The sequence below is a fragment of the Marmota flaviventris genome, chromosome 1 (genome assembly GCF_047511675.1).
Source record: "Marmota flaviventris isolate mMarFla1 chromosome 1, mMarFla1.hap1, whole genome shotgun sequence".
NCBI lineage: Eukaryota > Metazoa > Chordata > Mammalia > Rodentia > Sciuridae > Marmota > Marmota flaviventris.
The window spans coordinates 51,918,459-51,990,547 of record NC_092498.1 but is presented as its reverse complement, the minus strand read 5'-3'; positions in this window follow the sequence as shown (position 1 = coordinate 51,990,547).

Below are 72,089 nucleotides of genomic sequence, written 5' to 3'. Positions count from 1 at the left end.
TCTTAGTTTTCATTTATTTCTTTTTTAAAAAATTTTTTAGTTGTAGATGGATGCAATACCTTTGTTTTATGTATTGATTTTTATGTGGTGCTGAGGGTTGAACACAATACCTCACACATGCCAGGCAAGTGCTCTACCACTGAGCAACAATTCCAGCCCAGTTTTCATTTATTTCTGTGTATGGAAAATCAAGGGAAGGCAATTACTTAATCAGGAGTCTCATGTGCAAACCATTAACATCAATAATTTTCTGAATTTTTCTCTGGTAGAAATGAAAGGGCAGACTTTTTGATGTAGATAGATAAATATATGATAGATATTTCACAAAATACATGAAGAAGTCAGGAATTATTTGTGTTATCTGTTGTCACAATTCTAAGTTTATTGACTTACTATCTCTAAATAAGCCTCTTTATACCATAAATCAAGTCAATGAGTATTTAACAAGCTGTCATGGTTTGGTGTGGTGGAGATCTGGAGAATACCACACAGAACAGTACATGGAAAAAGAAAAGCTCAAGAAGTTTAAAGACCTCTTCTTGTCTCAGGAGTCACAAAGCTGACACAGTTTGGCTGTCTGGTTTCAGCAACTGATTATTCATTGCTTATGACATTTCTTTTTCCCCCATGAGTATTTTTATTGGTATTTAAAAATCAATTCTAGTATTTATTGAGTGCTCACAATAAGCAAAATACTCTGCAAAAGACAACAGCAATGTTTAAATCTATCAGACAGAGATTGATCTTGCTCTAAATGCATTAAGAAAAAACACAAAGCAGATTGTGAATTTCAGCCAAGGATACGTTACATTTGGATAATAGAATTAACAATAGCTACATGCCATACAGGTTGGAGCTTGAACAATAGAAAGGATATTAAGATACTTCATTGCCAATGAATGTTATACTAAGTGGTAGAAATGATAAGACTAAGGAAATGATATTGGAAACAAATGGTCAGCTATAATGAAGGAAAAGATAATATTTCAGCTGGTTGGTGGTCCATGAGAGACCAGCAGAGCAAAACACAGAAAGTTATATTCTGAACATGTTTTATGAGATGATCAATTAGGGAAATTGGATCTACTATAAAGACTTTTAGAAGCTATCATTGTGACACAATTTGTGTCCTATTTTGGAAGGATCCATTCATGTGTTAAGACAGGTTTTTATTGCTCTACCCAAAATAGCTGACAAACAACTGAGGAGAAGAATTTTATATGGGCTCATGATCTCAGAAGTTTCAGACCAAGACTGGCTGGCTCCTTTGCTTTGGTTCTAAGGGGAGGGATAACATTATGGCAGAGAGACATGATGGAGGAAAGCGGCTCAGCTTATGGAAGCCATGAAACAGAAGGACAGAGGAAGGGAGCAGGAACAAGACATGGTCCCCAAGTTCCGACCTCCTGTCATTTCCACCTCCACCCAAGAATACATTCAGATTTCTAATTCATTTAGTGTGAATTCCTCAATGTCTTAGCCCACTGATGAGTTCAAAATCCTTAGGAACTAATCATTTCCCACAATCCCTACTTCCAAAGACTAACACATGAGACTTTGGGGGACATTCCAGATACAAACTATAAAAATTTGGCAGGTTTTATAAATATTTAGGATAGATAATACACAGTAAGGAAAAACTGAATGCTACTGCAGTAGTCTCAGTGTAATATACTGTGGCTGAATAAAGTTGTCAACATAGATAATTAGAGTAAGGTAGTTTAAGGATAACACAAAGAGAGAATAGGCAAGAATTGGCAACTCTTTTGAGGTGGAAACAAATGTGAGATAGATGCAATAACATACAAAACTTTCGTACCTGAGTAAATAGAATGGTAATACTATGAAGGATATTTGATTTTGAGAGAGAACTTATTGAATTCAGTTTAAATATTACTATTACTATTTACTAGTCCCTAGCATATGGTGTTCGGATAGCCATCCTTTTATAACAATCATCTTGTACAATTTCCATCCTTGTTTAACCCAAATCTGAAAAGATATGGATTCCAAACTGATTTCCCAGATGATGGATTACCCTAATACAAAACTTCTCATTCATAAATCTTGTAGAAGTTGATGAGTTAGGTAGGTGCAATTCATATATTTCCATTTAGTGACTGAGGAAAATCCCTTAAAATAGATGTTGCTCTGTAGTTTTTATTATAAGTTATTACAATATATAATAGGATTGCTTTTTTATATTATGTAAAATGTTGTTATATTAAAAATAGCCCATCTACATTTTTAAAAAAATATTTAAAAATAGTAAAATTTCCTTTGAGATTAAAGTTTAAAATTTTCCTATTAGCAATGTTAGTTTTTTCACTAGATTTTCATAATCAAGTGGTAAAGAAAAAAATCTTTATATTACATATTACTTTTAATAATATAAAGGTCAGAGTGGGTTTGCATTAGGATTATAGTTACATGTACATCTTTATTAAAAAATATGGAAATACATGTTTGTAGTTTTAACATATGGCTAAAGATTTTTCTATCAGCTCTCCCAATAAAAAATAAAATCAGTTTCATTTCAAAGGTATGTTTTCTCAAACGTTATTATTCAGTCTTATTCTGAACTGCTGATTTTTTGTTTTAAAAATAAATTTTCTTATCTGGACTCTTTTTATGGAGGATAGAACACATACTATCAAGAAATAAAAAACAGGAAATTATTTAAAATTTTATCAAAAGTCCAAATGTTTTTCTTAAAAATTATTTTAGAAAATGTGAATATATAAGAACATAATTGAATAAGAAAATATGCATATTCTACTGTCCACCAATGTTATTTCTGGCTTTGTCTAAAAGGCTAAAATCCCCTACAAGAAAGTATAATAATAGCATTGTAATTCTAACTTTCATTTATCCAATCCTGACATATCAGTATCGTTTCCCTAGTAGAATTTTGGACCCCACACTTCAACTCTTATAGTGTGACTTTATATTGATTCTGCACATTTCAGAGAAGTAAATATAAAAAGAGAAAAGATTGGTATAATTTAACTGTCTTGTACAGAAAATTGCATTTTTTTTTCTAAAAGAAACTTCAGATATTTTTCTTAAAATAAAATATATCATTTTGAAATTTTTATATTAAGGTGTTTGTTCAAAATATAATTACAAAAATTTTGGAATAAGACTCTCCACTGTATCAAATGGCAATATCAAACTGGCCTAAGTAAATCACCATATTCTTATTTTTATTTAATGCTCTCAATATCCTTGTCTTCTGGGAAACTTCTTTTTATTTATCAAGATTCAACTTTAATATCAATTATATTGTAGGTATTTTCTAACTAACTAGTATTTGATTATGCCCACATTTTTGCCCCTCTCTCAAATTTCAAATTATCATTAATGCATTAAATGCTATATTACATTTATAATTAAATTTCACCTGTTTGAAGGAAGGATCATAATTTAAAGCTTGAGTTCTTGCATTATGCATAGTACTTGGCATTGTGTATATATTTGACAAAATACTGTTTGTAAAATACCTTTCTACACAATGGATGGGCCAGAGAAAGTAGATAAACCCTGATAAATAATTTATAATTATTATTAAACTTTATAAGAACTTTAAATCACTAACACAGAAATTAGAGAAAAGTATCTATGTGTTCCCCCTATGTTTTCATGAGAGTTAATCAATCCTTGTTATTCTTAGATTCTGTTAGTGAATTCACTTACTCCCTGCACTCCACTGCTCATTCATGAACGTGGATGTCTCACTCACTCACATGAGGAAAGTGGTCAAGGTTTGAGTCACCCTGTGTACATGTTTTCAGCAGAGGTTGAACAAAATAATGTCCCAGGCTCTTGTTTCAGCTCTCATGCCACAAACAAGTCTCCTTTTTGTGATCTAATTAGTGTCACATTTATCACATTTTTGTGCATGGGTTTTTGTTTGTTTTATCATTTTCCTGTTCAAAATGGCCCCTGAACATCGTACAAAAGTGTTGTCTTGAATTCACAGGTTCAAAGCATTTGTGCCTTATAGAGAAAAAAATGTGTGTTAGGTAGTAAGATTTAATCGCACATGAATTTTAGTTTTGTTAACTGAGTTCAGTGTCAATTACTCAACAAAATATAAAATAAAGTGTCCTTCACCAGATTCACACATTAAGCAAGGTTATATGTTGATATTTGATGATAATGTTGTGAGAAACTGAACCCTATCTTTCACCCAAGAGCAACATCTCAGTATTTGCTAATTCAGTATTCACAGTGCTGACTTATCAAAGGAAACAACTGTAAACAATGAGGATTGTCTGTAAGATGGCTTTAAAGAAAAGGAAAGGAATCAAAGGACTAAATAGCATCTACAGTTTGGTGCTTTTGGTTTTGGAAGATGAAGAATAATGAGCTTCCTCTGGTTCAAACAGATATAGCTGTATCTCAGGAGGAAGCAAAAGAATAAAAGCTTCTGAGTGGAAATTCAGAGCTAATGTTTACATTTTGCAGTCGCACACTGATGGAGCAGGTGATATTTGACTTCTTCTACTGAAACAAAGATAGTCATTGTATAAAAGAGAAGAATGCATGGTTCTGACCCGCATCCCTCTGGGGCAATGGAAGCTGGATTCTCCTTCGAGGATCTGGCTGGCTGGGAAATATGGGGAAAAATCACATGACACAGAAAGTAGTATTCATAAAAGTAGGGAAAGGAGGGCTCTTCTTTGACATTATGGGTTGAGCTTCCACATTGGAACAGAGCACCAGAACCTGTGCTTCCTTTATTTATACCAAAGGGGGCTTCAAAAGAATTTCGATGAATGTTCTTTTGCCAAATAAGGTAGGGGGTAGACTGTCCAAGTCCAGTGGGTGATACTCAGGTCCAGAGCTATGGGAAAGCAGACTTCTTTGTCCAGCCAAGGTAGAGGCCAGGTACATGGTGCAATCCATAAAGTGGGAGGGGCCACAAAACAGTGTGCAATGCCAGACCCAAACCTCCGTGCTCAAGGCTGAGAGTACTCAGGGGTGCCCCCCCCACACACTTGGTGATGTCTGGGAGGGCTCAAGTGAAACTCTGATAATTTCAACATCTGGGAGATCTCTGAATTTGTTTCTCCTGGCCGTTTCCTCTTTTGACAACAGATCACATTTTCTTGCTCTTTACTTCATAAGTCTTGGTTTATATGCCTGAATTTTTAAACAAAAACAGTAGATACTGAAGTTAATAACATTTGTCTCTGGAAAGTGTCCCTCATCCCAGAAATGCATCTAATATGTTTTCCTAATCTATTCTACCCTCTAATCTGCAGGGAGTGGGGACAATTTTTGCCTGAATTAGACCACACATGTGTCTCAGCTCTCCTTTTTGTTCTCTTTTGATATAAGACTATCCAAATATGTAAACATCCATGAGAAAGACAATGTTGAATGACCTAAGACTAGTTCTATTGTAGGAGCACCTCTGGTACCTCATATGTTGCATAAACACATTGGAAATTTGTAAAAGTGCATAATGTGTATGCTAGTTTTTCCCTCCTCTTCACCTCTCCCTCCTCTGACCCAATGGGAAAACTTCATTTTGAGTTCTGTCCAGACCAGAAGACCCATCTTTTGACAGTTTTGTCCTATTTGGGAATTAGTAAATTTAAGAATATTTGTGACCTCACCTATCTAATAAGTCAGGTTTTTTTATTCAACTTATATTATAGCATATAATGATTTTGTGAATTATGAATATGGGGAAGATAATCTTTATAAGTTTTTACTTTCAAACAGAATTACATTTCTCTTTTCAAAAATTTTAAGCATCAAAATATTTTTTTGAGGGGGGCATTCCTTATGAAACATCCATCCAACTCTTTGAAGGGAGGTTTTGTGGAAACTGTCCCTTCCTCATATCCTTTCTTCAGGATCTACTCTGCCATTTTTCTTGTATTTACTTTCCCATTACTACAGATTCGGTTTCTAGCCCCAACCTGCACACTTGGGTGGGATTGTTAACTTGAACATGGAGCCATGACATGTAACTTTCATGGTTTATCTCAGATAATTAATGAGTAGTGTATCACACTCAAGACCAATGCCTGGCACTTGAACGTGAGCTCAAGTTCAGGACTCTGTTATAAAATCTTATAGTTTATACTGCTTCTTGTATCAGGCAATATTATTGCCCATGAGGAACTACAGGTACAAGACTGGAGATCACACTGACAGTATCTTTCTCCTATATTCTAACATTGACCTCCAGCTGTAAGCCATGAAGCATAGGGAATAGAAAAATAATTGAACCTCATAACTCACCATTCTCATTTATCAACAGCCAACAATACAGATATGCTGTCATTTGTGAGCATCCATAGAGACTGATGCCACCAACATTCTTTCTACTTCATGGATGTTTGTGCCAGAAAATTCCAATTTCCAGGTCTCCACTGGAATGAGGGGAAAGATTGAAAACCTCTCCTATTCCCATATATTCTCTTTCTAGGTGATAACTTGGATTTTTCAACAGCACTAAGCCATGTAATAGAATATCTATTCATGATATTCAGAGGATCTGATAGAAGACAGAATCAATGACCTATTGAGACACAGATTGGTTCATTTCTATTCTGGAATTAGGACACTGTGTAGACACCATTATGTAAAGAGCTCTGAGGAAATTACATAATATCCTAGTCAAGTCTTTTGAATAGTCCAACATTGGAATGTACTTCACATTTATGATAAAATAATGTTAGAATTTCATCCTCAATTTCTTGAGACTACTGCTGTTTGGCTTCCTAACATTTCCAGAAATATGCATATCTGGGAGCAGGTGATTGTACACATTGCCCAATGAGATCTACAAAAGACACTTTTATTTCAACTTAAGAACACTTTTCACAAAACTCTGCAAAGTTCTACCATAGGTTCTCACTCTATAATGCCCTGTGGTAAGTCCTTCACTGCAGACCTTAACAGTACCAACTTTACACTCTTCATATTCACAGTCACAGAATTATGTACTGTATACAAGTTAAACCTCAGTTTCCTAAAAAATCGACTCAGTGATCAACTTAGAGAATATATTTTGGCAGTTGATCTCACTGTACAGTACTTTGATTTTAAAAGCCCTTACAGATTGAGGTACTCTATTAATGAGGGTCAGTGATCAATGAGACCAATTCATTTCAATTTTATAGGAAGAAAAAATTCTAACTCAATGATGCCTCATATCATATGCATGCACGTTTTGCTTGATACTGGGATTTGTCCAGTTATTTACTCAGAATAATCTTCTCCTTGAGACCTCTAAAGACCACTTTACTTCAAATTTTTATTATCATAATTTTTAAGGTTTCTTCTGGTGCCCATCTTATTGGCTGTACAAGTGAGATCACAGTTTGAGAAACAGAGCAGAAGAACTGCACAGAATTTCACATTGTGTATTTGACACTATTAGACTATCCAATGTATCCTTCCCTCCTTAACACAGGGATGAAGAACTCTACACATAATCAACTGATTACCTCTCTTCTTCTTCACAATTTTATCCACTTGGTCTCCTAATGTCCTAAATAAGCTTTGTGAGGCATATGTCTTCATAAAGGTAGATCTCAAATATAACCTGGAACTTCATTATTATGTAGGCATATATTGGCAAATACTCACTAGTATTTAACATCACTAAGCTTTTCCAAACTGAGGTTTATGTGCCAGGTCAACATCATCAAGACTGCTCCCACTGCACTGGAAGGAATTATTTTTCAGAAAGCTTCTTTATCCCTTAAGCAAATATTTATTTAATGAACAGGGCCATATACCATTCACAGCTTAGGCTTAAATTAGGTCTCCTACTACACATTTATTATACGGTGTTTCATTTAATAATTACCTATACAATTATTTTAGCTTTCTCAAGAATAAGAATTTAGGGTTGGTGTTGTAGCTCAGTGGTAAGGTGCTTGCCTCGCATGTGTGGGGCACTGGGTTCTATCTTCATCAGCACATTAAAAAATAAATAAAGTTATTGTGTCTATCTACAACTAAAAAAATTTTAAAAAGAATAAGAACTTTAAAGTACATCTTTTATATCAAATTTAATGTCAATGTTTGTTGCATATGATAGACATAAAGGGGGAAAGTAGAGGAAATAAACGGGAGATAGAGAAGGGAGGTAACAGAAAAAGAAAGGAAAAAATGAGCAAATAAAGTTTAAAATTATGTGGTTAAACTGTTGGGATAAGAGGCACAGAAAAAAATTTCAATACTTTCAAAAACTTTCATCGTGAGTGTTAAAATTTAAGAAAACAGCATAACTATTAATGATTACAACAGAACCCAGAAAATACTGGAACATTTATTATCAAAGTAAAAACTTTCCACTTGTAAAACTAAATGTCATTTCAGAAATAAACCAATAGAGCTTAGGAATTAGGGCAACATCAAAATCTTTAAAGAGAGAATCAATGAGACCAAGAAATGCCATGGTCTGTCAGATTCATATCATCCATTAAGAGATAAGTGAACAAAATCCAGACTCCCAATTGCTTTATATCATCAGTCTATTAACATTTAATAATTTAAGCCAGAACACAAAGAAAGAGTGTTTTATCTAACAGTTTTGAAAGCTAACAGTAAAACAGATGGGAAAATTTGTATGAATCTCACACACAATTTTATCATTTCTTAACTTTCTATATTATTTATGAAACTGGTTTCTTGATCAAATAGCTATAGAGCAAAATAAACTCTTAAAACACCATGTACTTTACCCATAAACATGCCCAAAACTGAGTTTTTCTTGAACACAGAGATAGTTTATCCTTTGAGCAATATATATGGCTAAAGGTTATCCCTGTCAATCAAACTCTTGTTCTTTTTTATGTGGATTATATACTTAGCAAATATGTCTCTCAGCTCTCTAGAGCAGTTATTACAAATCCTTATTAAAATAAACAGTCTATCTTCCTATTCCATTCATAAAGACTAAAAGTCTCTTGGACTGATGACAGGGAATCTTTATCTGGCTGTTATCCTTGTTTCTTGTCCTAGATTAACATTTAGGATTACTCTTTAGAACTTTATATTGCCCAGCTTAAATATTCTTCAAAACTCAGATTTCTTGTTTCCTACTTTTGGTATGTGTAGGGATCCCTACTACCTATGTTACTTCTAGTTCCCAAGAGTTTACATCTTGGCTAAGCCCACCTGTGCCCACGTTCAGCCACTCAAGGAGCTCTATTTTCAGTCTGGTAGTCTAAGAGTGCTTATGAACCATACCTGCAATAAGTAAAGGGTTAGTTCTTCACCCCAGTTCAGTAACACGAATAAACTGAAACCCATTTCATAATATCTTTGGTAGCGAGCTGATTAATGCTCAGGAAAATGCTTGTTCTCCTGTAACTAAACCTCAGTAGATGGAATTTAAGTCCTACATACTGAAGATTCAAAAGCTGTTGCTTGAGACTGTACTGCTTCGCAACATAATGGAGTCAGCATGGTCAGGGAAGGGAACCCAAACATGTCATGATGCATGTTGAGGAGATTCCCCTTTCTCACCTACTTGAGGCATAATGTGGGATGTGTTTACTCTGTATTAAGTTTTTCCTAAAGTATGTACATCTAATATCGCACATATGATAACATGATTAGAAAAAGAAGATACTTCCATATCATTTCATAATTATTATTTGTCCGGACAGTGAAAATTATTCACAAGGAATCATTGTCATGTTTGGCCTTCACACATAATATTTTTAAAAACTCAGAGAGCTTTTTGAAGATGTCTGAAATACTTAGGCTACTTTCAATAAACACATCATTCAGAGATTCATGTCAGCTGTTTTGAAGAGGGAAGATCATTCTAACACATAACAACATTTTAGTTGAAATCAGAACGCTTATTGCATTAAAGGAAAATATAATTAATTCATTAAAAGAGTCCAGATGTAAGACATCAAAACGTATGTGATCAATATAGCAAATGAGTATATTTTTGACACAAAATTTTAGGAACTTGAAGAACTAGCACAATATCCTTTGGAAGTAGGAGCCATAGGCAAACAATTTGAAGAGTATATCAAGAATGGGATTTGGGAAGATTAGAAATTGCAGGGTGCTATACAACAAGAGGTTGAACAGAGATACATGCTGCTTCCTCTTTGTTTTTTGTTTTGTTTTTCTTTTTCTCATAAAATCTCCTCGGTGATTTAGAAACACAATTTCTTGCCCTTGAAACCATTTTGAAGAAATTGTACTTTATTTTGTAAGAACTCGAAGTTAGCATCCTATCACTTGAATAAATAACATGAAAATGTAAGAATTTTATAGACTATACTTAATGACGTTAAACTGCTTTCTTTAATACTATCAAGTGCTAAGTAAGATGCTATCCCATAATCACATGGAAGGAACTGTTCAAAAGGCTGAATTGGGGCTTTTAAATTAGAAATGTTCATTTTATAAAGCACGAGTATACAGGGTGAAAGTGTATAAATAGGTTTTATGTAGCTAATTGAAACTTTGGAGAAATATTCGGTAGAATAATTGAACTTCAGTCACAAGCACTCCGAAATCTAGTTGCTAGATGCCTTTCATATTCACCAACAGTTCAGTTTCTGCTATTGGAAGATGCCCTCACTTACATCAATTCAGAGACTCAAGCTCCTCCACCACATAATATCCTCCTCCTCTAAGTCCTTGAAGTTCATTTTGCTCAGCCAACAAATAGATAAAGATCATTTTAAAGGTAAAATCAATGGAATAGTCCTATAAGATGAGTATATAATGTCTGCCCAAATTACATGGAAACATATAACTTATGGTGGCAGGGGAAAGTGTGCTATCTCTGTGATCAGGAGAAAGAGAAAAACAATTCAGTACAAATATGTACAATTAGCCATAGAAAGAGAGTTAAATTAAAATTTTTCTTAGGCATAAGTAATGAATTTTATGAGTTAATTCAAAAATGATACATTAGAAATCACATGTACCAAAAATGAATTATTTCATATGCACATGTAATTTAGTTCCAATACGTCATTTCCATACCTTCTTTTAATGTCTAGAATGATGGTTTGCAAAGAACATTATTATCTTCCTTGAACATTTCATGGCTAATAATTCTTAGTCTTCATATGTATGGAAGGTTAACAAGTAGAATTCAACTATGTCACTTGAGTATAGTACTTCTGCGACTTGCCAGAGTGCTGTGATGAATGTTAGGATTAAGGAAAAGGATTTAATTTTTTAATAGTTATTATAATCACTTTTAAGTATAGAAATATGTTTACAGAATATGATGTGACTGAGGACCATGCTATTATGAGAATATATAATATTTAGAATTCATAAGCAGGTCATCTTAACATTTAATTCTCTTCTACTGGTTAGAGAACACTTGGCTTATTAAAATAGTAGACAATGGGTTGTTGTGGCACAAATCAGAGGGAATCATTTAGTACAACATTTTTAAAACCCTAGTCCTTAAATTCTTCTTTTGGCAATCCAAACACATAAAAGTGTAAAGTACAGCATTATATCTTACTTCATTTAATTTGAGGATGGATAGTTAGGTTATTCTTTCCTGAAAGATTTAGTATTTGAAAGGTTCCCAAAAGAACATGAAAGAAAAAGTCATAAAATACCAGAAATGGGAGCAAGATAAAAATAATTATTTAATAGATAATATAATTTTGCTCTTAATAGCATGCTTTGTTGCTTTTTTCTGGTTGTCAGTAAACATGTTTTAACAAAACTATCAATAAGCTATCAATAGTAGCTTATGTGACATTGAAGAATAATAAAAATGTGTGCAGGCTCTGAGAGTTACAGACTCAAGTATGAATACTTGCTCAGGGTTAGTGATTTGGAAAATAATCTTCTTTCTCCAAGCCTCATTTTCTTCATTTACAACACATTACATGTAGCATTAAGTTCACAGGGATGCTGAGAGGGTTAATTTGAAAACACATAAATGGATGAACAAGTATTTGGAATCAAGTAAATGAAAATCACAGGGGTGAAACAAGTTAGTACTATTTCATGAGATGAGTCTGTCTCACTTTCAGGGTTTTACAAATGTATGAAATAATCTTTTCTCTATCTTACAAGTGCAAAATAAAATAATAATAAAAGGATTTTATGGAGGTAAAAGTGCTAACAACTGTAGCATGTTATCAATTGAAAAATCTCTTGTTTTTTTCCCCCATTGAAACCTAAGATGACTCATGTCAATGCCTCACATGAGGACTTGGTGATCTTCATGATATCTGTGTACCTTAGCAGAAGTCCTGTGCCACACTGAATCTTACTTGAAATGCTTTCTAATCATCTGGCTCAGCAGAGGGTTAACCAAATTTCAATCCCTGCTTATTTCACAGTATAAAGTAAGGGTTTTTTTAAATTTATTTTTTTTATAGAGATCAGATGAGTTTAGCTAGAGTAAGTACAGCAACAAAGCAATGAATGTTGTTGCTTGGGAAACAAAGAAAAGCGAGAGGTAATCAATTTCTTCCAATCTTTATTTTGCTCACCCACTTGATTTGAAACCACATATTGCTTCTCCCAAAATTAACAGTTAGGGCATCTCATTGCAACTCAACAAGCATTACAATGTATGCTCAATTTTGAGTATATTGAAAACCCTATCATAAAAGATCTTCTGAGACATCTATATTTAAAATAACAGCTTTTTCTAGTTAAGCTAGCAAATTTAAACACATAGAGATAAAGAAGTTTCTTGTGAATTAGCTGTATGGTATAAGCTATAGTTAACTATGTGCATATTTATTCATTTATTTTACACAGTGTGCTCATTTGTTTCAATAGAAGACAGTCCAGTTTTGGTGTTCATTGTAAGCTCAATTTGATTTTACTTCCTTACTATGTTTTCTTGGCATCTGTTTTTATGGAAATATAGCTGGTCATTAACACAGCTTTGCATCCCTTATAACTGTGTTGTTTTTCATGCAAAATAGACATTTGTTAAATAATTACAGATGGGAAATGACGCCCTATGGAATTTTTTCTTCATTACAGAATTATCCTTTCCTGATCATTTTACATCCACTTCATTATAAAGGGAGAACACAGGGAAAATAAAAAAATTTATTATGATAGCAATTTTCGGAGCTTTTGTTCTTACAATGTGAGGAGTGATGGGTTATATATGAAATGAATCATTACAGAAAATTTTTACTTAAGTAAATTATTTCCAATTCCCCTCCTTCACACCACCTTCTCTGTAAAAAATAGCCACTCTCAGTCACAGATGAGGCTTCTGTTAAAGTTTCCAGATGTTATAGTCACGGTGGACTAGGCAGCAAATATTAAAAAGAAGAGGACTTGTCAGAAAATATTGTTTATCCATCACTGTAGCCAGCTTTCCCTTCCATCAGTCAGTAGGAGAGTCCTGGGCTGGATGTTCTATCTATGTTACTTCTGAGCCATTCTTCACCCTTCTCCACTCTGCTCCGTCCACCAGAAAACTGCATAAACTTGATTCCCTTGCCTTCTAATTCCCTCTGATGTTTAGCCAGTAGGAAGCACTAGCACATGATTTCAGAGCAGGAAAGAAGAGAGGTCAGTTAGGAATCCCCACAAACTCCACTACTGCTCATCTTCAGCTGGCCATGTCTGAAGCCACCAGCTCCTGCTGGGCAACCTCTCCTGCAGCTGTGCAGTCATTGCAGGTGCTGGCAACAGCTCCTTCTCTTTACCTTAGTCTCTACCTTTACTCAAGCCCACAGGTGGTAATGGCTTCAAATTGGAGCCATCTCCAGCGTACATCCTCTTCCTTTCTTGGTTTGCTTTGTTCATGTATTTGAAAGTAATCCCTGCAGGTGGTTTCATCATGTCTTTTCAGTGCGCCATTTACTTCATGATCAATAAAAGCTTCTACCCATGACTGGAATCTGTAGAAGGGCATATACAGAGGAATGCCATGTCCTGAGTTACAGAATGATTTACTAGTAGTACTGGAAATAAGATTCAGATACAAAATCAAGAAGAAAATGATATCATAAGTATGAAGTATTCTGTCCAGATCATACAGCGAATTAGTCAAAGCAATGATATCATTATCAAAGAAAGTCTTTCAACTCCCTGTCAAAGGCCTTTTTGTTTTAACCTTCAAAATGTCTGCATTTGATCATCCAGATCTAACCATTGAGATAAGTCAGCCATTCTATATTTGCTTTGACTGTTTATTTTTTTTATATTATATTTTTGGAGGAAGTTTCATGAGATCAGTAGAAATAAAAGAGATAAATATAGTATGGATGAAGAAAGCCTACAATAGATAAGGAATATACTGCAGGGATGGTGACACTTAAATGTATTTTAAATTTGATTATGGGAAATATTTACTTCAGCATCTCCAATTTGTCCCTTCAGTTCATGCTAAGAATAAATAGACTCTACACCCAGAATAAATCCTGTGTCTAAAAAAAATTTAATGCACAGCTGCTGACTTCACATTAAAAAGGTGAATCATTTTATGACCTGAGATCAACTGGGGCTTTCAGCCTGTACTTCAGTGCTAAAAAGGACATTTTTAGTAAAATTTATTAACTTTCCCAGTATGGACACCAACCAAACTAAAACTAAGACAAACATAAAATTTCATTTTTCCTATCTTCTATGTCTTATAGAAGTCTATACATATTCCAATCAATCAACAATATATTTTAAAAGAAAGTTTATCACCTTTCCTTTTTACCTCAATTCAAACTATTTTTAAGTAATATATAAAAAGCTATAATCTCACATCAGTCTGGATGGCTACTATTAAAAAAAAAAACATGTATTGTTGTATTGTCATGGATATGGAGAAAGTGGAACCCTTGTGCATCGATGAGATTGTTAAATCATGCAGCCAATATGGAAAACAATATGCGAATTCCTCAAAAAATTAAAAATAGAATTTCCACATGAACCACCAATCCTACTTCCAGGTATGTCTGGAAAATTGAAATTGATATTGAAGAAATATCTGAATTTTCTTATTCCTTTAAGCAGTTTTCATAAAAACCAACATATTCAAACAACCAGAATGTTCACTGCCATTCCTTCCTCTCTTTCTTTATTCTTCTCTCTTGCTCTTTTCCCCCTCTCTTTTTACTAAAACAAAAACTGTATTCAAGTAAATATTCATCATTTTGCTGGCTTCTATATACCAAGCACTTTAGGAAAATGCCAGGCAATGGGCGGTGCTCCATGAATCCTCACTAGATAATGATTAACCAACTGAGTAAGTAAAAATATAGAGGAATTACATGGGTCTTTCATTTAAAATGGGTCTTAGTTAGATCATCTCTCATATGATAATCTTGCTGCTTTACTGATAGACTTATATATGATTATATAATGGATTTATAAAAATATTTATACAAATAATTTTGAAATAGAAGATATTAAGTTATTAAGGCTGCAGGAACATGAAAATAAAAAAGATATTTAAATAGCATAGCTGTATTCAGAAGGTGAGTCAAAAATCTAGAAAATGTACTAATATGCAAGATTTTTTTAATTTAAGATATACTGCACTTTGAGAAGAAGAATATTGGAGATAGTCAAAGCTATTAACCTTGATTTAGAAATTTAGGCTCTAGTAAACAGAAAGGAAAAGCAGGAAAATTACTTTGCTTTCCTAAGTACTTAGATTCAAAATTTTGTTAAGATTTTCATTTAGTATGTATCATGAAGGCAGCACTGTTATTTAAACATATAAAGAAACTATTCAACCACAGAGACATTAGCTGTGTACATTTCCAAATCAAATGCATTTCATTTACATGAACTTCACCTCAATGGTTATCATGGATTTATTCACTCTTTTGTTTTTTGGATGTCAGTTCTGTCCATACCTTTTCCAAAGAAATCTCATTTCCTGACCCTACTGAGAGTTAGGTCTCCTGACCCATTGTTACCTTAAGTTACCTCCTGAGTGTACACAATTGCCCAAGAGAAAACTGGGTTAGTGTGGCCTGTTTTGTTGTTGTTGTTGTTGTTTGTTTGGTTTTTGTTTTTTCATGGTGAGTTAGCTAAATCGAATTCATAGGAATTATGAATTAATAAACCACAGACAAGTCTCTTTTATCTGGAGGTATTGAAACAGTTAATTTATGAGAAAGAAAGATCATGTGGCCCATAAAAGGTGAGAAGAGACCCTCTGATTTCCTGTTTTTTACTTTGGGCCCTTATGAAACTATGTCTCTCATCTTTGGATAACTATTAATTGTTGTATCTTTATTAAAAAATACACTTCCCCTTTCTCTTTGCTAACTAGAACTTTCTTTATTGAAACTAAAATAAATAAAAATAAAGCAGGTTATATTGTCCCCAAAACACATTCTCATGTGTTATGTATGTTTAGAGCGGGGCCTGTTTTCACCTCAAGGTAGGAGTATTTGTTTAATTTGTACACACAGCTTTCTCTGCCACTATCATTGGAGAAAGGAGAGTAGGTTATTTTGTGATCTTACTTTTATGAAAAGAAGCATTTCAAGAATAAAGTAAAAAATAAAAAGACAGGATCATTTTTATTTGTTACATCCTTCCAATTTAATTTTTATAGCCTGAAACCTCAGTTTTACCTATCAAACATTATGTCCACTCTTAGCTAGGACTAAAGAAGCTTAGTTTTTCAGGAACAAGAACTTACTAAAAATTGACAGCAAATTAGGAGCTCCTAAATATACCATAAAAGTATATTTCATACCATATCAATTAATACAAGCTTTATTGCAACAATTAGTAATTGGCTGATTTAAGCTAGTGTTTTAATTCAAAATGAAAGCTATTCCATTGTGCATTTGTAAATTATACTTCTGATAGCTCAACTGAAGTTTGGGCCAAAAGTATCTTCATACAATTGAAATGCACATACAAAACTAATATGAACTATTGACATTAAACAGAAGGATATTAAAAGTATCAGACCTAACTCAGAAAAAGTCTGCCAATTATATGTAATGACTCTAAAGGAAAAAGATAAATGTAAATTAATAAATCCATTTTGTTATTTTATAATTACACCTCATAACATCAGTTCAAATTGTAAATTGCTATTACACTGGTGAGTAAAAAGAAAGATAAGTTTTTCCAAGGGTATAAAGAGCTTTAGACGTAAATGTAGAGATGGTAGTTTGTTTTTTGAATATGCACAGAATAAAGCAAATATGTAAAATAGGTTTAAATGTTTAGAAAAGCAGAGAAAAAAAATATATAAAACATTAGCTCAATCCCCATGTATTCTTAGTGTCACCTAAACATATTGTTCTTAGAAACACTTCATCAATAGTCACCCATTTGCCAAATAGACAACTTCAGTTTTCTTGTTCAGACTTTTTATAAATACAAAAAGTGGGCTGTGTTCCCCAAGACTCTTCACTCCTGCAATTCTCCTGTGGTCCCTGACTCTGTTGCTTACTACTGCTCCATAAATTTCTTTATGAGCTTTGATAACACTCTGCCAGTAATTGCCCAGAAAGTACTGCTGACACAGATGCTAATCCCACCTATAATTCACACTTTTTTTGGTTGGCATAGCCTAGAAGCATATGCAGAATCACGCAGCTCTCTTCTCTGCTGTTGTTGCAAGCTACTCTCTATTTGCTTCAAATATTCTTTATAGATCCCTTCTCTGTGCCATGGATTGAGTTAGCATTATCGGTCACAGCTTTGCTAAGTTCATGGAGACATTACTGACTCTCTCCCTGGAGCTTACTTAGAGAACAGCATATCCTACTACCAACACTTACAGCAACATTCCCTTAAGAGTTCCTTTGTTTTGGGCTGGGGTTATGGCTCAGTGGTAGAGTGCTTGCCTAGCATGCGTGAGGCACTGGGTTTGATCCTCAGCACCACATTAAAAAAAAAAAAAATAAATACAGACATTGTGTGTCCACCTACAACTAAAAAATCAATATTAAAAATATAAAAACATTGGGCTGGGGATGTGGCTCAAGCGGTAGTGTGCTTGCCTGGCATGCGCGGGGGTGCTGGGTTCAATCCTCAGCAACACATAAAAATAAAATAAAGATGTTAATTTCACCAAAAACTAAAAAGAAAATAAATAATAAAAAATTCTCTCATATATATATATATATATATATATATATATATATATATATATATATATATATATATATATATTAAAACAAAAAAGAATTCCATTGAGTTCCATTGTTTCTTTTTTCATTTGACTTTTTCATGGACGTCTCAATCTGTTAAGTTCCAGGACACATAATGATGTTTTTTCATGGGTGGGTTCTAGGTCTTTTCCCTTAGGACTACCACACTCAATGCATATAATGCAACTTAGAATAATAAAACTGTACTTTCAAGAATATCATGACTGTAGCCTGATTATAGGAATGAAAGATAATGTGGAATGGAAGTGGGTTTTATGAAATGGGTGTTGCAAACATCATGCCCTTTGTATCAAATTTTCATGCAAGTGAAATATTAGAATATATGTAAAAAATGTAGATATAAAACACATTGATAACTTCGTATTTCTGCATACACGTATTGACAGTACTTTTCATGTGGGGTTGATAAAGGGTGAATTTTAATACATATAACTTTAAGGTAAAAAATATTGAAAATGGCTTTATTAAGAATTAAACATGAGAGACTTCTTCTTAATGTTTAATTTTTGTTTTTCTCCATCAATACCCTTTTCAAAATCTGTATTTATGCTGATGAGATTATTTTGGTTCTAATAGTAGACCCGGGGTATACTACAATATCTAGTTACATGAATAATTTATGCAAAAAAATGTTGTTTTTTCACAAATTGAACATTGACATTAAATCATGTGTGTAAATATTCTTAGAAATATTTTTATAGCATTAATAAAATTTTAAAATGAAAAAATCTCTCCCAGTGTAAAACTCATAAATAGATATAAATGGATTAAATATTCATTATTAGATCCTTGAATCAATGGTTTAATGTGTATTTTTAGTATTTTCTTAAAATACTGCCTTTCACAGAATACTTTTTAAAATTGTATCTATTTTCTTCTCTCCCCAAACTCCTTACTCTCCAAAGTTCCTATTCACCCTACTACCATAAGCATCACCAATCTGCTTCACATATCCATGTCATATTTGATTGCTCTTTCTTCATATTCAGTATAACACAAAACTATCTTTAAAATCCACTTTAAAATGCCTTAGGGTTCTCCCCCTCTCTCTCTCTCTCTCTCTCTCTCTCTCTCTCTCTCTCTCTCTCTCTCTCTCTCTTCATTATCCCTTCTCCCTTTTTAATTTTGTCTGATCATTTCCAACTTAGAGTGACTAGGTACTGATATCTCCACACTGTTCATAGGTCCACTGTACTATAAGCTGCCACCACCAGCCACACATAACCCAAAGCTTTATCTTCAGTAGAAAAATTTTCTTTAATTGATTATGTCATTTCCATTTTATTCCTCTCTTCCCCTCTCCACCAAATTTAGATTCTGTATGTTATTTCCATGCACCCTTTATTTGTTTGTATTATATTCCTTTCTTCAGCAAATTTGGTAGCTTCCCAGCACCTGTGGAAGTAAATTTAGATTTGTTTGCCAAATCTTCCAGTATTAACAAATTCAGGACCTACCATGCTAATTGAAACTTATTTTTCACAGCTTCAAAGCAGAGACTGTGCCTGAGCCAAGCCAAATTTGGCAGACTCTTTTCAACCTGGCTCGCTTATGCCAGGATCCATTCTTAGTTATTGTCAAACGTGGTTCCCTCTTTGACTTTACCATTCAAGATAACTTCAGTTTTCCAAATGCCTGGTCTAACACTTCAAATTTTGGTCCATTAGGCACACTTAGTTGTCTTCTACTGTGGAAAAGTTTTGTTTTTCTTTCCCCTCAAAATGTGAAATGCTTCAATGGTGAAGATTAGGCTGTTACACCAAGTATTACAGACACTCAGAGCAGTAAACTCCCCCAGAAGTTGACTAGGTCAGCCTCTTCATTTGAAAGCAGATAAATCTGAGACTTAGAGTAATTAACTGATTTTCAAAAGACCATTGAGCCCTTAGCAACACAGTTGAGAACAGCATTCAGTTTTAATCTCAGTATATAACACAGAGTGCTTTCCCATCACTTAGTTCTGGATTTATATTTAGTTAATTCCAGTAGATAGGAAATAATTTTTTATCCACAATGTAATAGTTTTCAAAGCCAGATTATTTCAAAGTATCCTGTTGTTACAGAAAGTGAAAAAAAAGTATTAGGGGAACATATCTGTTTTTTGTTTTTATTTTTGTTTTTGTTTTTAACCAATAGCTGCTATTTTCTAAGGAAAATAGAAATATATCATTGTTTACAGAGTAGGGTGACATGCATGGAAAATCAAACTTGAAAACTGGGAGAAATCTATGGGAAAAAAGAGTTGAAAGAAAAGGAAGAAAAGATGACTGGAAATCTTGGAGAGAGAAAGGATTTGGAGATTGAAATGCTGGGTGTTAAAATGCCCCTCTTTTCCCCAGTCCAGAATATCTTGCATAAATTAATAATATAATATTAAATTATGAAAGTGTTGGTGCAATAGTTCAATAGGTAAAAAAGGAAGAGAGAAGAAACAGAGGGTTGCAGGCACTTTTGTATTACTTTGTAATCACACAATCAGCAGCATTTTAAATTGTCAAAGTGTCTTCTTTTTATGAAACAAAACCCTAGTTTGATTAAAATAATATAACTTACGAAAATCAGATGTTTTAGATATTTCATGGAATATCTCAAATATACAGGAAAGATATGTTTCAATATTAAAAAATATTCTGATTAAGCTTCAAAACAATTGGAATACAACTGACATTTTCTGAAAAACTGAACTGGAAAATTTTTAAATAAAATCTTTGATTTTAGCACAGTGTTTTCAGAGTTTTGTCAAATCATCAGATGGTACATTTTAGTTGATGAACACAATGTAGATGTAGTTGAAACCCTGGAAAGTTTTAATTATGGGTGAAAATCTTTAGCTCAGTTAATTGCAATACATTCCTCATCTAGTAGGTTACCAATTATAAAAGTACTCTATTATTCTTTGGATATGAGGTGTCCCCCACAAGCTCCCATGTTAGAAATGCAAGAAGGTTCAGAGAAGAAATAATTCTGTTACAAGAGCCTTAATTCCATCAGTGAATTAATCACCTGATGGGATTAATTGAGTGGTAATTGAAAGCTGGTGGGGTGTGACTAGAGGAGGTGGGGCTTGCTTTGGGGGTGTGTGGTTTTGAGGTACATATTTGTATCTGATGAGTAGAGTCTCTGTTTCTCTGCTTTCTGATCACCATGTGAGTGCTTCCCTCTGCTACATGCTTCTGCCATGAAGTCCAGCCTCACCCTTACCTTAAGCCCCAAGAAATAGATCCTGCTGTCTATGAATTGAGACCTCTGAAATCATGAGCCCCTAAGTAAACCTTTCCCCCTCTAATATTTTTCTGGTAGATAGGGTCCTTTCATCATAGTGGCAAAAAAAATCTGACTAAAACATACCCACTGATTCTAAATTCTACATTGCATGATTAATGATTAATATAGTTTTGTGCAGTTTATGAATAATTGGGACTAAATGGGAATCCCTTGGCAAGATTCAAATATCTCTCCAAGTACTAGAAGTGTTTGTAGGGATGTTTTCTCAAAAATAATATCATTGGTGTTCATAATTTAAGTTTTTATTAATGTTTGCAATCTCAGATAAATCAGAACCATAAAATGTTGTCTTCTGAGAATAGTCCTACCTGCAATTTAGTTGGAAAAATTAAACTCTTTAAGTTTGAATCATGCTTAAAGTTGGTATTATTTTAGTCAATATATAAACTAAAATTTTTTGTTTGCTGTTGTTGCTTTAACCAATTACCACAAACATGGTGGTTTAAAATAACTCAAATTTATTATCTTATAATTCTGGAGATAAAAAATCAAAATTAGGTCTTGCAAGGGTAGCACCAAAATCTCAGAAGAGATTAAAATTTGGGAGACTTTAGGGCAGAATCATTTCCCTGTCATTTACAGCTTCTGGAAACTAAAGTTCTTGACTTGTGGCCCCTTCTACCACTGCAAAATCAGTCTTTTTTCTTCTCCCTTCTCCACTTATAAGGTGAACATTTACATTGAGCACACTGAAATAATCCACGAAAAAATCAGTTATTAGCAGATTTAGGTCCACCTAAAACCTGAATTTCCTTGTGCCGTGTATTCTAACATAGTCCCAGCTTTCAAGGGTGAAGATATGAGCATCTTTGTAGTACTATCATAGTCATCAAAAAACTTAACATCGTTTCATTTTTTTAATCTCTGTCTGATTATCAAGCATGCATAGATTATTTCTAGACTGTTATCTCACAAGAAACTTCTATACCTAGAGACATACAGGACAAATTTTATATTTTTTTTATTAAATATTCTCTAGTATCTTTCAAAATTCTGGGAAATACTGTATGAAATCTCACATTTGGATTTGTATGTAATGCTCAGTTTGTGCAGAATAGTAGTTAGAAATTTATTAAAAAATCCCACAGCTCTTCAACATCCAGTAGGGAGACATTCTTCCTACACACCCAACATCCTGTTAGCTATATAAATTATACTGTAAATGTCAGAATCTGCTTTCTACAATTCATTTTTTAAAGTTTCCTTTCCATGGTACTGAAATTTAACAACCAGTGAGTCAAACAATAAACCTAAACCTTATAGGGAAAAGTAGCTTTCAAAATAATGGAATTTTGGTATTGACATAATAAAACACCACTATATTGTACGAAGTTTTTTATGATATCTTTGTAATACTGTATTTCATATTTGACATTTACAGCTTATAACTAGAGGAACAAATTTATTTTAAGTTTCAGCCCACATTGGATTTATATAGTTCAATTATGCCTAAAATCGGACATTACTCTCTAAGCACAACTGACAAAATAACTTTCCAATCATTTTTAAAATCTAAAAGGAATACTTTGTAATGAATATTTTATATGCAAATACCTTGAATGTTTCAAAAATGGCTATTTGTGGACAATTGAGGTTCAAAATATTTTTTGAATACTGATTTACTTAAGGGCATATTGAAGACTAAGGAGCATTATCCTGAGGTCTTATTAATCATGTATACCTATATTATATGTCAATTATTTAATATACTTTAAATTTAGGAGTTCTGTCTAGTACATGAAGATAACTGAATTGGAGGATTCTATAAATATAATAAGAGCTATTAGTAATTTCTTGCAATTTATAGACCTGGAAAAATATAGCTGTAGATTTCCAGACCTGCCATTGGTTATATGTGTCACTTTACAATATTTTTTTCCTCTGTAACTAGCAAAAATAATGTGACCCTTCTCAGAGTCAATGAGAATTGACTATAAGTATGGGTGCTTAGCATGTGCATATGTATTTTCCTTGACTTAATTAACAGTTGCAATTTACGACATTAAAATGTTTACCACTATACTCTGTTGGACAGCCGGTAGCCAGTGGTAATGAGTATGGATGAAGAACACATTTGGACTTTCTTCTTTTTCTAGGATACGGAAGCTAGTCTGGGACTAGTCTGGCCACATGAACAAACAAAACAAGATAAAACGAATACACAAACATTCTTAAAACGTATTTATCTGTGGATTGTTGGTATATTTTTAATTGTATTTGAAAAATGTATCCATTATTTTTAAATAATTTTTCTTCTCAATTCTCTGTATTCATTGTCTGGGTTTCCAGTTACTCAATTCAGAGATTGTGTGATATGAGGCTATGAAACACTAAGAAAGTTTATTTCAATCTTTCTTCCCTGATATTTTATGTTTCATTTTAATTTTGAGACACTGAATATTAACACCATAGCATTTTAATATTTCATTTCAATAAAGGCCAAGAACATGTTGTTTTAATTATCTTTTGTGGCTTTTATTTTTGCAACCTCTCTAGGCTCTTCAACTGTGTCTTATCTCCTGTCAAGTTCACAGACAGGAATTATTTTACTTGTAGTAATATATATTTTTATGTGTCAGTTTGCATTTCAAATTTTTAGAACTTTTATACCTCTTTTACTATACTCTATATATTATCTTATTGGATATATCTTTATCTGTAGAAACATTAATATGTATTACATAGCTAACACACCCTTTTCCTGATAATTTCAACATTTTTGTCATTTGTTTTCTCTTCTACCTTTGCATTCCTTTTTCTATTTATTTCCTCTATATACTATTCTTTGCTATATACTGAATATTACAGTTATATTTTAGAGATCCTGAATTTTTAAATTTTCCTATGAAGATTAGTGTTTTCCTAGCAGGCTCTGAGGTTATTGGCACATCACTTGATCAAAGGGACACTTTGTTTTGCATTATGTTAGGATATGTCCTTATTTTGGTTTTACCTTTAGTTCTGGACCAATTACCTTCATTCCAAGGCATGCTCTTTATTCCTAAAATGGAATTCTAAGGTTTTCTGGCAGCTAAAAATGGTAAGATATCTCATCTAGTGTGAAAGAACTCTATATTCTCAATTCCTGGAGGCTTTTGAACAACACACTCATCTCCTTAGCCTAAACCTTCCCCTATTTATTTTGTCCCAAGGAGCTTTGGTCTTTTTCTTTCCTTATTACTCAAATGTTGTCTCTTTTCCAGTGTTTATGAAAATTAAATGTTTATGACAATTTTATTGATAAATTCAAAAAGGGAAGTAACCAAGATGGTTGTCAGTAGATGAATGAATAAGCATATTTGGTAGATCCATATAGCAGAATAAAATTTGGTAAAGAAAAGAAATGAGATACCAAAGCTATGAAAAACTTAGATGAATTTTAAGTGAATGTAGCTTAGTAAAAGAAGTCAGTTTGCAAAGTTTGAACATTCTAGGATTCCAATTATATAACATTCTAGAAAAAGCAAAACTGAGATAATGGTAAGAAAAATAAATAAAGGTGGTTTTCAGTTTCTTGTGGGAAGGTATAAAGGATTTTACAGGTAAAAATGGAATATTCTAGGGTTGTGGATCTTATAATTATGACACAATATATGTCATAATCCATAGAATTTTACTGTGTAAATAATGAACCTTAACATGTGAATTTAAAAGGAGAAAAAATAAATAGCAGGTCAGAAAATTCCAGGACAGAATAGGTAATGTAATGAAATCAGCTTACTTCATTTCACAGAAAAGGGTGAGGAAAAATATGCTGATCTAAGTTTGAAAATGAATGGAACATAGAAACCCAGGATAAAACAACTTTCCTTAAGCATTGTACCATAGTTGATAAAGTCAATTCCCATTGGTGTATGGATGAGCCATTCCTACAGTACTGTACATTAATATGGGAGTTGAACAATTAAGCAAATATTTGGTAAATCCAAAGCCAGTTTCTCTCTGTTGAGAGGAGGTTACAGATAAGTAAGGGCAAAAGTCTAACATGACCCATGTGGTAATGAATCAAGGGTTACAGACATCAGTAAGAACTCATGCTTGACCTAATATAGATGACTACATGTAGGAATATTTGTTTGTATGTGTGTGTTTGTATATATATATATATATATATATATATATATATATATATATACTCTATATATATATATATATATAGAGAGAGAGAGAGATACATAAATCTCTTTTCTCTGCCCCTTAAGTGAGCCTAGAAGCAATGACAAGCATAACAATATCCAGTTATTTGTTTCTAATATGCTCAAATTTTAAAAAACAAAGTTTTTTTGGAAAAAATCCACGATATACAAGAAGAACTTGGAACATTTTTTTTTTATTTTCAGCAATTTAAAAATTTCTGAAACAAAACCAAAGCTCAAACAAAATAAAAATAAAAATTTTAGAAACTTAATGATGAGGCTATGTCAAAAGGACACAGAAGTCAATGGAAAGAGGTCTCAAGAGCTATAGCTGGAACAATTTGAGTAAAAACTAAAAATTAAATAAAGAAATATAGGTTTATAAAATCTATAAGTCCATACTTATATAGATAATAAGTTTACCATAAACAAATGGGAAGTACAGGCACATCTCCTATGCAGAATAATTCTTAATATTTTTGATGTTTTATCTACAAAGTGGTGAAGCACAACTCCTGACTCTTTAGGTGTGGGCTGCACATAATGACTTCCTTCTACAGAGCCTAGTACGGGAAAGAGGCAGGGATAAATTATAGTGAACAAAAATGATACACACCCCATCCCGTCAGTAATCAAGTTGACCATCAATTGTGATAAGTCAGGCACTATTGAAATTATGTGATGAGAATGGTACTTCATCTTTAAAAGTCATTCTCCCCAAATCTAAACACTTCGCAATCATGAAAAATCTAAATTAAGGGACAAACATAAAACCCTTGACCAAGAATCTTCAAAAGTATCAAAGTCATAAAAACAATTATAGTCAAATGGTACTTAAGAAGATATAATTAAATGGGATATGTAGGATCCTGGAAGAGAAAAAGTTCATTGAAGAAAAACTAAGAAATTCTGAATAATGCGTGGACTTCATTTTAAAACAATGTATCGACATAGACTTACTAATTATAGCAAGTACACCACACTAATGTGATAACTGGCTGTTGAGTATTTAGGAATTCTCTCTGTTACCTTCTCAAATATTCTGCATATTTAAACTATTCCAAAATAAAGCTTACATTAAAATTTTTATATCAAAAAATTATAGAGCTGATATTTAATTTGTCTGTGGAAATATAATTAGTTTTTAATTGTGATTTTAACATTACATAGCCATTTCATTCAAAGTATACAACTGACTTAATGCTTTACCCTTTTTAATTATGTGATTGACATTTCTACATGTGAATATGTACATTTCCTTATTAAAAGAGAATTTTAATCAATTGTATTAAAGGTTTCCCACCTGCCTATGCAACAATAATACATATTTCTATAAACCATGTATTAGAACAAAAAGAGAAGCAAGGAAATTAATGTTTGGCATTACTGGGAAACAATGTTTTATTATGCATGAATCTATTACAGTCATGATAACAGAGAAGAAACGTTTGACAAGTTAATATTTTCCCTTATGCAAATGCTTGCTCCGCTCACATCCTCCTCACACTCCAAAGCAGCTGTGTCTTCAATGTGGCAGGAGATAATGCACAATCCTTTGAGGCTTTGTTCATTCACCATTGCCCTTCCCAGAACTTCAGTCCATTTGGTGAGGCAAAGCCCTGGTTTCCCTAGGAATTGAGTGGTATTCTTCATGAGTGGAAGTTAAGAGTTTTGAGGTGCATCATGCCTGCATTTACTACCTGATCTGATGCAGGGGTATCAATGTGACCTTTAATAAAGTAACCTTTTTTTTTTAATATGTGTAGCTTTCTTAAGTAGGGCCATTCAAAATAACTTTCTGCACCTTAATGTCAATGCATGCACTCTTGGTGACCATATATATAAAATTAAGTGGAGGAGTTGAGAATAAGCATCTAAAACCTTTTATTGCTTTGAAATTGCCATAATATTACACTTTATGAAAAAATTATCAACAAAAATTGGAAAATGCAGATTCAAAGATATCTCGTACAACACAAAATCTAGGGCAGAGGATCCCCTTACCCTAGTATAAAAGTAGCATTGATTGTGAGGGAAAAGAAAGGTAGCCCCTTTATTTTTTCCATGCTTGTGATGACATCTATATTTAGTGCCCTAAGGGAAGAGATTGTTTAGGTTCTTATTCATTTTTCTATGAGATTTTAACTATTAATCTTATGATCATATTAATAAAATTATCACCATTGACTTGGGAAGGTTACACGGTAAGAAACACATTTCATCCTGTGAATGTTAAGGAATGAGTAAAACATTGAAAGAAAAGGCAAAGTGGAATTGTTCATTTACAAGATCGGCCATACATCTTTCTCATGCATTGATTTTATATTATTATACAGGCAGGTGGTGATAACTGAAGAAATATACTGTTGTCTTTACATATATTATGAACTAGAACTACAAAGAAAAATACTGATTATTTCAGACTCCTGTACTTTAGGAATTTGATTATTATATTTTCTTTTGAGAATTTGCCTAACTCAACTATTTGACTTCATAGTTGAAATCCTAGTCTCCTCCTTTACTGTAAATATGTTTTATTTTTGAAATATATACCAGCACATATGGTCATTATCTTTTTTCTTCTCTCATAGCAATTTTTTTGTTTCCTAATACAAATTGTTAATAAATTATGTATTGCATCTATATGCACAATTCCATTCGATTGTGATGCCATAGTACTGTCTTGAAAATGTAAAATAGCTACATGCCTGTTGCATGGTTACAATATGGTTTTAGTGCCACCCAAAACTTCATGGGTTGAAATTTATTCCCCATATTGAAATATTAACAAAGCAGAAACATCCAATTACGTTGTTTAGAAATAGGGACTTTGGGAAGTGATCAGGATTAAATGGGTCATTAGAGTGGATCCTCCATGTTTGAATTCTGGTGGCTTTATAAGAAAAGGGAGAGACCCGATGAACACACATACACATGTACTCTCCTTGTCTTTTGCCATGTGATGCTCTGTACCACCTCAGAACTCTGCTAGTTAAGAAGGGCATCACCAGATGCAACCTCTCAACCTTTCATCTTCAGAACCATGAGCCAAGGTACAACTTTTTTCTTTATAGTACAACTTGCCTCTGGTATTTTGTTATAGTTACAAAACTGGTCTAGTACTTCTGCTCTAATACATAATGTAAGCCTTTCAATTAAGTGAATATTAGTATATTAATATATGTATTTTAAGATTATTCTGTCTCATTTTCCCTTTATTTTTCTATAGTCAGCTATAGGTCATTAGTAGTAAGGATGTGACTACAGAGGTTTTATCAAATAGAATGATTGTTTGAGCCTAACTATCAGTATTTAGTGTAGTGATGATAATCATCAGTGTTGATAGATATTAAAATCAAAATTCAAAGGAAAATTGGTTAATAGTATACAGTATTTAATTAGGACGCCTAGCCACATTGTAAAGGAATTAGAGACAATTTCAAGCAAAAACAAAACAAAACAAAACAAAACAAAAAAACAGCTCTACCAAAAACTGTGCTTAATTCTCATCTTACCACCTTCTGGTAATATTTTTGATCATTTACTGAAGACTTTAGAGAGTTATGCTCTTGACTTTTCTCGTTCTTCTTCCTCATAGCAAGGTCTTCTCTTAGGTCCTTCTCTCATCCTTTGGTGAGAATGACTGATACAATTAAAGCAGGCCATTCACTTCTTAAACTTGGAAAAAGACACATACATTGATACAGTGTATGTATCAGTGTATGCATCTTGAATGTTAAATGATAATTATCTCTGTTCTGTGTAGGAGCTGTAGCCACATTCTATAGGTGAGCTGTAATCAATCTTTCTTATGATCCCTAAAATCATATACTGAAGAATTGAACTACACTATCCATTAGCAACTCATTTTGCCTCTTATTAAGATCACTGTTAAGATGATATCTTGTTTTTATTGCTGCGAAACATGTAATAGCAGGACCTAGCTATCCACGCTTGAGTGTGTTCGAAAAGTCAAAGAGGCTACACAGAACTGAGAAGGGCAGGTGGGCCACTCGTTGAGGGCAGAAACCCTCTCTTCTCTGCAGTCTCACACTTTACCACTTTTTCCTTCCTCACCACACCCCAGGATCACACAGGAATCCTTTTAGATTCTTAAACGTTAGAAGCCCTGTCTTGCTTCAGGGGTTTGGTGCACACCAGTGTCACCTCCCGGTAAAGGGATATATACATCTTGTTTCTGTGAAAATTAATCGTTCCTCTAAGACGCATAGTCTATTCTACATGAAGAGAACCTTTACTTTAGTAAGCTTTGGACCTCATTCATTCATTTGTTTCTGAACAACTTCATGCCATAACATTGGCTTTTGTTCTATACCTCATTTCTAGCCTCCAGTACAGTGGCCGTCACAATGCATAGTACCAAAATGAGCTTTGGTTGGTGGCTCGTGAAGAGACCCCAATATAGCAAGCAAGAAGAAAAAAAACTGGAATTGAATTATTCATATTCAGCCACTATCTTTTTCTGTCACCAATGAGTTGGAGTGTAGCTCTTACAAACTGCAGGGTTATGAGAAGTCCAGGCTAAAAAAGCTTCTGTGGAAAGACTTAAATCTAAAGTTGCAGAGTTTGCAATCAACAGGAGGGAATATGAAATTGCTCTACAGGAAATGGAACACAGTGTGACTTGAGGAGGTGGAACGAGGCTGAAAAAATGGTCTCAGAGCATGTCAGTAACCAGTGAGGTAAGAGCTAACCAGACAGATTGTCCCCACCCCTCTGCGCCACCCTACCTACTGTGCCACAGTGCAACCAGGGTGCTAGGCCAGAAACATTCGTATTTACTGAAGGATGCTTTTAGTTTAAGAGAAGGGAGCTTTCAAAATATGTCAAATCTTTCCATCTATGCAGAAGCCTGATTCTAATCTGATTTTCAGCATTAATGATGAAAAGTTGTATAAAACATAAAAGACCCGTCTCTGTTCTCCCAGAGGATAAAAATCAGTTAGGACTTACATCAAACAATGAAAAGATATTTCTGTCATTTGTTGTTTTAGTTATAAGAGTTAAAGCCAACCTCAGCTGTTCAGAAACACCCAAGTGCTAAAGGGAATTGTTAGAGGGCCAGGCAGCAGCTGAGTTGGGCTGAGTCTGGGAAGGAGCCCTGTTAGTAATTCCCTGAGTGATTTATCCTCCCCTTGAAACAACCTTGAGTTTTCTTCCTCCGTTTTGAAACTAAGTCTGTGTTTTGTTTCCCCTGGGTTCTCTAAATCACACACACACACACACACACACACACACACAAACACACACTGTTGAGGACAAGTTGTCACCGAAAAACTTCGGAAAAATTCTAAACAATGTGTAGGGGGAAAAAGAATTTATCTAAAGTTGATAGAGATTTCAATTATTTTGTCTTATTTTCCTGATTCATGGAGGTTAGCCCAATTTACTGATTACTCCTTTTCTGTTTGTCTTTAAAATTGGAGTTGGGCCTATTTGAATGTCAGTGATCTAGGGAAGGAAAGTACTTTCTGAAGGGGAATAAAGCAGGGAAGATTGAGCACTAAATCTCAAGTTTAGGTGTTGCCATGGCAACACCAATGGCTTGGTTCTGAGTGTGCCTATGAAAGAAATCCTGAGGGCATCAGAAAGAGTGGGGAATAAGAACTGTATGGGAGAGAAAGAAGAAAAGGGAAAACAATGCCAGGCTTTGTGGGTGGGGTGGTAAGAATGAAGTTCCTATTCTACTGTTATTGTCAAGCCTGACCTTTAGACAATGAAGATAAACCATCCCTTGGCATTTATTCAGCATTGACTCAATGAAAAAATTAATTCTCTTCCATTTGCTAGACACAGTACTAAGTCTAAGAATACAAAAATGTTTTAAAAGCGTGTTTTTCTTTCAAAGCAGCAATAACCAATAAATGTGATCTTTATATAACATCAAGTAATCAACATGCTATCAAGTTTGGCTCTTGTCTTACAGGTATCCATCTCTTAAATTGCTTGCATATTCCTGTTAATTGACTTCTCTGTGGCATTAACTTGCCCAACCTGCTTTATTAGCATACCTATTCATTTATTCACGGATGCATGGGTTATTGTCACGTATGCATTAGCCAGTGCAGAATCCCCAGTGAATAAAATAGGCATCATCTCCATATCATTTTACCCAGTTATTGAAAATTCCCATCACAAGGTTACAACTTGGGTAGAAAACTCATTTTAAAAATGACCCCACATAAATAATGATGTAATCACTACCTAGTAATCAAGGCTGCTATATATTTCTTCTTTCTCAAGATGACTATCCTTCTACCCTCTGAGATAGGGGTGGCAGTAGTGTATGTGTGTTTATGTGTGTGCACCTGTGTGTTGTGTATTTTTAGGTACGTGATGCGGTTTAGGAGTGTAATATCCATGAGAAAGATATCCCTCTCAAGAACTGCTGGTGGAGAATTGGTATATGTTCCTTGCCATCCCAATATTCCCTGAGTGTTTTGCAATCTGTCGGGCATTTCCTTCCTACTGTTCCCAAATGCTATCATTCAGACATGACTCCATTCCGGTAACTTCACCTCTGAATCAAATTTGCTTTATGTCATTCACTACTATATTCATTCTTCAATCAATATGCATTGAGTGCCTGCTTATATAATTATAAAACTTATGTTAGGTGTTTGGAGAGAGATCAATAATCAATGCAGGGTGAGCTCTTGCAATCTAGAACTTGTATTACTAAAAAGAAAAAGGAGTGAGACATTAAAGTATTGATAACTATCAATTTTTTTTAAAAAAAAGCTGTGAGAAACAGTTTGAGGAGTAATGTAGAAGACTAATTGAGATTACAACAGAGGGAACAGAATTAGGAGAGTAAAATCATTTCTTTTAGAAACTGACATTTAAGTAAAGACTATAAAGTAGCTAAGTGAAGAGGTAGGAAGCAAAGACAGGATCCAGGCTTTGAGATAGAAAGGAGCAATTGATGTGCACAGGATTGTGTTATGTGTAAAATGGACATTAGATTCCAAAGAGTTACTAGCACAAAGAAAATGAACATGAAATATCTTACTAAAAATTATTTTCTTTGCAAATTATGTTGGTAATCTATGGGGTTAAATGAAAATATATTAAAATTAATTTCTCTATTTGTTTAAAAAAAGAGAACAAGGTAATATATTCTGTATCTTGATGGTAGTACTATATATCCATATAAATGTTGTCATTTTCTATATTTGTGTTATCAAAATTCATATAACTATAAAACTAAATGGGGTAAATTGTACCATATATAAATTATATCTCAACAAACATAACTTTTAAAAGAAATCTAGTTTATAAGGTGTTTTAACCTGATAAATAATGACTGTTTTTATGATTCATTAAAACAACCAGTAGGGCTGTATCATAGTGTGGTTGTGGGGTAGGAGCATGGGAGGAATAGAGGAACTCTAGATAGGGCAAAGGGGTGGGAGGAGAAGGCAGGGGACATGGGGTTAGAAATGATGGTGGAATGTGATCGACATGATTATCCAAAGTACATGTATGAAGACACGAATGGTGTGAATATACTTCGTATACAACCAGAGATATGAAAAATTGTGCTCTCTCTATGTAATATGAATGGTAATGCATTCTGCTGTCATATATAACAAATCAGAATAAAAAATAAAATTAAAAAAGAAAGTGTATGCTATAAATTCATATGAAGAAAAATATCATTTTATAATCCCCATTAAAGCAAACAAAATGATATCTGAAATAATGTGGGGACTTGAGCACCACCTCAAATTCAAGCCTCCATCAGCATCTTAAAGTAAAACTAAGTCACCCCGTTCTGTGTATACAATAAAAACACTTAGACTATTTACCCTCTGCTTGCCAGCATTGGCTATAAAATGACAAAATCAGTCATTTTATAGTTAATCCTGATTTTTCCAGTTCATCAGACCCCACACATGCACCACTATCTGCATACATTCTGACCTCTATTGGGATCAGAACTGGCTGGAATCTTCCTATTATAGTGCCAGATCCACTCTTTTAAAAAATCTTCCTTTGGGGATAATCAATTCTATCCAAAAAAAAAAAAAAAAGAACAGATTTTTCTCTTAAATCCTCTCCAAACTAAGGCTTTATAGTCAACTTCTCACCCACACATTGCATTTTTCTTTGTATGTGGTGCTGAGGATCAAACCCGGGCCTCATGCATGGCAGGCGAGCGCGCTACCGCTTGAGCCACATCCCCAGCCCTGCATTTTTCTTTTTAATAGAAAATATGCACTACCCAAATCAAATTAAACTTTTGCCTTGTTCTATACAAAGAAATAGCTGAGCTTTCTCTTGCCCAGTACTTTTAAGGACATTTATTGAAACGAATAAATGTATATTTGTCTCTATCTGGCAAAATGACACCTAAATTACAGAAGCAGGTTAAAGGGGCAACAATTTGGAATCGAAAAAGAAGGTAGCTTCTGAATTGATTTATTGACCCTCCTCCCTAGACTGGCTAAATTCCAAAGAGAGTGTTTTCAAATGAAATATATGAAAGAATAATGAACTACAAGCAAGTGTGGTTATTTTAAGTAATGGGAGAAATGTCTAGTAGCATCCCATATTGTAATAATATATTTTTTTTCTAAAATCTCTGTTATACACCACATTTTTTGATGATGGTGGCCTTCTTTGTCTTGTTCTCTATTTTATTCCCAGAGGTCATTATAATGTATGAAATATAGTGAGTACTCCAATATTTGTAATAAGTTTGAAGGAGAGGAAAAATTAAAAGACCATCCAAGACATTACAGTTGAGATAGTGTTTAAGTCAGCTGTCTATCACTATAACAAATACCTGAGATAATCAACTGTAGTAGTTTGGATATGAGGAGTTCCCAAAAAAGCTCCTGTGAATGCAGATGTCTAGGAAGCTACAAAACATTGACTCAGAGTGGCCAGTGCAAAGGCCCTGAGGTTAGAGTGTGCTTGCTCTGCTCAGAGAATGCCAAGTAGGAAATACAGCTAGATCCCAGGGAACAAAGAGAATAAAACCCAGTATGATGGGACATGGTATGAATTTAGTTTATTCTCCAGATTTCCTCCTCCCCTTGTTCTGTTCCATAGGATTTGGAATGGACTGGTTTTTATAGACTGCCTGACAGCCTTACTTACCCGCTGGACTTCATTTTGGTTGAATTGACAAAAGATGGGAGGAAGGTGAGAGGAGAATATTCTTTTTCCTTCAGCTCCTTCCCTTTTAGGCCGATATTTAATAGAGCTACATTCCTCTACCAAAGGCCATTCCTTCCGAACTGATGCTTTGTCTTGTGTCTCCAGCTAATTTTCTGGTATCTGGAGATTGAAATCTCTCCTAGCTTCCTCAACCATAGGGTCGTTAATGACTCCCCTCTTAATAGTTCTTAACACTTCACTGATCTCTCAAAACCAGATGCTTGTGTCAAAAAACTAAATAAAGATAATAAATTTGAAGTGTTTATCATGGTACCTGTCAAATGAAAATAATCGTTACATGTTGTGTAAAATATTATATCATACCTGTCATCAGGAACATGCCATTTATCTCACTGAGTATTACATTAGTAATATTATGAACACTTAATATGTTAATGTTAACATGAATTATGAAAATCAACAAAGTTGCAAAAATAAATATATGTATAAATGCCACACACGTGAATCTAAGCATGTGCATTTAACGCTCAATTCTCTGAAGTCAGAGTAATAGGTGTATAGATTATTCCACTAGTTAGAAGATATTTAAAGTTAATATAAATCAGAAAAAAAATCTAATTATTAGAAGGCCATTATAGAGTGAATGCTTGTATCTTTCCAAAAGTCGTGTATTGAAATCCTAACACCCAGTGTAGTGGAATTTAAAAAAAAGAACTTGAAGGGTGATTAGGTAATGGGGGAAGAGCCCTCAGAAATGGAATTCGAGCCCTGTAAAAGAAACCTTGAGATTTCCCTAGTCCTCTCTCCAGGTAGGTTTACAGCAAGATACCAACTATGAGCCAGGAAGTAGAGCCTTCCCAGACATCAACTCTGCCAACCCCTTGAACTTAGACTGTCGGCTCTAGAACTGTGGGAAATAAGTTCCTGTTACACATAAAAATGCTCATTGAAGGAAATGGGCAGGATCTCATCAGTCATTGTTCTGGATGTTACTGTTCAACATTCTGATTATTTTGTAGGCAATTTGAGAAATTAAAGGGCTTTTGTTGGTTCTTTATTTCTAAGACATGTAAAAATAAGTATTTACTTTTATCATGACCCAGGGATACAGGAAAGAACCTGTCACAGAGAACATGGCATATCAACAGGAGGGCATGCCTACAAGATCAGAGTAACTGGAACTGGAAGTGATAGGTTTTGCCCTAAAATATTTTAATTTCACACAGATTTACATCCAAATGTATCATATGGAGAAAAAAAAAAAAAGAAACACACGATTCAAGGGAGCTGACAAGAGAAGTTGGTAAGTTAAACTGCAGCTCTGTGTCTTGACTGATGGATGTGACTCAGAAACCGAGTCACTAAGCACAGGGCACCAAGGGTTGCTTGATGGGTGGGAATTATGCTGATGTTAGTGAGAAGAAGACCCAGCCAGGAATATGATCTTGAAGCGCCCAAAGCTAAATCACCCAGGCAGTATCTGCTTGGCTACTTATAAAGGTTGGCACAGTGACAAATCGATGCTCATTCAATATTTATATAACAGATGTTTTAATCTTCAACTCATATTTTCAGAATAGACTGAGTGCCTATTATAAACTAGACATAGAATTAGACACCAAAATTAGGACAGGAAGAACAGATTAAGAGGTAGTAACACTTTGAATATTCTCAGACGAGCAGCTAGTGTGATGGTTTTGCTCAGAATGAATTGAATTCTTGCTAGAATTATTATAATTTTAGTATGCTTTTTATTTTTATGAGAATGAATGAGACCCTAAATTATACATGCTATTTTAATTAAATGCATTAAGTGTATTCCAACCACCTTTTGACTAATCTTTTAGTAAATATGATTCAGGTTTACTGAGAAGCTGGGGCCCAGGCCCATTCTCTAATGCTTCCTTTACCAGAAATTTGAAAGTATATTTATAATGATATCTAAGTGCTCCTAAAAGTCTTCTTCACATTAAAACCACAGAGGGTATAAATTTTTAAAGTCAGGATAACAAAGCCGTGCTAACATGAGGCCTATCCTTATTTCCTATGAAATTGGATTCCATTATCTTAGATAAAAATCAGCCCTCCTTTTGAAAGAGTTTTCTCTGCACTAGATTGCAGAAGGGACTTGAAAGATGAAGAATCGAAGAAAAAAAAAAATACATAGGAACAAAAGGGCTAAAGCCACACTCTTCTTTGAAAGCACTGCCTCTTAAACCATCCAGTGGAGCATGGTACAAAAGGGTGTCCTGGAAAAGATGTGTCCTCTCAATCACATTCCTCCCTTGAGTTCTATTTGTCCCTATAAAGAGGACTCTCATACATCTTCAATGTCTGCTGGTATGTGTTTTTGACTGGAAAGGAAGAAGTACTCCAGAAGTTATAGTCACCTTCCTAGGTCATCTTACAGAGGCTAATGACAAGCCAGGGCTGGAGAAACAACAGCCACACTGACCACTCTACAAGATCAAGCATGGGTATCTGCAATGCTGGAAAGATCCAGAAGCCAGTGGAAGCTGCAGCAGTTGTTGCACACAGAAAATGCCCCTGAAATCCTCATGCCAAGGATATTAAGATGAAATTTTTTGGTTAGGCAACACAGAAAAGAAAATAAGAATCAAGCAATGAGTGCCAACTAATAGAGTTTTCTAAGCATCATATTACATTAATAATTCCCTTTAATTCTTTCTGCAATCATGTTTTTCACATAATATAGAAAAATTAAAATCACTGAATATTCCAAAGTGAATGTTTAGGTGAAAAACCAACCAAAGGAGTTCATTAAGCTCTATCTGTCTGAGTTATTCAAATATGACCAATGACCAGTTCTGAGTTTTTGCTTATCTTGGGGGAACATTACTTAAACCAAACATTATAAAATGGAAAATTTTTTGTTTAGTTAAGGAGACTTTATTTAGCCTATGACTAAATAGGCTCTGATTATGAGGACATGGGTTTGAAAAATTGAATATATCTGTCAATGGTTTAGCACTTCACAAGATATTTTGTTATAGGAAATTTTGTCTTCCTAAGTGACACCATGACATTTATTCAACTCAAAACATAACTGACTATATGGAACATTAACTCAGCCAATGTTAGGCCCCTTATAACACATTTCAGTAGTGCATTTACACAGTCCTTTTGTTAGAAGTATTACATTTGTCATTGTAGTGAAAACTGGCAATACCAAAATGATTGATGTTCAAAAGTCAAGTCCTCTAAGATGTGTATTTAGAGTTAGTGAAATTAATGAAATGAAGAAAGAAAGTTATGCATCTAGATAGATGTAAGTTCTATGCCACTGTCATTTAAATAGCAAAAGGATTATGGGTCTTGTGGGTGTTTATGACTTCTAAGACCATAGCTATGATTTTAGTGATTCTCTAGTTAATGGATTCTCTTTCTATTGGTCAGGTAGGATGAACAGGTTCAGCTGGGAAGTACTGGGAATCCAAGACACCCACTGCACAGTTTTTCCTCCTTTTTGAGTAGAGGTGATTTATTTTCCTATCTGACTGTGCCATCTCTCCAAATCCTCTGTCGTATCTATTCCTACTCCCATCTGAAAAGCAGATGGTTATTAAAAATTTTGGCAGGGACCATAAACTTACTGCTTTTAATTACTCCTTGTTTTAGCCAGATTTTTTTTTCTGCTGTAACCAAAGGATCAAACAAGAATAATTTTAGGAGCAAAAGTTTATTTGGGGGCTCACAGTTTCAGAGGCTTCAGTCCAAAGATGGCCACCTCCATTCCTTAGGACCCAAGATTCATCATTATAGAAGAGTGATACAAGAAAACAACTGAGAACATGGCACCAGGAAGCAGAGAGACAGCTTTGCTCAACAAGGACAAAATTTAAAATCGGCAAAGACAGGACAGCAGGAGGTGAGAGAAATCTGAATACAAGAGAACTGAGCATTTACAATGTTCCTCCACTCATGAGAACACGTTTAGATGACTAAGATGTGCTGGCTCCTCCACTAGTTTCAAATGACTCATTAGGAAATCAGATAGAGATCCAGATCTCATGAGTTTTATGTTTGACCCTCAAATCAGATATTAAACAAATATAGTAAAAATTGACAATATCGTGCTTTACATTAAAGCAATAAATTAAATCAAAAGTAACAGGAAAGATGACTAGCTTCTGCCCAATCTTCATTCTCATGACCTCCACACAGATGCTAACAATATCCCATTCCCCCCTATATACAAGACTTAAGTAAGACCTATGCTACTTCAAAGAAATGTCTAGATTCAGACACCTCCTGACTCTGAAACTTTCATGTTAGAAACTAGAGCCACAGGGGAGATGTGGAGTAAGAAACAAGAGCATTGTGGAATATCAGAATTAGAATCAAACCAAGACATCTGAGAAGATGACCGACATAAGAGCCCTCCCAAAACAGGGAGGGAAGCTATTTCATGTGTGTTTACATTTACATCCAACTTTCCATTGTACCCTTCCTCTACCTCTGCTGTTCACTCCCGCCTTCTGACAATACCAGATATTCCTCTACACCCATGAAATCTTGAGCACATGAGACCAATGGCTGAACACACAGCTCTCAAAGCACTCAGCCTAGGAAAAGCCTGGGATATTTTGAATATGCACCAGTCTTTCTAAAATAATTCTTAATAAGTGCTAATATCAGAATGAAATAAGACATTTCAGCAGTTTAGTCTACTCTAAGGAATTGTGGGGTCTAAAAATTAGAAATCAATGCTCTGTCCACATGAAAATAAGTGTATCAAACATTACATAACTATAATGTGGTCCACAAAATTTAATTTTTTCAATATCTAAGCATTCTTAAATTACTAATCGATAGACAATAATCTCCAAACACCTAATGCTGCTATTTTTAATTATCTGACCAATTATTTCTGAGAATGTGTGAAGGATGTTGAGACTAAGTATAAAATGTTAATAATACCTTTGAGGAGTTCAAAGAATTTCCCAAATGTTATTTCATTAATTCTCAATATCCATGAGTGATGGAAGAAAAGTAGTGTTATTAGCCTTAATTTATAGAGGCTGAAACTAAAGCACATGCTGGTTAATCAGCTTTTCTAGGGTCAACACCCACAGGTGGCTTATAACTGTGGAGACTCAGGAAGCTGTGAGCCCCTCAAAATTACACCCGTCTCAGTTAGCCCTTCCAATCCATCATGCTTGAAGCAAAAGAGCACTTTGTGTTATGTACAGGAGAAAAATTGTGTTTGTGTGTGTGTGTGTGTGTGTGTATGCACACATAACACATTTTTAATTGTGTTCCTAAACTATTTTTGTGAAACATCCAGTTGTTATCAAACTTGCTACCCATCCTTCTTTAGCATAGTTATAGTTAATTAAATGGAAATAGAAATAATCTGGGGTACAAATATTAAAATGAGTAATGTCATAAAGATGGCACATATATGTACAGGAGATGTGCAGCTGGTGGCTAAAATCTATGAAAGAGAAATTATGCACAAACTCATATAAATAGTATCATGTCAACCTATCCACACACTATTGTCCTACAAGGAGACTCTGAGTTCAATTAGGCCATTAATTCTGTAGCTTTTTACTCATTTCTCCATTCAACAAATTATACACCACTATTAGAGGAGGATGACTCCCTAAGGAGAAAAATGGAGGAACAATTAAAAAAGAAAATTTTCAAAAATTATGTTAGCACAGTCTAATGAGTTTATTGACTTTAACTATTAAGACATACATTAAGTCAAAAAAGGTATTATCAATATATAATTCTGTCTACGACTTTTCAAATTGATCTCAGCTGAGCACCCAGTAGAATAATGATGTAACAATCCACTGACACAGGAATTTGAAGGGAAATAATAGTCATGCATTTTATATCATCGAAAAAAATACTAATATAAGTAACAGACAATACAATCCTGCTCAACAAAACTGCCTCAAATCATGTTCAAATTCTAGTTATTGTTAGAAGTCTTATAATGATTATCCTTTTGCAGATATCTATTATGAACTGTGGTATACACACACACACATACATAGTTGTATTTATAGCAAGACAGTGATATATATATATATATATATATATATATATATATATATACACAAACACACACACACACATACACACACATATACATATATATGTAAAGTTTTATCAGAGTTCATAATTGGTATCTTTAAATTCTCTCTATATAAATAGATCTATCTGTATTTATGACTATTTCACATTTTAAATGGGGACAATTTTACTCATCTTTTTAATCTCCATGACCAAAAGGCTGACAAGAATAATGAGAAGAGGAAAAGTTTATTTGGCTCACAGGATCAGAGGTCTCAGTCCACAGACTGAGTCAACATCACTACTTTGTGCTCAAGGTAAGGCAGAACCATCAAGGCAAAAGTTGTGACAGAGGAAAGCAGCTCAGGACATGGTAACAAGGAAGCAGAGGGAATGCATGGGACACTCACCAATTATATAATATAAGCACCAAAGACATTCCCTCAGTGACCTGTCTCCTCCAGCCACACCCTTCCTGTCAGCAGTTACTGCCCAGTTAATCCATAACAGTAAATTAATCCACTGATTAGGTCAAGGCTGTCATAACTCAATGATTTTTACCTCTGAAAATTCTTGCATTGTATAATACATGAGCTTTGGGGGAACATCTCTAAAATAACAGTGATAAGTAATCGGAAAGAGTGGCAGGAGATATTTTACCTTCAAAAGAAAAGGGTCCTTGAAAGAACAGTGAGAAATGTGTTTATGTGTCTCTTCTCCTGATAAAATGACCTCTGACAATCCATGACTTCTAGTATTTACACCATTGTGTAAGCCCCTTCCCTTAAATATGGCCTGGATACGGAAAGCAAAAGAATGTCAAATCTAAGATTAGTTGACAGAAATTCTAGATTCCAGCATCCTCACTCTCCCTGCAACCCTAAGTTTAGAGGAAGATAGCTAACACATGGTGAATGACCTCATTGAGAGGTCGTGTGGCAAGGCACTGACATCTCCAGCCAAATCCATAAGAACTAAGGTTGCCAACTTCTGAAGGAACAAGCTTGAAAATAAGGTCAGTATCTACAGGAGATTGGTTTAAGGACCCCATGCTTATATCCAAATCTGTACAGGCTTAATTCCCTTATATTAAATCGCAAATTATTTGCATATAAATGCACATCCTTCCATACAATCAAATCATCTCTAGATTACTTATAATACCTAATAAAATACAAATGCTTATAAATAGTTGTTTTACTCAATTATCGCTTAGAAAAAAAAATGAAGAAAGTCTGTACATATTGAGTACCTATCCAACATTGTATTTTACAAATATTTTCAGATCCTCACTTGGTTAGAGCCATAGATGTGGAAGCTACAGATATAGAGAGCCAACTGTAGGTCTTGTGAGGCCTGCCAATGCACACATAAGTGAGCTCTGGAGAATATCTCTCCCCAGCTGGGCTGCACTTGACCATTCCTTGATTGCAGTCTTCTGAGAGACCATGAGCTGGTTACATTTGGACTTTTGATCATCAGAAACAGGGAGATAATAATTGTTATTTTAAGCCACCAAGTTTTATAAGAATATGTTATGGAGCAATAGAGAACTAATACACATTCAAGATGAGAAATAGACTTCTAACCACCTACACATTTCTCAAAAGAGGTTCCAGATTCTGGAAATGGAAGAAAAGTTTTTATCAACCAACTGCCCCACAGATATTAATTATAAACTCTAGTCAAATTATATGGTTTTAAAAAACTATTGAATTTTGGAGAGAGCCATCAAAGTAGGCAGAGCCAAGCAGGTTTAAACCTTAGAAGATAGGAACTCTTGAAATAAGGTGATATTTGTATTGTTATGACTCTTTCTTTGTCCGCCCTCTATGTTCACATGAAAGAGCATAGCTGAGCTTAATTAGAAATGGCAATCTTATTAGTACTGAATGATAAAGGATAGAGATCTAGGCTACAGAAGGGCTATAAATCAAAGGAGGGAATGCAGATAAGAGGAAACCACAAAGGAGTTTAAGTTTTCAAGTATGATTATTAATGCTTCTTAATTATTTTTCTGATCCATGAACTTCAACATGTATATAGATTTAGACAATAGGAGAGGACTAAGAGCTGAGCATAGATGGCAGTTGCTGTGCACAGTGTGACATGGAGTTTAGTGTATATATCCTTCTACCTTAGAAGGTTTTGGAAAAAAAAAACTTTAAATTTGCATATCAGCAATAACCAAATTTTAAGCAAACACTCTGTTAATTCAGGTAATATTTTCAGTGTGAACTAGTACCTGATAATGTCATGAGTGTTCAGAAGAAATTGTAGAAACCAGATTTTATGCATAGTATCACAAAAAATTTAATATGAAATACAAAATAGAAAATTTTTGCTAAGTTAGTAATTTAATACTTACTATAAATATAGACAGAAAAAAAGGTGACCCAATCAAGAAAAATAAACCCCCAATTGATTCAGCATTTGGAAAGAGTAGGGGAAAAACTCTTTTAAAAGGTTAGAAATATATTCAATGACACAAAACTAAGATGACTAGGAGTGAACAGGTGAAGAAATTTAGCATCTTGTTAAAAAATAGAATTCCTAAATAGTAGTTGTAAATATCTGAATTTAGAAATACACTGGAAATATATAATAGTAAATTAAATAAATGGAAAAAGTAAGATCAGGACGGGGGATATGGCTCAGTAGAAGATCATTTGCTTAGCATGCAGGGCCCTGGATTCAATCACCACCACTGGAGGGGAAACAATGAATAAAAATAAAAGATCAGAATAACTGAAAAGAGATGAACAAAATTTGCCCATTCTGAAAAAATTGAAAAACAAAATAGTGAAAAATGAAAAAAAAATTGCATCAGGAACCCATGGGAAAATATTAAGTAGTCTAAAAAGCATGACATGGGAATGACAAAAGAGGAAATATGGAAGGAGTGGAATAAAAGTGTAAAACAGTAATGGCAAAACAAATGTTGCAATAGGTAAAAAGTAACTTACTGACTGAAAAATCCCAATCCTCTCAAAAGGTAAAACCACAAATGTGCATCATGATCAAATTGATGAAAAATTAAAATAAAGAAAAACTTATAAATACCCAATGAGTTAAAAAAACTGTTGATACAGAATTCTATATCTTAAAATACATTCAGAAATAAAAAAATGCAAACATTCTTCTAGTAAAATTTTCAAGACTTGGGAAGCTATAGTTACTAAGGCAGTCTAACACAGGAAGAGGTCTAATATAGAGATCAAACATAACAGGTAAGTCCAGAAATACACCAACACACATGTGATTGATCACTTGATTATCCACAGCATTGCCAAGGTAAGGCATTAAGAAAGCCATAGTACCTTCACCAAATATTTCTGGAACATCTGGGTACCCATCCCTAAACAAATGAAAGAACCTAAACTCTTACTTTGAACCATACAAAAATAATGAATGTGACATGATCAGAAATCTAAAGGCAAATGTGAAAATTATAAACTTCAAGAAGTAAATTTAAAAATTTTAAATCCTATTTGAAGCAAAAAAAAAAATGTATCAACAACATAAGGCACTAACCCTAAATGAATGCATAAATATTTATAAATTTGACTTCAACAAAATTTAAAACCTGTTCTTCAAATGACAATGTTATAAAAATGAAAAGAGGGCTGGAGTTGTGGCTCAGAGGTAGAGTGCTTGCCTAGCACAGGTGGGGTACTGGGTTGGATCCTCATCACTACATAAAAATAAATGAATAAAAATACAGTCATTGTGTCAACCTACAACTAAAAAAAAAAAATTTTTTTAAATGAAAAGACCAGGCAGGTAGCAGGAGTAAATACACTACACATAGATGCTCAGTGACATGTTTGTGGAATATAAATATTTTTTTAATTGAACAGTATGACAAGCAACCAATTTTAACACAAAATTTGAAAAGATGTTTGTTAAACTTGTACAGATAACGAGCAAGAACTAAGTTAACACACAAAAGAAGCATTTCTACATATTGTTACTCATTAGGAAAATTCAAGTTAAAAGCCAGTGAAAGAACAACTGTTAAAACAGCTAAAATTGGAACAATACTGTTAAAAAGATAAAGCAGATGGGCAGCAAAAACCTTTCACAATTTGAGAAAAATGAAAAATGGTATCACTACTTTGGAAAGACTTCTCAGTTTTGTGTAAAATTAAGCATATGCTTACCCTAAGATCCAAAATGTAATCCCTCCACCATCAGGTATTTATCCAAGGCAAAAAAATCACATGTCTGCACAAAGACCCATGTGTACCATGGAGTTCCATTTCCAGCCTTTTTTAAAAAATTTTCTATTTTGAGAAAAGTTCTCAGTGAGTTGCTTAGGGCCTTCCTAAGTTGCTGAGTCTAGTTTAGAATTTGTGATCCTCCTGCCTCAGCCTCCAGACCACTGAGATTATAGGTGTCCCTACCTAACCACTTCTAGCCTGTATGTGTATTTTTATAACAACTTTATTTATAATGTCCAGACCAAAAAAAAAAAAAAAAAAAAGAAAACAAAAAAACGAAACAGTCCACATGCCCAAAACATAATAATTGCACATAAAAATTATTTTTAAGATTATGCCTTGCCATGGACTCTAGCTGGGTGGATGAGTTGTACTGCAAAAAAAACATACAATGTGCGTCCTGGTTGATGAAATAAGCTTTGTCTTGACTGCTATGTTGATTACACAACTGAGATGTTTGTTGAAATCCATTGGACTGTGTTTTCTAAGTAAGTGGATTTTACTATATGTAAATTATACTACAATAAACCTGATTTTGAAAATGGAGACCCTTTAACTCATTAAGTAACTTAATGAGCATTTGATTGAAATAAGTTAATATATATGGCTTAGAAAAGAGATTTGAGGATTTACTTGCATTTAAATAATTAAATGATGACTTTTGGAAATTGAACACTCTTACTATACTTCAGCTCATTTGAATAAATTAAAACCAATAACAGCAATTGCAAAAAAACAGATTTCATCTTTTTTTTTTTTTAAGGAAAATGTTCCACCAAAACCAGAATAGCCTATTCTATAAGCTGGTGAATGCATTATCACTCAATGGAGGAGACCATGAAAGCTCACCTATTTGAGATTTCTGGGTTTATTATATTATTTGGTTAGACTTTTATTGAGAGCTCATCCTAAGCTAAAGGGTCTCAGCGATTTTGTTAGAAATATAAAAGACAGGAATAGAAAACATAAGAAGTGATATGTGAGTTTCTGTGAAGGACAGCAGAAATGTAATCATAACAGTTTTGTCTCCATCATATATTTTTGTTGGTGCTCTGCATTTTGACATCATATCAACTAAAACTTTCTTTATATTTTGTTTGTTTACACAAACAAAAAATGTAGGTAAGCAAATTATTTAATACAACCTTAATGCCAATGTTTCACTTTCTTTCGTTAATATGTGAAATATTTGAGGGTCACACTTCTGTGACACTAACATGTGACCCTCAAATAAATGAATCTGTATTTTCATGTAGTAAAAGTGAATTATCTGCAGCTATATATATTTCCTATCTTATGTAGAAGTTTTATTTGCTTCTCTAAAGTATATAATTATAGGTTTTTGAATTGGTGCATTTTTATATTTAAATATTAATATAACTTAACATTCTCAGTTGTGCATATTCTTCTGTGATTTGTATTTTAATAATGGAATGGTAATATTCCGTACAGTCATTTTTGTCAAAGTTAGAATGAAACATTTACCATAATCATTATGAGAGTCTTCTTTTTGAATTTAGAAGATAAACAATATAAACTGTTGTTTGCTTAGAAAATATGAGAAGTTTATTTTTGTTGAACAGTTTACTGGTTGAACTGAATAGAATTACTAAGATGTTTGTAAAGCTATCTAGTAAAAAGTTTTCAATTAAAAAACACCATTTCTAAAAGTAAACAAAGATTTTGATTTAGGAAATTATGCAAAAATAAAGTATTTTAGTGAAAATAAATATATAGTCAATGGTCAAATGAGAAAGCATTGTACTATTCAATTTCTATCAACATTCAAAGTTTCAAATTATGAGTACGCTAATTTTTAATTTATTAGAATACATGTCATTGAATTTAAAAAAAAATTGTATTCAGACACCTCAAAAAACATAGTGTTCAGAAGCAGTGATCAAGGAGCTGAGTTGACAGCAAGAAATGAAAAGATATATTTGAATTATAAAAAGCAGGGACAGGGAAACAAGTTCATACACAGAAAAGCAAAATGCAGCACTCTTTGAAGACTCAGAAAGTGAAAGTGGCCATTGGTCACTCTGAAAAAGAAATGAACTAATGAGGACCAATGGGTTGAAGATGCAGCAAAGGGCCCTTGCTTCAGAGATGAATAGGCACCGAACCAAGAGAAGAGGAGACAAGGTGAAGTGCATCCATCGAATGAATGATAATGAATGATAATGCGTGAACAGGAAGCACGTTGATGGCTGAACTAGTTCACAGCACTATACATAAAAGCCAAGAGTATTAAATCATTTAGTAGCTTGCTATGAATAATGGACAAAGAGCCATTACTGTCCTATGTTTTTATATAAAACTACGTGTTCCAGAAAAGACGTTCATGGCCTTCTGTAGCCCTCCCCGAGGATTTCTTTATCAATTTAGAATGCTCTCATGTGAGCCAGATCAAATATTAAGTGTCTCTCAGAGGAGTGTCAAATCTTGTGTCCTCAGAAAGGTGCGATATAATTTAGACATTGATAGACATATTGATTAATCACTAAATCAGCTAAATGAAAAATCAAATTTGTAGGATGCATATTTAAATGATACAGACGTCCCTCCCCCCACATTCAAAATAAAAGAAGAAAGGCCATGAAGAATTAAGGTAAATGCTGGATCGACAAAAGAAAGTTTTCAAAACAAACTTCACACTCTTAATATCTAATATAAGGCATATGCAATAGAAATTATAAGTTTCAATCTTTGAAACATGCTTTCAAATAAGAGTATATTGAATAACAATAAATATCAACTAAATTTACATGCAAAAAAATAGAAACTAATTAGTTACATATTGATTATGCATTGGTATCAATGGAAACAGAGATTTAGTTGAAATAGCACAATACTGTATATTTAAGGTTTTGGTTTTGAATTTGAATTTGGTGATATCAAGCTAGAGAAAGTCATACTTTATTCACTTGACACCAAGAAGAGCAAATTAAATTTTGATAAACATCATCATTATTACCTACCTATTAGAAACTAATTAGTGTGAGTTTTTTAAAAATGGGATTTAGTTTCATACTGATAAACATATGATTAATCACTGAGATTAAACTAAATAGACATTGGAGCACATGTCACCTTATTTTTACAAATTAATTGGTAAATCAACAAATGTTGATTCAGTGATAATGAGTTTTCTAGGAGTGCACCAGACAATGAAAGAGGTACAAAAGAATGAAAATATGTAATATATAATTTCAAAACCTTATTTGTTCAGTGACCACAATGACCTATTTATGTTTTTAAAATTTATCACAGAGATAAGAATTTGAACTGCAATATAGTTGTTAGGTAGGTTTTCCTTCTCAACTAAATAAAATAGCTAGTATTTATTTGTCCAAGTAAATTTATGATCAAGATGTAAACTTAAATAATATGATTTTTGGTAAAAAATTATCTAAACATGCCTATCTCTGCTCTTTTATATTTTACAAGAAAAAAAAAGAACTTTGCATTGGGACACCGAATATTTCATCGGATTGGTTACATTTTACATGAAATCATTTGCATTCATAAAACCATAGGGAGGTTTCCAAATGAAATTCTAGCCATTAATTTATTATACTTCAAAACATCTTAAGCAAAGTTATTAAACTAAAAGTAGAAATGAAATGGGACCTTGATAGTTATATTCCTGATAAAATTCTGAAGTGACTACATGAACTCTTAAAAAAGAATTTTTGTTCCACTGATGTCTTCTATCTTCATGGGAGTTTTTACTCTTTTTTTTAAGAGTCCATGTAATCATTTCAAAAAATTGAATCTGCACTATTTAATGAACACATATTGATATAAATATATTTTAAAATATTTTCTGAGTTTTAAAGTAACACAAAATGGTATGTTTGGCATTCCTATTCTTAGATATTTTTATCATATTGTTTTAAAATATTTGAGCCATGTATTTGCTTATAATTTACTCTTTCCCCAAGTTTCATGCCTGTTCTGGTTTGCACATGTTTGAGTATATTCCACCAAAACTTCATTTGCTGGAAACTTGGTCTGTGGCATAGTGATTTTAGAATGTAATGAGACTTTCAGAAGTGGGTAATTAAGTAATTAAGTCACTGGTTTCACCACCCTCAGAAGGGATTGAAGTAGTACTTGTGCTGTCTGAGTTAGTTTCTAAGAAAGCAGAATGTTGTAAAAACAATTCTGACCTGTGAATTATTGACTTCCTGTCCTACTTCTCTCACATGTACGCCCACAATGAGTCACCTACTATATTATGATGTACCCAGAACGCCCTCATCAGAATCAAGCAAATGCTGGTCCCATCCTCCTAAGTCTCCAGAACTGTGAACAAAATAAACCTATTTTTTTAACATTATGAAATTGAAGTTTATTATTCTATAAAACAATGTGAAATAATTAAAACAAAAGTGTGATGTACAGTCAGAAAGCTTTATAAGTGATGAATTTGAAAGTTTGGATTAAATAGTGCTTTGTATTTATATCCATGTCTTCTTTTTGAGGTTTTTTTTAATAAAATATCCAAACTTGGGTATTTGATTATCACAACAGAATATGGACTAACACAATACAATTTCAAAGAGAGACATAATAAATGAGACATGGTATTTAGTAAATAATAATTTTATCACAGCAAGTTCAGATTTTTAAAAAGCAAGTATCACTGAATTATTTAAATCTTCATCAAATTCTCCCAAATATAATTTTCTTCCTTTCTGTTCCTCTTATCAGGGTAAAGCACTATCATGGTTCAAGATGTCATTTAATAATTTACTGTAAATATATATTTACAGCTCACAAATTATTTTAAATTCCTATAACAATATTTATAAACCTAGAGATGATTTTAGTTCCTATCTTCTTTATTTTAGGAAATTAAAAACAGTAAAACTATTTATTAAAAATATTCTCCTCAAAGTTTCTGAAGTTCAAAATAATTATCCATATGCATATAGTCATCAATAAATTTAGTTCTATGATTTTCAGGCAAAAGGATTTAATATCTAAGGATCTATTTTAAGATAAGATAAATGAGCTTTCTAAATTGGTAAAACAATTATTTCAGTGATGGTACTGTAATAGTAGATAGCAGAATTCTATTCTTGATAAAATTTTAACCATTTAATTTAAAAATGCATAGACATTATTTCAATCTAATCTCTTTTATTGTTTTAATTTCCCTTAAGAAGAGTTTTGTCCTGCACTGTCTTATATGTAATATTTCTATGTACAACTTAGGTGTGTCCTTAAATAACAGAGTTTCTGAAATAGAAAAGGGGATTTTGCTCTCTCCAAGGTTAAATAAAAGAAGTGACCCTAATATTTATCTTCCTACCCAAAACAATATCAGCAAAAGGCATTCAAAAAGAAATAGGTAACATGGAGATTTGCATATCTATTAAGAACCTGAATTTGTTATTTAAAAACTTTTCCATAAAGAATTTCAGTTCCACATGACTTTAATAGTAAATTCCATAAACCTTTAAAAAAGTAATAACATTGAATCTACACAGATTTTTATGAGTAATTATGAAGAAGACATATTTCCTAGTTCTTTCTAAGACACTGAATTACTCTAGACATTATAAGAAAACTAAAAATCAATATTATATATATATATATATATATATATATATATATATATATATGCAAAATTTCTAAGACAAATATTAGCAAATCAAATGCACTCAATCTAATTTCCCAAAATTAAAAAAAAAATTATATGGTGGGCTGGGGATGTGGCTCAAGTGGTAGTGCGCTCGCCTGGCATGCATCCAGCCTGGGTTTGATCCTCAGCACCACATACAAACAAATATGTTGTGTCCACCGAAAACTAAAAAATAAATATTAAAAAATTCTCTCTTAGAAAAAAAAGAAAGAGAAAAAAAATTCTCTCTCTATCCCTCTCTCTCTCTCTCTCTCTCCTTCTCTCTCTCACACACACACTCACTCTTTAAAAAAAAATTATATGGTACTCTCCAAAACAGAAAAAAATAAACCCATTCCACATCATAAGACAAAGCAAAATATCCAATAGAAACAACAGAATCAACCTCTCAGTAAACAGAGGACTATCCCCTAAACCTGATAAGGGAAATTTAAGAGAAACTTACAGATAATCTCATACTTAATTGTGAAAACCAAATGCTTTTCCTTGAAAATAAAAAATATCACAATGTCACCATTTATAATCAACATTGAATCGAAGGTCCAACCAGATTAAGGACAAGAAGAAGAACACTGATGTACACAATCAGATGGAAGCTACAAAACCCCACTAGAGTGAACATGAGTTCATCCAAATTGTAGAATAAGATTCACACATAAAATGCTATATTTTTATGTACTAGCAACATACAGAAATTGATATTAAATAAAAATGCCATTAATGATAGAAATAAAATATAAAATATATAGTTAAAAATACTGCAAAATAGATGTAGGAACAACACACTGAATATTACAATATCACTGATACAACAATAAAGATCTAAAATAGAGAATTCGCTACACTTATGGGGGTAAAAACACTCAACATTTTAAGACACAAATTCTCTCAAATTGATTTATGGATGACACATAATTTCAAAAATCCCAGCTTATTATTGTAGAAATTGGCAAGCATATTCTAAAACTGTGGAAGGATTTAGAATATCCAAAATAATTTTGATCATTTTGGGGAAGAACAAAGTTGAAGAACTAACAGTACATGACTTCAGTAATATTATAAAACTACAGTCATCAGGACATTGTGGTATTGGCATAAAGAGAGACATCTACATTGAGGAAATATGATACCGGGTCCAGACATAGATCCATACACATACATAAAACTAATTTTTAACACAGACTTGAAGGCAATTCAGAGAAGAAAAGATGAACATTTCCCCAAATAGTGATAGAACAACTGGCACTCATGGGCTGGAAAAGTAGAAAAAAAAAGAAGAGATGGAGCATAGAAGACAAAGAAAAGAATCTCTAGCCAAAATTAATTCCAAAGGCACCACAGATCTAATTATAAACCCCAAAGCTACAAAACATCTAGAAGAAATGTAGGAAAAATTTACTGTGACCCCAAGGTAGGCAAAGATATCCTAAATGTGACATCAAAATCATGTTCCATAAAATTAAATAAGTTGCACTTAATCAAAATTAAATATCCTTTCAAAAGACACTGTAAAAAAAAAAGAACAACAAATCACATACTAGGAGAAAACATCTTTAAATTAAATATGTGATCAAGGATGTATATTCAGAATATACAGAGAACCGCCAGGCCCAATGGCACATGCCTGCAATCCCAGCAACTCAGGAGGCTGAGGAAGGAAGAACCAGCCTCAGCAACTTTGTGAGGCCCTAAGCAACTTAGCATGAACCTGTCTCAAACTAAAAAATTTTAAAAGGGCTGAGGATGTGGCCCAGTGGTAAAGCAGATCAAGGACAAAGCTCTTGGGTTTAATCCTCAAAATAAAAAAGACAGACTATACAGAGACCTTTTACAACTTCATTATTAGAAAATAACCTAAGCCTAAAAATTACATACTGAAAACAAATAAATAATAAGCATTAGCTTTCATTTCACTTTGCCACAGAAATATCCTTATGGGAAAGAAGCACATAAAAATATGTTTGACATCATTAATTATTAAGGAAATGCAAACTAATTCCTAGTGACAGGAAGCAGATCAGTCTTTCTCTGGTTATGGGAAGCTGTGGTGGAGATGGCTGAGCTGGAGGGAGGCTGGAGAAATTCTGAAGGGTCATAGGGACTTACAGAGTTGAAGGCTATGTCCCTTACATTTATTATGAGAATTGTGTCATGAGCATACCTATATGTCAAGCCTTATCAAACTGCAATTTACATGCACACAGATATTACTTATAATGCAATAAAGCCATTAAAAATCAGATGACTTTATCAGTTTCCATCAGTTTGAAACTTGTTTTTTTTTAATCTCTATATTGTAAAGTATTTTTAAAACTTTGTTTTGTGTTGTCTTAATATCATTTTTCAAAGTAATAAAATGTCATAGTACTTGTAAGGAAAATATTATGAATATATAAAATAATTTTATGCTACATAAATATTATTATAAAACATTTTATGCCACATAATTATTATTGACATGTGTTGATAGTCTCTCTTGTTTTTAGCACATCATTTTAAAAAAATTAATCAAAATTTGAATGGAGAGTTGAAACTTTATCTTGAAAATATTTAGTGCTTCACATTTTATTTACTGTCAGTGACTATATGCTATCACTTCAGCCAAAGTCAAAGCTAAGAAATTTTAAACACATAGATAACTATTTTATTCCATTGAAACTGTTTTCTATGGTAAGGTTAATAGAAATAAATCTTTAAATTGCTTTTGATTTATATATTCTTATTTCTCTACAAGATGCACCACTTCCTCTTCCTGCTATTAACATTAGAGAGAGAGAAGGGACTTTCTGTTAATTGAGAAAAATTGAATACATAAAATTGTTTATAAGTGAAGCTCATGTCAATATCAAAATACTTTTCATGACATATAAATAACATTACCAAAAATGTACATTTAGCCTCTTAATTGAGTCATACCTAATTCCTCCATCCTTTGCTAGTTTAATAATTCCTTTGTATTTGTCTGAAGATGATTTGATACCAAAACATATTGAATGGCAAAGATAGCTACTGCTAGTCTTCCTACCATCCTCATCTTGATCTGTGAGGTACACTCTATGAACAACAGGACAAAAGTCATGTTTCAGAGGCACAAGTATGCTTATGAACAGAATTTCTTCACTCTCCACTCAATGGCCTTTCTAATGTCAAAATTATGGCAAAAATTATTGTGAAAATAAAAACAATTCACTGGCAAAGAATGCTAAAAACTATTATTCATATGTAGGAAATTCTCATTATTCATGAATAACTTTTATAGAAATGCTGAGGGCGGTGGCACACACCTGTAATCCCAGCCACTCTGGAGGCTGAGGTAGGAGGATCATGAGTTCAAAGCCAACATCAGCAAAAACTGAGGCACTAAACAACTCAGTGTGAACCTGTCTCTAAATAAAATACAAAAAAGAAAGGGCTTGGGATGTGTCTCAGTGGTCGAGTGCCCTTGAGTTCAACCCCTGGTACAAAAAAAAAAATATAGAAAAGATATACTTAAAAATAATTCCAGTTCATAAAAAAGCCAGCATCCCATTCCTCCTTAGTTTCATTCTTAAAAATGAAAATGCATTGGACATAATACAACAAATAAACACATGAAGGTTCTGAAAGGTGAGAAGAAGATTGTTGACAAGGGACCTCCAAACTTGAGATATACCAAAGAAAATTGCACAGGACAAATTAGCCAAGAAAGATTTATTTAAGAATATTGAAATAAACTCAATATTGAAATACAGAAAAAGAGACTGAATTCAGTTCAACTTAGGAAACAGGTAGGTCAATGAGATTATGCCATCTGTTTTTCTTTCCTTTTTCCCTTTTTTATTATCATTGTTCATTTAAATCATACTCCAACCCTAAGAGACTTCTCCCTGTATGGTTACATTTCAAAAGAATGGCTTCCAGTTCCATGAGATACAACCTTGAGTTGCAAAACTGACAAGAGTCTGAGAGAAGATTTGCATCTCTTCCAGTGAGAGTTTACAATGGAAAATTTTCTAAAGTAATGTTGTGAGAAAAGGGAGCCAAGGCTCTATCCAAAGGGGCAGAATAAGGGAGCCCTGAGAAGAAAACTTGTCAAAACTGTCAAGTTTGAAAACTTGTCAAACTGTCACACTGTTCCACACCAGCTACAACCACAGAGGAACCTGTCCCCTCTTCAACCACAGGGTGGAGCATGGATATAAAGTATGAATCACCAGCTAGTAGTGGTGAAGTGTTGTGTCTGGGACCTTCCTTTGAGCCTATAATTATTTCAAACTTGAAAAAACACTCCCAGTGCTGGGGCTAAGCTAGGGGTTAGGGGAAGAACTTCAGGTGGAGGTGATAGAATGGCCTTTAGTTTACTGCAGTGGTGATGACCCTGGAGTATGCATTCATCAAAACTCATCAACAGGTATATTTGAAATGGGTGCATACAAAAGTTAATAATTAGAATCAACAAATGGGACTTACTCAAACTAGAAAGTTTTTTCTCAGCAAAAGAAACAATAAGAGAGGTAAATAGGGAGCCTACATCCTGGGAACAAATATTTACTCTTCACACTTCAGATAGAGCCCTAATATCTAGAGTATACAAAGAACTCAAAAAATTAGACAATAAGATAACAAATAACCCAATCAACAAATGGGCCAAGGACCTGAACAGACACTTCTCAGAGGGGGACATACAATCAATCAACAAGTACATGAAAAAATGCTCACCATCTCTAGCAGTCAGAGAAATGCAAATCAAAACCACCCTAAGATACCATCTCACTCCAGTAAGATTGGCAGCCATTATGAAGTCAAACAACAAGTGCTGGCAAGGATGTGGGGAAAAGGGTACACTTGTACATTGCTGGTGGGACTGCAAATTGGTGCAGCCAATTTGGAAAGCAGTATGGAGATTTCTTGGAAAGCTGGGAATGGAACCACCATTTGACCCAGCTATTCCCCTTCTAGGTCTATTCCCTAAAGACCTAAAAAGAGCATGCTACAGGGACACTGCTACATCGATGTTCATAGCAGCACAATTCACAATAGCAAGACTGTGGAACCAACCTAGATGCCCTTCAATAGATGAATGGATAAAAAAAATGTGGCATTTATACACAATGGAGTATTACTCTGCATTAAAAAATGACAAAATCATAGAATTTGCAGGGAAATGGATGGCATTAGAGCAGATTATGCTAAGTGAAGCTAGCCAATCCCTAAAAAACAAACGCCAAATGTCTTCTTTGATATAAGGAGTGTAACTAAGAACAGAGTAGGGACGAAGAGCATGAGAAGAATAAACAGGGATGAGAGGTGGGAGGGAAAGGGAAAGAGAAGGGAAATTGCATGGAAATGGAAGGAGACCCTCAGGGTTATACAAAATTTCATACAAGAGGAAGTGAGGGGAAAGGGGAAAATAATACAAGGGGGAGAAATGAATGACAGTAGAGGGGGTAGAGAGAGAAGAGGGGAGGGGAGGGGAGGGGGGATAGTAGAGGATAGGAAAGGCAGCAGAATACAACAGACACTAGTATGGCAATATGTAAATCAATGGATGTGTAACTGATGTGATTCTGCAATTTGTATACGGGGTAAAAATGGGAGTTCATAACCCACTTGAATCAAAGTGTGAAATATGATATATCAAGAATTATGTAATGTTTTGAACAACCAACAATAAAAAATTAAAAAAAAAGATTCTGAAAAAAAAAGAAAAAAAAATTTTCATATAAAAAAATAAAATGGGTGCATAAGTCCACTAAAATGCCAAAAATAATTTCATAGTCATCAATGAAGAAAAACAGTCATTTTCTCCTTCAGAAAAAAAACACACTTTTTCTATTAAATAAAGAAGTAAAAATGGTATTTAACCAAACTATACAATATTTCTTAGTAAAAAATGATTTTTTATAAAATTTAGGTACTGGTTCTGCATAATATTCTTGACAAAATTTTATGATTTGTAACAAGGTATTCTTTATATCATGTTGGATTGGAAGATAGTTATTTTTTAAAAAAATAACATTTTTCCTGTGAAATTCTCAGAATAATTGGAAATTAATTTTCATCAACATGTTCTTTCATCATCCTTACTTATTTTTTCTAGATTCTTCTTTTCTGCAGGTGTTACCTCTAAGGGGCTGGCTTTGTTTTAAAAATATGATATTGTAACATGTTCTTTGACCTTACTAAATCCTTCATTTTCCCTCAGAATTTGAAGTAATGCTTTGACATTTATTTTTATTGCATTGTAAACAAATTAAGAGGTAGACAATGGGGTGGACATGGTTAGCAGGAATAAAATCTAGTTTTAAGTTGTTTTTATAGTAGCCAGTTGATTAGTGAATATTTCTACCTTGGATGACTTTTTGTTTCTAGGCAATGTCATAACTACAGATATATAAATTCTAAGAAAACTAGAATTCTACATATGTGACAAGCTAGTGTTGAGGGATTGCAATTATTAAGAATCAGTATAGGTTTTACTAGAAATGATGCTTGCTACATGACCTTCAAAAAGTAAGTACAGGTGACCTGGGTTTTGATGTTCTTTTCTCACAGATGCATATGTACTAGTAGAGTCTCTTTCAGGAGATGGGGTGAGAGACGCATGGATCCATTATGAGCACTTTACTTTTTAAAGAATATTTCTCTGGAGTTATCTTTTTCACCTATTGTATAAAAGAAGAAGAAGGAGGAATGGGAGGGGGAGGGGAGGAGGAAGATGAGCAGGAGGAGGGATGATGGAGGAGGGAGGATGGAGGGAGGAAAGGAAGAAAAGAAAGTATGCCTTGGGTCACCTGCACTGGCTTCCTTTATATTATAGTCTTTCGTTGATACTGAAAATTTGTTGTGAACTAATTGATACAAAGAATGATAAGAACTGATTCACATGCTAGCACTAACATGGTGATACATGTACTAACATAGTGATGTGTGTGTATACACATATTCATATATATGCATATATATTATATTAAATATACATATTCATATAATGTATATATATATATGTGTGTGTGTGTGTGTGTGTGTGTGTGTGTGTGATATTGACATTAGAGAAATCACTAGGTAACCAGTGTCTCATATAGTTCATATTTTAAAGTGCAATGCATGGATTCAGTTTTATTTGCCAAAACAAGCAAAGAAACCCCTAAAATTTAGAGTCCATTTGAATTGAGATGAATATCATTAAACAAACTAGCAAAGAAAACCAATAAATAGGCATTGAATTAGAACATCTGTTCAAATAGATATCAATACATGTAACTTTGCCAAGAATTTGGCCATCACATGACATTTAGGCCCTAGATCCAAAGACATGATAATAAGTAAGGAAGTATGTTAGAATTCTGTACATCCATGTGAAAAGCTTAGAATTTTAAAAGGCTTTGTCAGCCATACAACTGACAATTACAAAGCATATACCTGAGACTCGAGGAAAGTGAATGGAGTCAGAAGACCAGGTGAGAATCCCTCTGTCATTCTTCTTTTACTATTTCCTCATGTCCTCATGAGTGCTCTATTTCCTCTTGAAGAGAGAAGCTCTGTGAAAATGAAATGCGATTTAATTTAATACATACTATAAGCATCTTAGTCAAGAAGGCAGTTACCTCTTTTACTTCAAATAAGAAGAGCTTCCAGGTTTGCTAGCTAGAAGCAAAATAAAGAAGTGGAATTATGGTTTTGCTGCCTTATGACAAATTTCATTAGTATGCTAAGAATTATTCTGTCAGCCGTTTTAGGTAGACATTTAATTAGATTTGTCTTAAAAAACCTTAAGTGACAGGAAGACAGCTGCATACTTACCTTGAAAATGACATTCTGCATTTCCCTGTAAGCTGAACTGCTGCAGCTGTCTGATAATTTTCGCTCTTTTAAGGAAGTGATTTGTAAGAACTAGACAAGTGATCAGCTTTGAACCCATACAGATTTTAACAGGATTCTGGAAAGACTGGGCAAAAGAACAAAGGGAAATTTATAATAGTACTGAAAATTGGCTGTTAGCTTGTGATTTCTGTTGGTCTGTTGGGGCTTCTTCATTATTATATTAATATGTCTTTTTCCAATAGAGAAAGAAAATGAGTTAAATATCAAGCTGCCGATATTACGGGACAAAGAAATCGCTTCAACCTGATTGTGTGGTTGTGTGGTTGTTTAAAATTGGCCCACTATATTCGTGACATTTCATTCCTTTCCAGTAATTTTTTTCTCATTTAAGCCAGTGAATTACTCTGGAAGACTAGAATATTCACTTATTTATACTTGGTTACATTTTGTACAGTCTGTTATTTTAGAGGAAATGCTCTGGTGCTCTTGGAAATAGATCGTTAGAAAGATAGATAGTAACACAGAAGTAAAGAAATACCTCAGAAATTCCAGTGGTAAGTAAAAATATTATTATGGGCTAAGTTGTTTTGGCATTGAAAGTTCTATATCAAGCCTAGTAATTTTATTCAAAATATTTTAATCATGTGCATAATTGTTTATGTCCTGACCTCTGATAAGCTTATGGAGGGATATGGGGAGTTAGTGTTATCAACTGCCTTGGAAGAACGGTTGTATGGCGATGATGATTTAGAGGAAACCCATGGTAGGTTTAAACAGAAAAGCCTTTGATTTGATTTGATTTGCTGAGACCACATAGCAGAGATGAAGGTCAGAGTTTACCATTATGTAAAATCAAACACAGGAGAAAAGTCTACTCTGATGTAAAGAGTTAAAAAACAAAAACTGAACACAAAAACAGGCATTTGTGTCTAAGCTTTTGATAGCCTAGAGATAGAAACATGACCCCAAACAGTCTACCAAACGGCTTATGTTTGGTAGCATTTGTGACCATTCTCTCCTGCCTCTTGGTGACAGTGACTGCTTCTCTTGGTCCCAAGCCAGAACAATCCCTTTGTTGCTGAATTGCCTGGCATTATTCAGCGTATTCCAAGGACTTGAAACATCCCTGGGGATGTTTAAAACTTTATGTTTTAAACACATTCTTGTTTGCAGTCAATTGTGCTTCTTATAACTTCCTCTCTGAATTCAAAGCAGTTTAAATAGCTGCTTAAAGCAGACAAAAGGAAGCTGACCACACGTGAGGATGGATGGAGTACCCAGCAATCTCAGAAAAGCAGAATCGAGAAATGAAGCCAGCCCCAAGCCTGTTTCACTTTTCCCAGTTAAATTATCAGTTCCTTTTCTTTAGGAATTCATCATATTTAAGGAAATATCAGGCACAGAGGTGGGGATGCCAAGGGCAAGGTAAATAAGTACCCTCCACCTCCCCAAGCCTGTCCTTGCCTCTCTGCAGATGAGTTAAAGGACTCCTCCTTCCAACTGTTGCTATCTTTCTCTCCTGGCCTACAGTTGGCCCAGTAGTCATGAATACTGCTAGTACTATATGGAAAGCTTGGCTTTCATTCCTAAAACTCAGTGTTCTAAAATGTATTGCAGGCAAAAATACCCACATCCTAGTTTAGTTCTTTTATATCAAATATATCCAGACACGACTTCTGAGATGACTCATAGATATTATGTTACGAATCAAAATGACAATAGAAAATTACTTCAAATTGTTAAACGTCAGTATTATTATGACATGCTAAATTTAAATGATATATATTGTTCCCTCATAGTATAACATTCCAGTTTGAATCTGAAGTCTATAAATCATACAACTTACTTCTTTGAATAAAATTGTAAAGGAATCAAATAAGGCTAGAATGAAGTCTGAAGGTGTTCAAATCCAAACAAATCATTTTGCTAGGTTTTAAATTATGCTCAATCTTAGATAAATTTCATTCTGATGCTTGAATATTATTTACTATCACCAGGTACAACCTAGGCTGTGATCCAGTGGAATTGATAAAGCCAACTCTAAAAATTGAGTTATTATAATAAAAGTCCTCTCACTTAGCTTAGCCAAAAGATTCAAAAGTTTTGCTGAGTATTTCAATACTCAAACTAGTACTTCAAATTATTTTTCAAAATTTCCAAATAACAAAATAATATGTTGGGATTTTAAGGTTTTCTTCTATCTTAAAAAATTTAAACAGAAACTGGAGATCCAGTACAGGTATAATATTGATAAAAACTGGATTTGAGGATGCTGCTTAATTCGAAGTCCAATGTTTATCTGCTATCATTCTCCTATGTTGAACCTTAAAAAAAAAAAAAAAAGACACTAAACTACTGAACCCAGTAGGCTTGCTACAGGAAAAATGGTATTCAAAAATCTACCAATTTTTGGTACTTTCAAAGAATTTAGGGCAGAGCTGTGTACAATAGGAGTTATTTTCCTATCCTACCAAATAAATGACCAAACATCTCTCTCAAAGAGTTTTTCTTCTTTTCTTTTTTCCTTTTTGGTGAGTAAAGTGGAGTGTTCCTTCCTTCTATGGGAATTTGAATATATAAATGCTTCTTCTCTAGTTATAATGGAAATAGAAAAAAAAAAACTAGAAGAAATTTGGGCTCATTATATTAATATGAGACATTATTTAAAGACATAACTTTTCAAGGGCAAAACAATGACAAAGTTTCCCCCTTTAATAAATATTGAACCTTGTCAGAGACACATGTAGAGTTTGCCTTCTAATTTTTTTTCTTGTTAAGGAAACAATGCTTTCCTTTGATTCAGCTGGGTCTACCTCTTATATGCCAGCCCCAAATAGAGTCAACAGGTAAAATAGGTGCATAGGTCCAAGCTTCCAATCTTGGACATGGGGCTGAAAAAATAAATAAGAATAATCAGCATTCTCTCTGCAAATTTCCTGCTTAGATTATTTGGAAATAATCTGTATTTCCAATAGGAATTACCTAGTAAAAGGAGTCACAAGTTTCCAGCTAATGTCAAGTTCACTAAATGGAGACAACTTGTCCAACAAATAAAGACACATTTAATTCCCTAATGGAGTTATAACTAAAATCAGAAATACAATTATATTATCCAGTAACTTCTCCCTTTGCTTAAGTCAATTTAACTGAGTTTCTGTCATATAACAATTCAAAGCTAATATGACATTTATACTAGCAGAATATTCAGTAAAACTTGGCCAAGATACACACTGAAAGATTATCATTACAGCAAATGTGCAAAACACACAAATTTCTAAAAAAAATCAGGGTAAATTAATGTAATAGACAACAGTGATTAGAAATAGTACAATTTTAAGTCATACTATTAAAGGAAAAATAAGAGCTAAAGTGTATGTATGCAATAATTAATTTTGCGTAAATTTAAAAATATGTAATCATAAATGTGTAAGCATAAAAAGATTAATTCTGAAATTGCAAATACAACTTTTAATAATAGTTAGATTTGTGCAGAAGTAAAGGCTAAAAATGGCACAGAGCTGTGAGATAATATGTCTAATCTCAATAAAATAGTTGTTTCTTAAAGGGAAATATCAAGGTTTCTTTTTCTTTTCTCCTTGATAATAGCATATAATAAAGTATGCTTAAATTGACTTGATATAGAGTGAGGAATATGATTGATGAGATATATTTGTTGACAAGTTCTTCAATCTGCCTCCCTAGAAAAGCAGCTAGGTCTATTTGAAAACAAAATAGTCTTCCTAAAAATCATCCTCTAATTTACAAAATTGAACAAAATAATTAGTTGATCTATGGGTCAACTTTACCCAGAAAATTGAACTTAAAAGTAACAGTAATTGTGTGATTTTTGCAAAATGTCAAAGACTTCCTTTATACTTGTTTTTTGATAAATGAATTTCATAGACTTTTGCAAAATTGCAAAGTTCTTCCAACCTTGAACATTCAGTACATTTTCAATTTCTTTCAAGGCAAGCCCTGGTATTTTGCTTAAATAGTTTGTGTAGTCACATATGAATATGAGGATCATAACTTCAATGGCAAATCTTGAATTCTACTATATTGCTACATCTGTAGTTAATGAATAATGCAAATGAAAATTTTAAAATTTTCTGCATTAGCACATGCATTTTTATCTCTACTCTTTTATTTATGAATATCCACTCCAGCTTGTGACTTGGTATTACTTCAATTAAAAATGAAAGGTAATTATAATGTGGTTATAAAATATGCCATAATACGATTTTAGATGATTCTTCATTTTTAAGTTAAAAAGTAATGTTCTTTACCTCACAAAAGCATTTTTAAGGTTCATTTTTTTTCTTTAAGCGTTAAATTGATATGTAATTTAAGAGCAATATTTGTGGAATGATTTGTTGTTACTGTGTATTCCTAAGAATAAAATTACATTAAACAAGTATTTACTTATATGATAAATGTGACTTGTGATATTATCAGGTTCATCCTGGCATATTTAGGCATGTGACTATAAAAAATATATAGGATTTAGAGTTATACCAAGGATAATATCTAGCATATTTCTCAGTGGCCTATTGAGAATTATGTCATCATAATGTTAATTCTTACATACAGTAAAAATCATTGCATGTGGGCTCATCTCCTAATGGAATAGAGAAAAAAATATATTTGATAATAATAAAATAAAAATACATACTTTAAGGCACTATCCTTTACTTATCCTCCTTAAATTAGCCTCTACTAATTTGAAATCTCTTGTGCTATTATGCTTAAATAGATTTGAACACCACAATAATTCATTAGTACTTTTAAAGAAAATTTTAAATATAAGTGACTAGTTTTAATGCCAATAGCTATTTTAATGCATTTAAAGAAGAGTTTCCTATAATTTTAAAATTTAATGTCTTAAGTGCTTTTTTAATTATATCATTATACCATCTTATCTGGGCTCCTTTTGACATAATTATACATGCAAGGAATTTTATTTCAATTCTCATCCCTTCTCTCCTTTCCTTCTCTCCTCCTTTTCTTTTTCTCTCTCCTCTAATTTACTGATATTCCTTTCATTTATTTATTTATTTATTTATTTATGATTGGTACATTCTGCATATACGTAAGGAGATATCCCCTTTTGGTTCATTTATATATGTATGTAATATGATTCTATTAGATAGTTAGGTGCTTTTAAGGCAGGTTTGCCAAACTGGTAACTTTCAGGCAGATATCCAAAATTGAGCTAAGATTTTTCCCAGGAATATATTGAAACAAATGTTCAAGTCATTTCAAGTAAAGCTACTATTTTTTTCTTTTCTTTTTCTGATCACTTTCTTTTCCCACATTACTTTTATTGGTGCATTATAGTTGTATATAACATCAGATTTGTTGTTACATATTTGTACATGCACACAATATAACAAAATAATTTGGCGGATTTCAGTCTCCAGAACTTCCTTCTCTTACTCCCTACTCTCTACTCCTTGGTTTCTTTTCTCTACTGATCTCCTTTTAATTTATAGGAGATTCACTTCCATCTTTTTCCTCTGCAGCTTCCACATATGAGATAAACCATGACCTTTGACCTTCTGAGTATAACAGTTTACTTAACATAGTGGTTATCTAGTTTCATCCATTTTCCTGCAAATGCCATAATTTCATTTTTATTTTTGGCTGAATAAAATTACACAGTGTTTATATACCCACGTTTTCTTTATCTACGTATCGATTGATGGACATGTAGGCTGGTTCCATAGTTTGGCTATCGTGTTGAATTGTGCTACTATAAACATGGGTATGCTATGTATCGCTATAGTAAGATGACTTTAATTGTTCAGGATAACTACTGAAGAGGGGTACAGCAGGGTTCTATGGCGATTCTATGCATAGTCTTTTGACTTTTACACTGATTTCCATAGTGGTTTTGCTAATTTACAGTCTCACCAACAGTGTAAAAATGTTCTTTTCCTTCACATCCTCCCCAACACGTATTATTATTTGTACTTTTAATGACCGTCATTCTGATTGATACAAAATTAAATCTCAGTGTAGTTTTGATTTGTATTTCCCTAATTACTAGTGGTGTGAAATTTTATTTTCAAACACTTGCTGACCATTTGTATTTCATCTTTTGAGAAATGTCTGTTTAGTTTATTTGCCCATTTTTTAATTGGGTTATTTGATTGTTTGAAGTAATTTTAAAAAAAAAAATAGTTTTAGTGGTAGATGGACACAATATCTTTATTTTGTTTAATTTTTTAATGTAGTGCTAGGGATTGAACCCAGTGCCTCCCACGTGCTAGAAAGTGCTCTACCACTGAGCCACACCTCCAGCCCTGATGTAAAATTTTTTGAGATTTTTCTATATTCTAGATATTAATCCTCTGTCAGAAGAGTAGCTAACAAAGATTTTCTCCCATTATATGGGTTTTGTCTTCACATTCCTAATCATTTCCTTTTTAAATTTGATGCCATTCTAACTCTTGGTATTATTGACTAAACTTTAGTAGTTCTACTGACAAAGTTGCTGTCTATGTCTAAAAGCTGAACTGTTGATACTACATATTTTTCTAGGAGTTGCATAGTTTCAGTCTACTTCTGAGGATTTTGTTCATTTTAAGTTGATTATTATGCAGGGTGATAGATGAAAGTCTAGTTTCATTCTTCTCCATATGTATAACAAGTTTTCCCAGCATCATTTGTTGAAAAGGCTATGTTTTCTTCAATGTATGTTCTTGGCACCTTTGGTAAGGATCAAATGACTGTAGATGTGTGAGTTTATCTTTTATTCTGTACTGTTGGTTTATGTGTCTGCTTTTATAGTTTTTGTTACTATACCCCTGTTGTATAATTTAAAGTCAGGTATTGTGATGCCTCCAGCATTGCTTTTTGGTTTAAAATCGCTTTGACTATTCTGGGTCTTTTATTCTTTTTTTTTTTTTTTTTCTTGGTACTGGGGATTGAACTCAGGGTCACTCAACGACTAAGTCACATCCCCAGCATTATTTTGTTATTTTATTTAGAGACAGGGTCTCACTGAGTTGCTCAGTGCTTTGCCATTGCTGACGCTGTTCTGGGTCTCTTACTCATATAAATGAATTTTAAGACTTTTTTTTTTCTAGTTCTGGGAAGAATGTAATTCGTATTTTGATGGGGATTGTATTAACTCCATTGATTTCTGTATATTGTTTTTGGTAATAAGACCATTTTAATACTGATTCTGCCTATCCATGAACTTGGGAGGTTTTGCCATCTTATTTTGTGTTCTTCAATTTCTCTCTTTAATGTTCTATAATTTTCATTGTGGAGGTCTTTCATTTCCTTGGTTAGATTTATTCATAGGGTTTTGTTGTTGCTTGTTTTTTTTTTTGTTGTTGTTGTTTGTTTGTTTGTTGTTTTGTTTTGAGGCCATTGTAAATGGCATTGTTTTTCTGATTTCTCAGCAAATTTGCCATTGGTATATAGGAAAGCAATTGATTTTTGTTGATTTTATAACCTGCTACCTTGCCAAAAATATTTATTACCTCTAGCAGTCTTTTGGTGAAGCTTTTTTTCTCTTAGGTATAGGATCATATCATCTGCAAACAGTGATAATTTCACTTCTTCCTTTACTCTTTTTATTCCTTTTATATCTTTATCTTGCCTACTCTCTACCACTACATTAAATAAAAATGGTGAGAGGAGAGACATCCTTCTCTTGTCCCAGATTTTAAAGGAAATACTTTTAGTTCTTCCCCATTTTACTAAGGGTATTTATGAAAAGATTACCTCATAGATAAAGATTACCTTACAGTAATCTTTTCCAATGATAGATTTAATTGTGTTGAGGTAGGTTCATTCTATCCCTACTTTCTTCAGTGATTTTAACATAAATGGGTGCTTAATTTTGTTGAAGGCCTTTTCTTTATCTGTTGATATTCCTAAGTAATTTTTGTCCTTATTTCTGTAATGTGATGAAGTACATTTATTGATTTTCATATATTAAACAATCCTTGCATCGCTGAATAAAACCAAATTGATTGTGGCATACAATATATTTAGTAGGTTGTTGAACAAAATTTGCTAATATTATAAGATGTATTATTGCACTTAAGTTCATCCAGAATATTGATTCATAGTTTTCTTTCCTTGATGTGTACTTATCTGGTTTTGGTATGAGTGAGATACAGTTTAATAGAATGTATTTGTAAGTGTTCCCTTTCTATTTCATGGAATATTTAGAGGGGTATTAATTTTTCTTTAAAGATTTGTTAGAATTCAGCTGAGAATCCATATGGTACTGGGCTTTTCTTTGTTGGAAAGTTTTTATTACTGCTTTTATCTCATTACATGTTATTAGTCTTTTTAGATTTTCTACATACTCTTGATTCAGTGTTGGCAGATTGTATTTATCTCGATATGTATCCATTTTTCCAGATTTTACAATTTATTAGAGTATAAGTTTTCAAAATAAGTCCTTATGATCTACTAGATTTCTGTGATGTCTGTGGTGATTTCTCCTTTTTCATCTCTAATTTTATCAATTTGGGTTTTCTTTCTTTTTATTTTGGTAGTTTGGTTAAGGGTTTATCAATTTTGTTTATCCTATCAAAGGACCAACTTTTTGTTTCAACTATAATTTGTAGGGTTTTTTTTTTAATTATTCTCAATACTTTGTATTGTTTTTTATTGATTTTGACTCTGATTTTAATTAGTCCCTAACATCTACTGATTTGGGCATTGGTTTGTCCTTCTTTTGCAAAAGGCTGGAGATGCATCTTTGAGGTTATTTTGTATCTTTCTGCTTATGCAAACACCCATAGCTATAAACTCTCCTCTTAGAACTGCCTTCATAGTGTCACAGAGGTTAGGGTTATAGCTATGAGTGTTTGCATAAGGAGAAAAGATACCAAATAAACTCAAAGATGCATCTCAAGCCTTTTGAAAAAGAAGGACAAACCAATTCCAAAACCAGTAGATGGTAGGGACTAATTACTATGCTGTATCACTATTCTCCTCTGAGTGTAGAATTTTTTAAAATTTCTGCTGTGATTTCTTGTATTATCCATTCATCCCTTAAAGGAGTATCATTCAATTGCCATGTGATTATATGATTTTTGTAGTGTTTTGTCTTGTTGATTTTTAATTTACTTCAATTAAAATCTGACAAGATGCAAAAAATTATATTGATTTTTTTTATTTGTTAAGAGTTGCTTTTTGGCCTAAAATATGGTCTATTTTGGAGAAGGTTTTTTTAGTTTCTGAGAAGAAAGTAAGTTCAGCTGTTGTTGGATGACATATTTTATAGATGTCAAATTTATTTATATTTTTCAGGTACAAAGAATCTTTACTGAGTTTATGTTTATGTCTGTATGATCTATCTAATGGTGAGAGAAGTACGTTGAAATCACCCGTATTATTATATTGGTTCTATCTGAGGCTTCAATTTGAGGAGCATCATTTTTATGTAATTAGTTGCACACATATTAGAGGCATAAATATTTATTATTGTTACATCTTCTTGTTGGATTGTTCCCTTTGCCCATATAAAGTGAATTTGTCTCTTCTGATTAATTTGGTGTGACATCTGCTTTGTCAGATATGAAAGTAGATATTCCTGCTTCTTTTGGGCTCCACTGTATTATATATCAATTTTTATCCTTTTACTTTCAGCTTGTGGCTGTCTTTGACTGTAAGGTATGTCTCTTGCAAACAACATATACTTGAGTTTATTTTTTTAAACCAGTATGCCATCCAATGACTTTTAATTGCAGAGTTGAGATAATTTATATTCAATTTTATTAAAATGAAATATTTATTAATTCCTACCACTTTGATTTTCTTGTTATGTTTAATTTAATCCTGTTTCTCATTTGCTTAGCTACCTTTTAAATGACATTTGTTCTCTGAGGGATTTTATTTTATTTTATTTTATTTGGTACCAGGGGTCAACCTAGGGGCAATTAACCATTGAGTCACTTCCCAGCCTCTTTAAAATTTTATTTATTTATTTATTTATTTATAAACAGGGTCTTGCTAAGTTGCTTAGAACCTCACTAAGTTGCTGAGGCTAGCTTGGAACTTTTCATCTTCCTGCTTCAGCCTCCCAAGCTGCTGAGATTGTGGGGTGTGTGAGCTACCATACCTGGTTTGAGGTTTGTTTTCTATTTTTTTTCTGTGTGCAAGTATTTTAAGTTCAAAACTGCCAATTTAATAGTCATGAATTTTTTCATTTCAGCTTACCTTGGAAGATTTTTATTTCATCTTTGATTTTGAATGATAGCTTTGCTGTTTGTAGCAGTCTTGGTTGACAATTATTTTCTTTCAGGATTTAGAACACATCATTCCAAGCCCTCCTGGCTTGTAGAGTTTGTGCTGAGAAGTGATTCTGATTGACTTGCTTCTAAATGTAACCTGACATATTTCTCTTGAAGCTTTTTCCTTGTTCTGCATGGTAGGCATTTTAATTTTAATGTGTTTTGCAGAGATTCTTTTATGATCTTGTCTATTTGGGGTTCTGAATGCATCCTGTATCTGGATCTCCATCTCATTCTGAAGGTTTGGAAATTTTTCTGTTATTATTTCCATGATGAATTTATCTTTTCAATTGTCCCCCATATCACAGCACTCAGTTATTCTTAAATTTGGTATGTTTATATTGTCCCAGAGTTTTTACATATTCTGATCATGGTTACTTGTCTTTTTTTTTAATACTGTCTGAATGTTCAAAGTTGCTCACTTTGTCTTTCATCTCTGAGATTCCTCTTCCACATGGTCAGCTCTTTTAGAGAGACTGTCAACTAAAATTTTTATTTGATTTATTGTCTTTCATTTCCAAGATTTTGGTTATATTCTTTCTCAATATTTTTATCTCCTTATTGAATTTCTCATTAATATTCTGTACTGATTTCCTTAATCCATTCAGTTATTTTTCTGTGTCATATTGGAATTCATTCATCATTTTTATAATGATTTTTTAAATTCCTTATCTGATATTTCATCCTTTTCATTATTTTGGGGGGTCATTTGCTGGTGAATTATGAACTTTAGGAAGTGTTATGTTAGCTTGCTTTTCATGTTTCTTGTTTTCCAATGTTGGCTTTTATGCATTTGTTGAAAGGGCCTTCTCTTCCACTCTTATATATGGGCCGTTTTAGGGCACAGTGTTTGCTCACCAAAGTGTCCTAGAGTGACCTAGCTTAATCCTCCCCTCATAGTTATGGTATGTGCAGCAGTTATGGTATCTGTGTTATTTCTCTTCTGTTTTTGCTATAGCAATAGATGTCCATTGGTGGACCTGGAGCCCCACCCCTAGCCATTTATACTTGTGGCCTGGCCATTAGCTTGAAGTTTTGTTTCTTCTATTCTTTGTATTGAAGTATAACTGAAGATTGAGTGTGATTAATTTGTGGAGCAATGCTGAGAGCCACGGCCGAGTCTGTATGGCCCCTGGCATTTTGCCAACAGTATTGATTGACAGGCGAGGCATTACTATCCGCCTCTGCCGCAACTTTTGAGTTCTCGCACTATTTTGGAGTTCTCGTGGGGATTTCCGGGGATTCCCTGAGAGTTCCCATTGGTTGGGGAAGTGCAGGAGGAGGGATTTCCGGGAGAGATTTTTCTGTTCTGCCTGTCTCAGGACCGGGTCCTGACCTACTCGCCCAAGTAACTGCACATGATTCAGAGATCTTTCAAGAACAAAACTGCTAGCTACTTCAGACTCATGTCTTACAAACTGATGAAGTACTTGTAATACAGGTCTTCGAAACATGGCTTCTATTTTCTTTTCTTACAATCTAAACTTAGCTTTTCCAAACAATGGTCAAAAAAGAATCATCCATTTTATGCCTTTTCTCTTGTCTTTTGACTGATGTCACCCATTTGGTATTCTTCGCTCTCCCCTGATCGCCACATCTCATTTGTTGCTAGAGAAAATATTGTTACTGGATTTTTCCCTAATAGCTGTTTCTCCTCTAAGCTTTCTTCCTTTAAATTTTCTTCCTCTGTCTGACTAGCTTGAAAGACCGGTGCTGATAACGCCAAGGTCGCGGGTTCGTTCCCCGTACGGGCCACCAAATGCCGCAGTCTGGCTGGGCACAAATCACGAGCCACTGAAGCAGGAACAAACTTTATTTTTAAACTGCAGGAAAACACTTCACACAGCTCCCGGGGAATCCTCCCAAACACCACTGAGGCTTGTCCAGGAACCCCCAGCCGGAAAAATCTCTCCCGGAAATCCCTCCTCCTGCACTTCCCCAACCAATGGGAACTCTCGGGGAATCCCCAGAAATCCCCAGGAGAACTCCAAAATAGTGCGAGAACTCAAAAGTTACGGCAGAGGCGGATAGTAATGCCTCGCCTGTCAATCAATACTGTTGGCAAAATGCCAGGGGCCATACAGACTCGGCCGTGGCTCTCAGCAGAGCAAGGTGCGCTGTCTTTTAGTTAAGTTCAGCAGCAGAAATTCTACCCTGAGAACTTGTTTTGTCCCTGCAGTTTTCCAACACCTCACAGAATAGGGGAAAAACAAGCAATATTAGCAAAAAATGCAAGTAATATGCAGTTTTAAATTAAATACATGGCTTATACTATAACATCTACAATGTTAATTGTCTAAGAAAGAAGGGAAGGGGAAAAAAACAGAAATGGTAGTGTCAGAAATTGCCAATAGCAAAAACAATAAATAACCATGAACTATATCAGGCATCAAAGCAAACAACAAATGCCAACTATGTCATCCATAGCAGCAATAATTGCAACACATTAATGGTAGGGGCAGGAGTTATATAAACCAATTAGTACTAAAAGGTGGTAAGAATACAGTTAATGAAGAGAAAAGAAAGTGTGATAGGAAGGCAGAAAAGAGTTTACAATTTCAAATAGGGAACAGAATGCAGAAGCAGCATGTGTTGGCTATAAGGAAGGAAAGAAAAAATAGAAGTAACAAAGTCAAGGGAGAGTGACAGAGAAGAACCATAGAATTTGGGTGATAGCAGGAGAAGAAAATAGAGAAAGAGAAACAGACAAATGAAAACAACATAAAACAAAATTTAAAATATACTAATAAAAATCCTTAACCCTCAAAAAGCAAAGTGAGTAAAAATAACTATATTTTTAAAAATGCTTAAAATGAGGACAAGGTAAATATGTATATGTATATATGTCCTTGAACCTATCAGCAAAGTAAAGACATGAAAAAAAATAGGAAAAAGGAAAAGAAAAAAATCTTAATTAAAAATTAAGGAATCATCTCCACTGAAATAGTCAAAATAGTCAAGAAGAATAGATATCATTGTTTACAACTGTCTCTGTTTCTCTTGAGCTATGTACTGAGCAGAACATGGGCTGAGGGTGTTAAACTCTTTCTCTCTTTTTGTGTTGCTCACCAAGCTGACATTGGAGTGGCCTAAGACTGAAGCTGGTTTGAATAATTCTCCTTCCCATTTGACCAATGTGAGATAGGATGCTACTGGATGTATTGTCAGTTGGAGTTTTATCGGCATAGATCACATAGATGCATTCCTAGGATGGGACCACTGTAGAGTTTTATGAATAGAGTTCTGGCTGGGTCTATTCAGATCTCAGGGGCTTTATTGGGTGATGTCTGCTGTGAGCATATTAAATCAACACACCCTTAGGGCCTGTGATCGCTGATATCTGTTGGGAGTCTGGATCTTATGAGATTCCCAAAGATTCTTATTATGGGTCAGGGGACCTAACCTTTTACCCTCTCTGC